The 63,432-nt window shown below is 40.1% G+C and overlaps 2 protein-coding genes and 1 long non-coding RNA gene across 9 annotated transcripts in view; 1 reads left to right on the top strand and 2 right to left on the bottom strand.

The window, feature by feature from the left end:
- Positions 1-7,815: 7,815 nt before the first annotated feature.
- On the bottom strand, positions 7,816-21,511 carry LOC146592238 (uncharacterized). 2 transcript variants are annotated; one of them, XR_014896613.1, is made up of 3 exons: positions 21,365-21,511; positions 8,973-9,094; positions 7,816-8,060 (listed from the first exon to the last, which is right to left on the bottom strand). It is a non-coding gene; the product is annotated as an uncharacterized LOC146592238 (long non-coding RNA). The 2 variants fall into 2 exon arrangements; XR_014896614.1 differs by having other exon boundaries at positions 8,996-9,094.
- Positions 21,512-34,936: 13,425 nt separating this feature from the next.
- Positions 34,937-37,661, top strand: SLC25A4 (solute carrier family 25 member 4). Its single transcript, XM_085311361.1, has 4 exons — positions 34,937-35,132; positions 35,317-35,803; positions 36,360-36,500; positions 36,851-37,661. Exons 1-4 carry the CDS (start codon positions 35,022-35,024, stop codon positions 37,006-37,008), a joined length of 897 nt encoding a protein of 298 aa, XP_085167487.1. The 5' UTR covers positions 34,937-35,021; the 3' UTR covers positions 37,009-37,661.
- A 6,680-nt stretch (positions 37,662-44,341) lies between these two features.
- The window catches only part of CFAP97 (cilia and flagella associated protein 97), a 35,446-nt gene continuing 16,355 nt past the window's right edge, over positions 44,342-63,432 (bottom strand). For all 6 annotated transcript variants that reach the window (XM_085311355.1, XM_085311360.1, XM_085311357.1 and 3 more), the window contains 3 exons: positions 54,557-54,825; positions 45,246-45,396; positions 44,342-44,593 (listed from right to left, as the gene is read on the bottom strand). In XM_085311355.1, coding sequence (XP_085167481.1) covers positions 44,466-44,593; positions 45,246-45,396; positions 54,557-54,825 — 548 coding nt within the window. In that variant the 3' untranslated portion in view covers positions 44,342-44,465. The remainder of the gene's footprint in view (positions 44,594-45,245; positions 45,397-54,556; positions 54,826-63,432) is intronic.

Below are 63,432 nucleotides of genomic sequence, written 5' to 3'. Positions count from 1 at the left end.
TCCTGCAGGAAAGAAGTAAGGCAATAAGCAGTATTGCAACTCTGGACTACAGGAGAGTGGACCTTGGGCTCTTCAGAGACCTACTTGGAGGAATTTCAAGGGGTTAAGGCCCTAGAAGGAAGAGGGGACCAGGAGAGCTGGCTAGTATTCAAACATCACTTCCTCCAAGCTCAAGAGCGGTGCATCCCTATGAGTAAGAAGTGAAGCAAAAGGGGCAGGAGACCTGCATGGGTGAGCAAGGAGYTMTTGGCCAAATTCAGACAGAAGAAGAAAATACACAGAATGTGGAAGAGGGGACAGGCTACTTGGGGGGGATTATAAGAATGCTGTCAGAGTATGTAGAGATGCGGCGAGGAAGGCTGAGGCCCATTTGGAATCAAGTCTAGCAAGAGATGTTAAGAACAACAAGAAGGGATTCTTCAAATCATCAGTAGCAAGAGGAAGATTGGGGAAAACGTGGGCCCGCTACTGAATGGGGCAGGGGCCCTGGTGACAAAAGATGCATGGAAGGCAGAATTACTGAATGCCTTCTTTGCTTCAGTTTTCACTGCTAAGGGCAGCCCTCAGGAATCCCAGAGCCTRGAGACAAGGGAGAAAGTCTGGAGAAGGGAAGATTTTCCTTTGGTTGAGGAGGATAGGATTAGAGACCTTCTAGCCAGACTAGACATCCACAAATCCATGTGCCTGGATGGGATGCACCCACGGGTACTGAGGGAGCTGGCGGATGTTGTTGCCAGGCCGCTCTCCATCATCTTTGAAAGATCATGGAGAACAGAAGGGGTGCCTGAGGACTGGAAGAAAGCCAATGTCACTCCAGTCTTCAAAAAGGGCAAGTAGGAGGACCCAGGCAACTATAGACTGGTCAACCTCATCTCCATCCCTGGAAAGGCGATGGAACAGATCATTCTGGATGTCATCTCCAAGCATATGGAGGAAAAGAAGKTGATCAGGAGTAGCCAGCATGGATTCACCAAGGGGAAACCCTGCTTAACCAATCTGACAGCCTTCTGTGATGGAATGACTGGCTGGGTAGATGCGGGAAGAGCAGTGGACGTTGTGTACCTTGACTTCAGCAAGGCTTTTGACACTGTCTCCCATAACATCCTCCTAGATAAGCTCAGGAAGTGTGGGTTAGATGAATGGACTGTGAGGTGGATTGAGAACTGGCTGAAAGGCAAAGCCCAGAGGGTTGTCATCAGTGGCCTAGTTGGAGGCCTGTGGCTAGTGGAATGCCCCAGGGCTTGGTACTGGGTCCCATCCTGTTCAACTTTTTAATCAGTGACGAGGATGGGGGAATGGAGTGCCTCCTCAGCTGGTTTGCTGATGACACCAAGCTGGGAGGAGCAGCTGACACACCTGAGGGCTGTGCTGCCATTCAGAGAGACCTGGACAGGCTGSAGAGCWGGGYRGAGAGGAACCTSATGAGGTTCAACAAAGGCAAATGCAGAGTCTTGCACTTAGGGAGAAATAACCCTATACACCGGTACAGGCTGGGGGCTGACCTKCTGGAAAGCAGCTCTGCAGAGAAGGACCTGGGAGTGCTGGTGGACAAGTTGACCATGAGCCAGTGCCCTTGTGGCCAGGAAGGCCAACGGTACCCTGGGTTGCATTAGGAAGACTGTTGCCAGCAGGTCGAGGGAGGTGATCCTGCCCCTCTACTCAGCCCWGGGGAGGCCTCATCTTGAGTCCTGTGTCCGGTTCTGGGCTCCCCAGGACAAGAGTGATATGGATCTACTGGAGAGAGTCCAGCATAGGGCTACAAAGATGATCAGAGGGCTGGAGCACCCGCCTTATGAGGAATGGCTGTGAGAGCTGGGCCTCTTCAGCCTGGGGAAGAGAAGACTGAGGGAGGATCTTAGAGAGGTGTATAAGTGTCTGAAGGGAGAGTGTCAAGGAGACGGGGCCAAACTCTTTCCAGTTGTCCCATGTGACAGGACAAGAGGCAATGGGCAGAAATTGAGGCACAGGCAGTTCCGCCTGACCGTGAGGGGGAATTTCTTCCCTGTGAGAGTGACAGAGCACTGGACCAGGTTGCCCAGAGAGGCTGTGGAGTCTCCTTCTCTGGAGATATTCAAGGCCCCCTGGATGCAACTCTGTCTAACATGCTCTAGGTGACCCTGCTTGAGCAGGGAGGTTGGACTAGATGATCTCCAGAGGTCCCTTCCAACCTTACCCATCCTGTGATTCTGTAAAGATAGGAAAGAGCACAGGCATTAAAAGAGAGAGAATAGTAAAAAAGGACAAAAATAAGAGGCAGAAAAGAGTACAAAGAAAAAGGAAGGATGAACTTCAGATGGACATGATCAAGAAACAACAAAGAATTGGAAAAGAAATTTCAAAAAAACACTGGTTTAGGTTAGTGAATCCTGTTATTTATGCTCTCCTGTCCTGTGACAATCCAGTGATTATCACAGGAGTTATCTGAGAATCCATCTCAGATCTCTATTATTACTCTTGACTCTACAGATAACTAGTAGAGTTACTTAACAGAGAGCCAGCAAGACTGCCAGATGTGATAACCACCAGGATGTACATAGTTTTTTGGAAGGCATAGGAAGTTAACCATCAGACTACATGGTATATTTAAAACCACTGCTCAGGGACAAACCTCCAACTCCTCCCAGATTCAGCCTGGACAAGCGGAAGCTGGTTGGCTGCACTTCTCCCATTGCAGAGAAGCCTTGTGCAGTTTAGGGATGGGCCTGGATGTGGCATGTGTGAGCTACTAACTGATGTGTGAGCTGCAGTTCAAACTGGCAGCAATGAAGAGCTGTGGGCATATCAGGTTCATCCTCAGATGTCTTGGCTTTCAAGTTCTAATAAAATCTCTTCTTGTTCCGTAACTCAGCACTACTCTGACTTCTCTTACTGACCTAATCTTTCCACCTACCTCTCTGCTCTCTACATCACTGTCACGTGTCTCTCTTTCTCCTTCTAGCTAATCTCTCTCCTGTGAGTATGAAAGCCTCATTGATGCCTGGCTTTCTGCCAGACTTCTTCTGCCTGTCAAAACTTCGCAGCACTTAGAGTACATCTGAAAAAATATTTTCTTAAATGTTCATTTTCCCTCTCTAGCTTTTGTTTCCAAGTTAACATCAGCACTTCACTATTTAATTTTTCCAAGCCTTTTGGCAGCCATTTGGGAAAAAAAGCCCTAATACAGCCTACCAAGCTGTTTTGAGGTTGGTTGACCCACAAGCCCAACAGAAAGTGCAGAAAGGAACAGGAACTCACTGGGTGTTGCAGCAGTAAATTGTGTCTGCCTAGCGATCAGTAATGAGAAATTCACGTGTTGGAAGAAGACTGGCAACCAGAAAACAAGAACATTTATCTCCTACATTCAATTTGGATTTGGGGGGACAATGGGGAAAGGAAGGTTGTTTTTAGAAGGTGTGAGATCCAGGAATAGCAAATGAATAGCAAGCCACAAGGGCTTAGCTAATGTGTATATGCTCCCAAGCAGAGACTGTTTTCCCTTTGTATGTTTGAACCACGCCTATCTCATTGGGGTCGATAGGTGATGCTATAACTTACCAATCAGCACCACCAAAAACACACARCCTTTAAAAAGCTTATCTGCAAGGCAAAATAACTATCCTGCAGAGCTATCTGGCTCTCTGCTTTTCATGACAGTGACTCAGTGTCAGCATTCCCTAATGAAGCAATCAGCTGGAATTATCTCACATAACATTTTAGTACTCTATTCCTCTTTTTATAGTATCTGAAGGAATAAACTTTTCAAGACAAATTACTTGGGATTTTCAAATGCATTTCTTCTCTAGCTGCTCAATCTGAGAAGAAAGTTTTTTTTTCTTTGGTGGTGGGAAGGGGTTAACCACAGTTACTGCTAACATAGTGTTAATGCTGAGCAGTTCTCAAACCCTATCCTAAATAATTGGCATATATGATTTATTTCTGTGTGTACTACGAATGAACACCATATAATCTTCCCTCAGATAGTGAAGGAGTCAGTTCCAACTGTGCTACTCACAAGGGGACAGTGACAACAAATCACCACTGGAAAAGGCAAGGGATCAAAAGCACCATTATTAAATGTAAATGAAAAAAAAGAAACTGAAACTATAGCCTAAGTCTTTCCCTCTATGAATATACTATGAGAGGAAGAGGGTCGGGGGGAGTACAGCAGCAAAGTTGCAGCCTATGCCTTAACTCTGCCATAGTATTTGCCTTCTGTCTTCTGCATACCAACAGCCTGATATTGCTGAAGTCAAAAATTTGCAGATGAGTAGCCAGGCTACYGATGTATTTGCTTTCTGGGGTAGATTTCTCCTCTTGGAGTTTATGAGCAGTAAACACCACTGTTCTGTGGTTAATAAAGTCTAAAGTGTGCATCACTGATGTCAGATGCAGCACGTATTACAGCAGTAGGGTAACAGTGACATGGTCCACAAATATTTTTTATTAGATCAGCTGATAAAGATGGAAAAAACAGACCAGATCTGAGTACATAAGCCTTTCCTCATGTTTCAAAGGCAGAGTACAAAATACTTCCTTTCTTTATTAATCTTGTCTCATGTCTAGCATACCAAAACTAGATTCTTAATAACTTTTGTGTTTGTTTATTAATCCACTTACCATCCCCGCTACTACGAAATGGCATTACAGAAAAACAAGTTATATTTTAATGTTCCTCATATATATGCTAATGTGCCCCATTAAACCTGTGTATGTTCCATCTATGATCACAGACAAAAGTTTCCACTTAATCCTTGCTAATTATATTCCCTCAAACTCACAACCTATCTATCATCTTCTGCTTCCAATTAAAGTAATTCTTCAAGTTCTTCTCTCATTAATATCTCTGAAACCTTAACACAAYCAGTGTTTTATGTTTCGCATTAGGCCTACCTGTTTGGGTATCAAGGGAGAGACTAGTGAAATGGATGACAGGGTGGAAGGAGAAGGGCAGATATTCCAATGCAAAACCATTTTTCACTCAGACTTAGATGCTTTCAAATTTTCTTTTCCAACCAAAATAATACTTCATTTGAAGGTAAATTTTCTTAAATGCTTCTTTTAATTTCCTGTTTCACAAAGTTTTTTAAAGATGAACCAGTATGAAAACAAAGAATAAGTAAGTTTTGTCTGCTGTAAGAGGAAATGAGCAAGAAAGAGCTAGGAAACATTCGGAAAGTATGTCTAAACTGCAATACCCAGGAGCAGCTCCAAACTCCCAACCTGGGTATTTATGGAGGCTACATCCTATCTCCATACTGAGACAAGAGCTGTGAACACACCATCCTTCYCACAAGCTGTGTTTCAATGGAAAGAGCCAGAAAGGAACTACAACATACTCCATCACATCTTTGATTTGGAGAAGTCGGGACTAGGGCTCCAGGGCATGCCAAAATTCACAAAATTGTGTGATTTGGATATAACTTTAAGTTATCCTAATGACAGGTCTTAATTCCTCCCCTGGTAAATRGGATGCCAAAGATCTGCTAAGAAGGAGCCCTCTCACCACAGGTAGATAGGAATACCTGCAAGGATAGCTCTTCTTTGCAATGAGTAATCGTTGTCACAGGTTAGGTCCCCTGCATCTGTTAAGTAGCAGCTGCAAAAGGTACCAAAAAGGCATTTATAATACCTCAGAGCTACAGGAGATACAAATCAACTTAGCTACTTCAGGTATATTAYACCCCTTCTTTTTCATACGGCTATGTGTTAGCAGCATTTCTGTCAAAAACAGCTGATATGCTAAAGAATCTGGGACAAAATTTGCAAGCAACATTCAGTTTTAGAGGAGGAAAGATGTTGTAGGGAGGAAGAAAGTGAAAATTACCACATCTCAGTCCTACATTCTGTTCTCAGTTTTGTTCTCCAGTTTTGTACTGGAGCAAATGAAATTATCACATACTAACATAGAAGCAATCTGAGAGAAGCAACTGACTCCCACTTCTCACCATGAAGCAAATAAAGAGCTATTACTCAAGCTATGCTCCCACTCAACTTGAACAATGACAGTCTCAATTAGTACAAACAATTATTTCCTTGGATCATGTCCAAATATGGAATTGTGCCATGGAAGGTATACAGATTTCTACATAAACAGTAATTATTTCTAAACAATAGCTGTAGGCAAGATAATAATCTTTGAACTCATTGGATTTAGTGTGTTCTGAAGGATGATTTGAAAATGAGACTGGTAAGTTCAGAAATTGATTGCTGATAAAGTATTTTTATCATTGAATGATCAGAATTTATTCCTTCTACTCAGATAAAAGCCAGAATACAGCCTTAGTCCCAAAGTGAATGTCTTATTCTGGATTTCTAATCTAACAACTCTTTCTCTTGCAATTAAGACAGACTACTTTATAGTATTCCTCTTCTTTTCAATACATACAATCTATCTTTGGGCCTAACAATGTTGGTAGGTGTGAGGATCCCCTGATGAAGAAGCCCAGATGTTGGTGGTGCRTGTATATTTAAGACCACTCTTAGAGGCATCTGATATCAAAACAAGTACCGGAGTCATACAAGACCTGGCCCATACAAAACTTAACCGGCGCAGTTGACCAGTCAGATTCCAGAAGGGTCYGAGAAGGGAAGGACGTATCTTAGTATTTCACTGGCAAAAGGACTTCTAGGCTTCCATTATTTTTTGTGGGAAGAAATGAGGCTGGTCATATTTGTAGSTTCCTGGTTGACCTGGGAAGAGAGCCTTCACAAATCACGAGCTTTTTTTAGCACTTATTGTGACACAAGTCCAAGCTCCCTCCCCAGTGCACTCTCATTCATAAAAGGCAGCTTTAACCTGCCTGCTATTGCAGATTTCTTCCTTCACTGCTTAATGAAGCTGGAGTGAGTGTTTTCACCGACTTCTTAAACTTAGCAGCAAAGTTCTGGATGTTGTCTGTGGTTCTCTGGTAGATGTCAGCCTTGGAGGCAGACTTTTGCTTCCCAGTGTATTCCCCACTCACCTAGGTTTGCAAAGGGCCTGAAGGTGGCAGAGCTAGGTTCTTACAAGTGAGGCTTGCAGCACATCCCTACCAATCATGGTGCTGAGTTTGGCACCCTCATTTGTAAGAATGTCAGAAGCAAGCCTACCTGTTGAGTTACTCCAGTGAACTCCCTAACAATAGCTCCTGCTGGCAGCCTCAAAGATCTTACATGGCACAGTTTGTTACTACTGAAATATAGGCCATGTGCTAGCTCCCCTATAGAGTTAAGAGCAGCTGTGTGTACTCTTATGGATGCACTCCAAGACAAGGTGACAGCTAATGGAATCCACTGTGCTAAATGCAGCTCCTTTACCATGAAAACGTGGCACTTCAAACATAAACAAACAGAAGAAAATAGTAATTGAAACTGAAAGAAATGTTGCCTCCAGATCCATCTTAATCCCGTAAGTTAATGCTAAAAGATAAGACACTGCTGATATGAAGCATCTTGCCTATTTTCGGACTACTGATTTCAGCTGGACATGAGAGACGAAGCAGTGTGTGGGTGGAAAAGAAAGGCAGGAAGCATGAAGGACGGCTACTGCAGCAGAGCCCATAGTGAGGGGAGGTAGGGTCCAATTTTGTGCCTCTCAGTATATTTTGTCTTTGAAGCTCTTAGTCTTTCAAAGCCTGGTCAGCTTTGCCAGATGGTCTTTATCTTCTGCTCCTTCTTTATAACCCTATACAGGATGACCAGGGAATATTCCTATGGATTTGAAAAACTTCACAGAAATCCCAGAACAACCAAATCCAGCAGAGTTGCAATCCAGTCAGAGCACTATGAAAGAAAGAACAGAACAGAAGGCCTTGGCAGAAAAGTATGTGAGAAACAGAAGAAAATTTGGAAGGGGAAATGTGAAGGTTTATTAAACAGAGATCAAAGAGCTTGAYTCAGCAGCCTACCCAAAGGCATTCAAAGGTTGTTTGATACACTCTCAGATATTCTCTAGGGGATGCCATCCTGGAAGGCACAGGCATCTCATGAATCTTGTGTCATATATGACAGCCTTGTGCAGATGTTTCAGATACTCTAATGCATTTCAGCTGTGTGGACAACTGAATTAAGCCCCAAAGTTTCTGGAGGTAGGGAGATAAGGACTGAGGAGACAGAATGAGAACAGAATCAATTAACAGATTAGGAAAGAGCAAGCAGTGGCATCAAAAAGACATAGAAGATACCCAGGTTTGCAGTACTTGTCTATTATCTGACGTGGAGGAAGTACCCTGGGTGGTTTCAGTGCGATGAACTCAGATTTCTAAATTTGCCTTTCATATGTGTAGGCAAACTAGATATATTCCTACCTGCTGAATAACTCAAAAAAGTTTGCATTCCCCTTGAGCAGTCTTGTACGTGTGCATGCAAGTGCTGGAATCTACTTCTCCAGATCCCATAGGTGAAATGGGATCGATTTCTCCAAACCCCAGATTCCATAAGAAACTTTCACTCATGTCGATAGTGTCACTAGCTTCTATATTGCTGTTGGCATGGCAATTGTGGGATCAAGCCCTAATTTTTGGAAAATGATAAAATATCTCTATCTACCCCCACCACTGCTTCTTTTTTTTTTAACTAAAGTGTGATTCATATCTGAGCCTTGAATGCTGATTAGAGCCTCCATAAGCCAATATCATTGTTTCAAAAGTATTTCAGATCCTACATAAGGATCTGTAAATGCATCAAGTTCTTAGAAAGGTATTAAGTGCACTTATTACCATTTTTTGGAAGTAATTAGCTTTTATGTAGAAGTTGGTCATATTTCCAGTCTACAGAAAGCATGAAGATATGTCAAATGCTTTTGAAGTCTTTCTTCTAAAATGCTTAATCAGCATTTAAAGTTATAAATAGTATATACCCAGAGCATCAGCTAAACTAGATGTAATCTTTATGCTCCACACAAGAAATGTGTCATAAAGGAACACATTTAAGAAATTAGAACTAGTTTGCAAATATTATGTGAGCCTCTTAGATTAAAAATAATTCTACTCACAAATGAGAAATAAAATACACACACTGCATAGACTGGGAATCAAACCTGGTCATGAACCGGGAGTATCTGACATTTCCATCTTCATCAAGGCGGATTCTGTCAAGTAGCAGCTCAAACTCTTCATCAGTAATCTCCACACCAAACCTGAAACAAACAGCAGTTAGCGGCACTGGCTTGCGGAGTTCACATTTGGGTCAACAGTACCCACAATACCCTGAGCATATGGCTGCCATTAACTCTTTGTTACTGCTTCGGTCCTCAAGATCAAGAGCACCACGTGAATATCAGAGGTTAATCAGGGTTTTGATCGCCTCAGCTTTCTCAAAGAAAGAAATTCTACCCTAGAATCCAGGCATTGGTGGTGCACAGAAATAGAAATACTAGGATATTGAGCTGTGTGCAATTGTCCTCTATAAAAAGTTATTCATTACACTAAAACACTGGTATTGCTGAAACTAGTTAACTCTGAAAGGCTTTTCATTTGGACTGTTTAGCATGAAAGAAAATGTAGAGAAAAACTGTCTTTTCGAGAAACAGCTTCTTAATGCTTTTGGAAAGCATTTCATAATGGCTTTAAAGACATTTTGCATACAAATATTTAAAAGTGGCAGTGTTTATTCATCACTAAGAAAGTGTTTTCATCTCTCCAGAACAATCAAAACATAATCCTTGAAATACTGGCATAAACAGGAATGACTTAAGCAATAATAAAGAACAAGGCATTCATTCATCATTTTGCAAAGCTGATAAGACTCAGCTGACTTTTGGGGGGATATACTTTCTTTTTGGCAAGGCAATGAAAGGGTATACAAAACATAGTACTTAACTGTTGTTTTGGTTTCATCATCACRCTTTCCCATATTATATAACTCAAGAAACCCTTCTATTAAAGTGTCATTTGTCCTTAACACCACAGCAGGTTATTTTAGGGATTTCTAACTCACAGATTTTGAGAATGGAGAAYGTCTTATTTTGAAGAATCATTTAACTTGCTTTATTTCTCAGGAAGTCTGCTGAGGAGGGCAGATCCAGCTGCTTTTGCATTTGCCCTCAGCAGACAGTATCTTATTTTAGTGGCTTTCAACTTCACCTACTTACATTCACTTTTCATTTAGACACGTGCACTTGGAGAGGCTTCTGTTATGTCAATAAACACATAGAAACAACATAAAATTTCAGTATTTTTCCCCTGTGAAGAATATAAAACCTCACTTGGCTGGGCAGTTTCAGTAAGAACAGCTCCTCAGAAATCCCAAAGTGCTCTAAGGTTAAGCAGTGCTGTACAGGCCATTTGAACACTRTGTATTTGCAGACCTGATCAGTGGAAAAGCAATCTCCTGTTTGCATACATAATCAACCAAAGGAAATCTCCTGTTTGTTGCTCCCAATCTCCTATTTCTTGTCTCCATCATTTGAATAAAAGGATGCCATCCCAGAAAAGAYTGTAGGCTGCATGTAAGGTATAACCAGCTGAGAATTTGCACTGAGAATTGAAAAGTTAGGTGAACTGGCCAGCTTATAACTTTGCAGTAAAACAGATCGATGGACTCTTGGTTATCATTACATTATGCATCTCTGTGCAGTGTAATCATAATTACAAAGAACGCTAGGAAGATTCAACTCAAGATTATACGTGAAACCCAAAGAAGAAAAGAACAGTACTTAGTGCAACATTTTAGTTTTGTATAGCAAGCATATATATCTGTGAGAGGGAAAGTAGGTTTTCACATTCTTCATCAACATCTTCAAATAGGCAGGATCGCAACAAAGCCACAATCTGCTCAGAAAGCACAGTGAGGCTTTTTGAACATTGTTCTGGAGTTAAAGACAAAGACTTGCTGTGATTTAAAGACTAGGTAAATGACAGGAAAACAGGCTCATGGGCCTGGAAGTTATGTCTTGTTTCCTATCCTTGTCCTTTAGAAGAAATCTAAATAATTTCTGAAGGGAAGCCCTACTCCTTTGGCACTTTCTTTTGCTGTGGTACAAGAAATATTGTAGGGCCTAGATGGAGACAAAAATTCGTACACAGATCACTCCAGCGTCTTGTTGCAAATAAATAAACCTTCAATCACCAACTAGGCAGATTTCTCTCTGGGCTCTGACTTGAATCATCTTCCCTTTCCATAGCTCTGATTGTGCCAATGTAAGTTCGTAAGTTTTTGTATGAAAAAATATAAGTTATGTTTTTTTGTGGTTGACTAAAAACATTTTTGAGGTAAAAAGCAGGGAAAAATCTTAATCTTCTGCTTGTAATCAAATTCAAACAAAATACTTGTTAGGCACCAGAGTAAGGATTTTCTTGGTATTGAACCCAATCATGACATGCTACCATAAATATTTCAAATTTCTATTGGTTCTATATATTCAGGAGCTCTGAATAACTGCTCATTTAATTTTTCTAAGGAGGATGATAACCTGTTATTGGCTGGTAGGTTGAGCTAGATACGCAGTTCTCTAAGGGGGAATGACTCACATCACTGAGGCTATCACAATGAGAGCTTCCTATCCTATTTCTTTTGTAAGAAGAACGTCTCTAATTGCTCTCCATATCAGGTTACAGAAAAGGACTACTGAAAAAAGAATGGTTGGCTGACTTCAATGCTTAAGAAGCAACTGAATTGCCAACTGCTGACACAAAATAATTTATTCACATATGGAAGAATTAACCATCTCTTTTCTCAGTATAATTTCCCATTCCCAGCATTACAATATAACAGTGATCTATGATACCTGATCTGGACAGCTGACCTCTGAAACCACCACATAACCATCAGATGTTTACTGAACAGTGTATAAATAAGTTTTTGATAAAAATACCATCATCATTTAATGAGATAAATAAATATTGTTTAATTTCTGCATGGAGGATGGATCAAAATCACACTCTCCTGAAGAATTCACTATTCATCTCTGATAGTATAAAAACAGCCTTCAAGCTGTTTTAACTGACTGCAGCATTGCTGGTGACACCTAACTCCTCCTGAACCTAACTAGAGAAACACAGCTGTCTGGAAATGACCCAGTGGTCTCTGGTTGCCACAGTCCCTCTTGTGAGATGTCAAAGTCATTTCAATGTTACAAAGACCCCAAGCTCCCCAAATGCATCTGGGGAGATGGAGCTGATCCTGAAGGTCTGGTCTAAGGGTAGGCCTGTATACATTTATTTTGCAGGATGCTGAATCCCATTGGAATGGAGAAGGAATCAATGCAAGGTTCTGAAGAGCATCCCATCCCTGCCATATGTCATATCTGCAAAGTCAGAAAATACACAGATTCGTCTACAAGAATACATCTGGGGGAAGGGAGGAATAAAGCTGCACCAACTTTGCACAGTGACATTTTCTCCATTATTAAAATTCCAAAGACCTCTTTTACATTACTGATCTCAGGATTTCTGGAAACATGCTGTGACTACATTACATCCATCGTGTCCACTGGTGTGGAAACAGAAAAAGCATTGAATGTAGAGAGTGTATGGCCTAAACCATTTGTTATCTCAAATACTGATATTATACCTTGCATTCTGAACTTCCCCCCAAGCTTTACAAACATATCCAAGATATAAAAAAGCAGTAAACAGGAGGATCAAGTGTTCTAGCAAGCAAATACAGCCACCTAAAACTAAGCAACGATATAATCAACCAGCAACAGCACACAACAGATGAATCACTGAGTTCTCCAGGGCACATTTTGAAAGGCAGGTGCAATGGGCAGAGCTTGAGAAAAAGATATCTATTAACTGGAGGGCTAAGCCTATTTAGACAGAGGCTGATGCTAAACGCAAGCGACTGGTTAACAGTGAGGTTGAGAGAAAACACTTTGGCAAGAAGCCCAGAACTCTGGCAAAGAAGGCACCTGCAAAAAGGCACACGCCGTTGGCTGTACGAATGCACATGCAAGCTGGGAAACTGCTACTACTTTATCATATGTTAACATCACCCATACCCTCAAATAAAGGCACTTCTTGCCTCTCAGATCTTAAATCAAAGAGACAGAGAGGAAGATCRAGTACACTAGAAATTCAGCCACTGTTTCAATGTGTTAGTGAAGTGTCTTTTAATCATTTAGTAAGACACCACTCCTGGGTACCAAGGTAACAGTGGGTTTTTAAGAGGTTATTAATGGAAGAGAGAAATGTTTTGCAAATAGTGCATCCTCTACAATTGGCAAGAAGCACAGAGAGCAGACAGGAGGAAGATAATAGAATCAAGACTAGTATGCTACAGAAATGGCAAGGCAAAAAAGAGAGCAGACCAGGTCAGAAGTAACAGTAAGCTTAAAATTGCAAGGTGCATTTGAAGCAAGAGTGAAAAATTTATAGTGATCTCATTGTAAGGAGAAGTAAGTGGAGGGAATTTTCAAACAGGGCATGACGTAGTTAGAAATACAAGCCAAGGGGCTCATTCCAGCACATGCATCCAGGGAACAGGGGCAGGGCAGAGATGCTCGCAGTCATTGCGAAGCAACAGGCGGATGTGAGCTGCACAGTCATACAGTTCCTATATGCAAATATTTTGAGCCCAAATTCACTACATGCTGCATTTGCTCATAAAACTGTGGACCCTCCCCAGTGCCTTTTGTGTATATTTTATGAGATCACTAGGTAGCTCACTGGCCAAAGCAACATTCTTGAATCAAAGAGCCAATCAGCGAACCAGAAGCAATCATCTCTCTCTTTTGGCATTTTTTAAGTCATCGAAAAAGAATCATCTGTGTAAGTACTTCAATACTTGTGCAGAGAGAATTTAACAATGGACTTAAAGGATTCCAAAAATTATGTTTAATGGGCACAGAGCACAGGTTCCAGTTCTGTCCTGAAACTCTTTCCACCAATTATGGCATGAACACTGAAAATATCTCTGTTTCCTCATCTGAGCTGTTGGTGCCAATTTAGCCCTTCACTCCCTTCATCACTCTCAAGGAAGACAGCTAATGCACTTCACCATTCTACACCTGGCAGGCAGCTTTCCTGAAGGTACAACTGAATAGGTAAAAAAAAAATAGCTTTAGAAAGCTGAAAGGGAAGACACTTGCACAGCTGAAGCACTGCAATGTCCAGGTGAAGCACCACCTAGGGAACCTGATTTGCAAAGTTCAGAGGTAGAGAGAGGAAAGAAGTCAGATGGTTTCCTTCTCATTCTTTGCAATATAATGTTCCTTTATTCTATAATGCTTCAAATAACCTAGGAAACAGCAACTGCAACATATTATYAGTTTATGCTACTGCCCTAATACTTTTCTTGCAGGATGTTTCTCCGGTTAACCCATTTTCTCCTCTTTCCTCGTTATTCCCCAGCATCACGCATTCACATGGTCCCTTCTTCCTTAATATTAGATTCACATATCGGAACGCTACTGCACAGTTCTGTAAATTCATAAGCCAGATCCTTCTACCACTTAGGAAAACAGCAGCATAACAGCTGCTRTTTTCCCATTTTGTCACAATTTCTCTAAAGCAGCAGTTAGAGCAGTGCACATTTCAGTGGCAAGACACAACTTAACCCAGTGCTCTGGCAACATGATGCTCATACAGTTGTCTAAACCTTTTTCCACTTTCTTCCCTTCCATCCAGATGTTACCAGTGAGCAATAAAGCTGCCACAGGTACTCTATCACACTGCAAGCTCTTCAGAGCCTGACTTCTACCCAATGGGAGTTAGGTAGCTAAATGCCTTCTAAAATCTAGCCCATAARTCTCTTGTAATTATTACTATTTAAATATCATCAAAGCAAAAATTCATTCCATGGGAGCAGCATGAAAAGGAGAGGTAGCACCAGGAGGTAGCACAAAGGTTGGCTCCCTTTTGTTCCCTGTCAAGAGCCCTGACATTTAGATAAGTATATAATAGTGTTGGGGGGTTAGCAGGAGGACAGAGTTTGAAGACAGGTTTTGTGGACAAGGTTTGCAGACTATAGTRTTTTGGGGCTAAACCTACAACTACCAGATTTTTTTCTGTTGTGTCTCTGGATCACTTGCAAGCCCAAATCTCTAGAGGCTCATAATTCCCTGCAACCCTCCCCTCTATACCCCATTAGTAACACCTCAAGGAAAAGGTTTYGATGGTTTGTTATTGTAAATAAAAAATAAAAAGAAAGAAAGGAAAAAATCAGCAAAGAGCAAATGCCTCCTTTTCATTATTCCCTATGTGCATGAGAAATACTATGTCAAAAAATACTTTYGTTATTAAGAGCTAATTGCAGTGTATGGTCTGTTTAAAATCTTCACYGAACTGAGTGTTGCTGTCTTCTTCCCTTCTTGTTGATTACGCCCCTTACATGCAGAAATYCAGTAATTCAGGATGTCTAGATCATTACATGACCTTCTGTCATCCCCTAGTATCTGCACAYTTCATAAACTGATGCATTTTACAGACACAGACCTCTGCCTGCCATAGCACAGAGATAAGACACATTGCCCACAGTAACACAATGTGGATCCTGTATCTAATAAGGAAATAAAACCAGATCTTGTGAACTCTCCTCTCAYGCGTCTTAAACCACCTCTTTAATCTAATCGCTTTCTACCTTTATTAAAAGAATCTCCCAAATCCTAATTCTGTGCATCSTCCCTCTGCCAAAGCTACTTAAGTGTTAGCAGGTGTGTTTTTGTAGTACTTTAAAACTCATGCTCAGAGGAGGTCTAAGCAAAGCAGTAGTTAAACGGCTGAAAATTGTCTGTACACCTGTCTACACTAAACATTACAGGGCAGCAGTATCCCTTGCTGCCGAATAAACAGTAGAAACAAYGGGAAATGGGAGGAAATTCCATTAGAATGGAAATTGGGAGGAAATTAAAATAGGAAAAAGTAATTTTATCCTGAACTAATAAATACACTTCCACAGTAAAATGGATACATATACAGATATAAACACACTCGAGAGGGTATAAAGAAGATGGAATCAGATTCTCGGTGGTGTCCAGYCACAGGACAGGAAGCAATGGGCRCAAACTGAAATACAGGAAATTCTTTCTGAGCGTAAGGAAACACTTTCATTGTGAGGATGRTTGAACACTTGTACAGGTTGCCTAGAGCAGTTGTGGAGTTCCCATCCCAGGAGATATTCAAAATGCAACTCAATGCAGTCCTGAACAACCTGCTTTAGCTGATCCTGCTTTGGGCAGGGAGTTGGACCAGATGATCTTCAGATGTCCTTTCCAACTTCAACTATTCTGTGTTTCTGTGGTTCTGTAATACCTACAATATATAGCACTGAAAGGATCTGCTGTTGCAAGCATTTCTCAGCTACCGAGGTTCTGTCTTTCAGTATTTCCCAAGAAGTCAGCCAGCTTTCTAAATTGCAAATGTAGACTTACTGGGAACTGTACATTCATCATGGGAAGTACCAGGCCAGAACTTAGGCCTTGGTTCCATCTCCTTAGGATGGCTCCAACAGCAGGTAACAAGCCAGAAGCCCCCGCAAGAGGCCTGAAAGGGATTCTGCCAGAATACAGGAATCCCTTCAAATGATGAAGAATTATCAGAGTGACTTCCTTTGCATGCCAAGCCTAGAGAGGWTGGCACAGGCAGGGACTCCATGGATAGCTGTTGCTTCCCAGTCTTGAAGAGCAGCTGGAGATGTCATGGCAAATTTCAAAAGTTAGATCCAGGCACTGCAAAATGAAACTATTCAAATAGCAAAGACAGCAAAAGAGACCCTTTATTATAAAAAAGCAAAAAAAGTAGTGATGTAAAAAAGAAACAATTTTAATCTACACAGTTTTCTGATTAAAATCACAACTTAGAGGTATTTTTGCTACAGCGCGCTTAGGTGCCAGGTCTTACACTGCATGGTCTAAAGCAGTTGCTATTCAATTCATTTTCACTGAGGTGGTCTGGGCAATTTTACCAAGCTCCTCTCAGCAAGAAGCAGTGTACCAGCTGCCRCCTTGCCAGYCCAGCCCAGCCCAGCCCAGYGCTGCCTGCTGCCTTCACAGCTGGGATTGCCACACTGCAGCTGCTCCCTCAGTGTCCAGGAGGACATTRAAAAAATGGGCTCTCCTGCTGGAGCCTGGCCAATAGCTGATGTCTGATATCCTTGAAAAATATATGTTCAGTCTGGAAGTCCATCATTAAGGTCACCCTGCTCTAAAACCTGCCCTTGCATGCAGATGAATAAGGCAGACAAGAAGGCTAAGTGCAAACAAGACAGTGCATGAGGMACGCCACATACAGTGCAGGCAACCKGAGCRAGCCATACTCTGATATAACAGACTATGCAAGCAGATATGATCCTCCTCTGAAAGCAGATGCATATCATTCCCAAACAGGATGTGGGCAATGTTTCAGTAAACCCCAAGGATCCAGATAATGATCCAACAAGATTGAGCAGTGTCATTTATAACAAAGCTATGCCAACTAATATTACAAATAAGTTGCTTCCTAAAATGTGCTAACCATTTGCACAATGTGTCACACTTTACACTACTCCAAAATATCTTTTGCACAAATTAATGTGTCAAACAAGGCCCTTTCTCAAACAGCTTCTCACAAAAATATGCTTCATTAAACTAATGCTTTCCATTTTTTCAAACATATTCTTTTTATAAACAAGCTCAGTTTAAATATTTTTAAGAGAATGTTTCATTTTTGGATTAAAGCATAAAAGCTTATTAAAAAAGAGAGAAATAAATTGATTTCAAACCTCTCAAAATATAAGCTTGAAAACACTGAAATTTCTGTGAAATCGCTTATTCGGTCTTGAATAATTGTGTGTAAAGTATTATATGTCCTGATAAAGTCGATATTAACTTTTCATTATAATTTTTAAATAAGTCATCTCATTACTTACTATCAGCTAAAAATATAATGATGCAAAATTTTAAGAAATACCATAAAAAAATTTCTAGATGTTGCAGTACAGAGATGTAATGCTGCTCTTTTTAAAGACCACGATAGACCACCAAATTTGGTATATAGTTAACCTTACATTCTCATTAACTCATAGTCTCATGATAACAGCCACGTAGACCTGATCTGAGTATGTCCATTTGCTAATGTGCAATGCTCCACAYTATGGGGGAGTTTTAAACCCATTTTGTCCAGACACGCGTGTATATTGGGGATCAATAAGCCTGAAAAACTTTTGCACCTTAATATTGTGAAGATCATAACAACTCCAGCATAAACATAAGCATCCTGTTTCTTGGCATGCCACACAAATTTCATTCAGTTGAATTCATTAAGGTTGCACTAGGATGAAACTGTTGCAAAAGAGTGAAAATTAGACTGTTCAATTTTTCTAAGATGGTAATTGGATCTTTCAGCTGCAGCAAACTGCCAGTCCAAACTATTTTAAGCCAGATTCCAAAGTCATGACTCGGGCCAGTCTCCTCTTCGCAACTTATTTCAAGTACTTATTCTGAGTACTTCAGAACTTGGCACAGCGAGTGTGGCACGTGTGCAAGAGGCAGAGATTTCTCTAATAAATTCACCAGCACTGACTTGTGGTTTAATTGCAGTTAAAATACAGCTTTTCTTTTTTATCTTATTAAATCAAGCTTTGTGGAATTCAATTAGGATATCCATTGTGCTGGAGAAAATGTAAAACTGTGTGCCAGTGCTGTCAAAGGGTCATAACATAATTACAGCTCTATCCRGCACTCCACTCGCTCCTCACTCCAGCCAAACTTTTGATAAAATCAATGGAAGATCTGCTGRACTGAGAGTAAATTAGTGCTAAATACAGCCAAGTCAGTGCTTCCCTTATCCAAAGGGAGTCCTGCCATCTAGTGGTAAAGCACTTCAAAAACAACTTCATTTCTTTGAAGAGGCAAACTCATATGGAAACTTTTGCACATTTTAAAGTACGTGTCAGATTTAACTCACGAACGTTGACAAATATTGTACACCGTATATTACATTCTAAAAACTTAGATAGAWGGACAGTAAGAAACCATACAAAGGAAAAAATAATTCTCCCCTGTTTGTATCKTGTTGAGATACATAATACAAATATATGATCAACTTTTACCTGTAGATCTATAGCATACAAGTCTCTTTTTTCTAGTTAGTCGTCAATGAGAGATTCATGCAGACTAACTTCAGAGAACCAAGCCTTTGAGATTTTCTTCCACATACAGTTTTCTCTATCTAGTTGCTCTAAAGCAGAAGTATGATTTACAGACCACATGGTGATAGCAGTCACATGGAAGGAAATAAATGGAGGCAGAAGAGATTAATTAAGGGTATATAAGAACGATGAAGTGCAACCAAAACATAACTACTCATTCAGCTATGTCACAAATCAATACATGTCCATTTGTCACTCTTGTCCTCTCCCGTGGCCCCAGCCAGACGTTCCCATCCCCCCTATACATAACAGCTTCAGCTCACTGCTGAGGACCACTGAAGACTTCTGTTTTCTGCAGCGCTACATGATTGCTAGTACTGACCAGAGGGGAGATAGGAAATGTGACTGAAAGGGAGTAGGTGTATAGAGCTGCCCTCAAGTCATCAGAATCCTTACAGCAAGTGCTAAACTGTATCCTTCATTTCTGATCTATGCATTAGCATTAAGCAGCTTTGTGCAATTAGCTTTTTTCATAACAGAGATGCACAGAGAGACATTTCAGAGTTGAGACTACAACTCTGTCTTTTGCTCTGCTGATAGAGATTATATATTGAAATTAGGCTTCCAATAAAAGATGATGCTGTAGCTCCGGGCATTGTTATTTTGTTGTTTTACTTTATGCTGCTGTTTCTGACTGGGGAGTTAAAGTGTTGAYATTGTGCCTACTGGGGCTGGTAGCCCTCCAGCAAATCCTTTTGTTTCTGTAAAGGAGTACTGTGCTCAGTGCCAGTAGCTTCAAAGATGGTAAGAGTGTGGGTTTTTTGTTTTGTTTTTTTTCCTCAGAAGACTCTTCTAGGTCTCACAGATTAGATGGGAAATATTGGGCACTCATCTATCTTTGAGCTGTTTCCCTCTTTGAATAAGCTGATTGTTGAGAAAGAAGTTCAGGACCCAGAAGAGGTTTTGCATAGCAATGCCTGAAGATGTCTGCTTCCTCATGCAGATCATATATCTTACAGCCAGTTATGCAAATACTTAGATCTGCTGACAGCAGAGCATTGGTCCTCTTTAAAATAACCAAAGGAACAGCAAGACAGAAGGAAGCAGGGAAGTCTTAAAGCTGTCACTGAGAACACCAAGGAGACTTCTTTCCTTGTGGAAAGGAGATGGTAAGAGGTAAAACAGAGCCTACTGTTCCTGCCCTGGAATGAGCAAGGCAAAAACGAACCTATTCACAAAAGTTATCACAGGAGATAGCCTTCTCTGAAAACCAGTTTCTAAGCTGTTTAACAGGATAGCTTCATATCCTCCGCAGTCATGGAGAAACTTGAGTTATATCTGCAGAAGCGGGAAGTAATATCCTCTCCAAATATCACCTATTATTTTCCAGCTTGGAGTGACTCCTTCTATTAAGAAACATTTAGAGAAATGTCTGCTAGTGAAATGGCTACAGAATCCCAGCAGACTCGATGCAAGTCATTCTCAAGTACACCATGGCTGGAGGAACTAGAAGCTGGGTACAGCTGAGCTACCATCTGCAAGGATTAAAAATGCTCTTATGTAGATGTATCTGCTGCTATGAGGACACTAACATCAGTTAAAACTCCATACTGTGGCCTAAAAATCTGAAATAAATGTGATCTATAGGAAACTGCTGAAGAGGAAGAAAGTCTTACGCTGAAGCAACTTAAGTTAGTGATTAATAACCATGCTTAAGCTGATGTCTATACACATACAGACAGACAGCAATCAGAGTATTTTCAGGAGATGTCAAACTCATTCCTGAACAGTGTTCAGATCTCCCTGCTAGAGATGGACGGGAGGAAATATATACACAGGGAGACCACTCTTCAAGCTTCAGAGCTGCCTCTATCTTGCTTACTGGATAGCAGCAGCGAACTGCTCTCTGTAATTATTCAGAATAAAATGGAAACAAAAACAAGGAATCATGCAATATCCCCCCTAATAGTCAGGGTACTTGCAGTGACCTGTACACAACCATTTGAAGTTACAGATATCACATCAGAATTAGTGTCACACATAACTTTTTCTGGATGAGSAAATGCAGGAATTCTAAAAATAATGAAAAGCTTGTCATATTTTCAATCTTCAGAACTATCAGTTGGGTGATGGCTGGGCAGCCCGAGGGTGAGGAGGTAGCCAGGGATTGTCCAGTTGTGGTTTGAAAATGAAAWGCAACTAGAGAATCCCTTATTTGCCTGCCCCTTAAATCATGTGGTTACTTCACATTGTTTCCCTTATTCAGAAATTATCGTGTGCGCCTTGAATGCAAACAGTTGCAGGCACTGCAAAAAAAGGGTATTTGAGAAAACATTCCTATGAAGTTAAAACAGTATCTCCCCATAGCTAGATGGTTCTGGACAAAGAAAATTATTCTTACCTGCACCCAATTGCTGCAAGAAACGCGTGCTGACTAATTATCTCTTTCTTYAACTTGTTAGTTTTTCTGAGAAAAACTTTTAAAAAAAAGAGCATTAAGAAAGCCTAATTTAATACATACAGAAAACTATTGAGCCCTAGGTTAGTGAAAGGATTGACCTATTTTGACCAGAGGTGCAATCACTCAGAGAAAGGGTCCAATTCCGCTTCAAATACGTCGCCTACCCTATATGGTAAGTGGAAAATTGTTTCCCTTCCCCCTCCCAGTATAAAGCTCCAGCCCACAGAAGAAAAAAATCTGATTGCACTGTACAGGAATGGCATAGGACTTTCAGAGTTTGCATAAATACTGCCTTATATAAACAACATATCAGAGATCATAAACAACCAACTGAGCACAGTAGTGAATCATTTAAGACACTCTGTTAACGTGTTTCAGGCTAACATTTACTCCTTAACAGGTCTTCTGTTACTAGAACTCCTGCAGAATAAAGGCTATAGCACTGAAAAAGACCCCAGTCTCCACTCAAGAAGTCTCAGCAATAAATATTCAGCATGAGATCTACACAAAATTTTTGCAAACAGCACAAAACCCCTATTGCATGGGGGTGCAGAGGCCGGCGTTTCTAGCAACCCAAGGGCAGAAGTAGACAGTGAACGGAGCACACCAGTCGCGCACCTGCTGGAGGTTAGCCAGATGCCAAGGTTTTTAAGACATAAGAGATTCTCCTCCACATGGAATATTTCTATGTGGCTCCTTARGCCAGTTATCTTTCAACTTCATACTGTGGGAGGAGTGCAAATGTGATACAGAGGGACTGAGGATTTTGCCACTGGCCACAATGTTTGTGGTTTGCCTGTTCTTGTAATGGATTGAAAGCACACTGATGAATGAGGCTCTGTGGATCAACCCACAGTAACCAGAAAGAAAAAAGAAAAGAAAAAGAAAGAAAAGGTTAAGAAAGAAGGATCAAGGAGATCTGTCCTTTTACCCAAATGCCTAGGATTTATAAAAAATATATAATGAAAGATGAGTGGTTGTCACTGCATTTCTGTGCAAATGTCCCTTCCTGGAATGAACGTGGTGATGCTGCCACACTTTCCAYGCAATAGAGGCCAGGGAGGGGCTGATACTTCTACAGTGGAGCCCATGAAACCTCAGCAAGTCTCCTTTTCACAGCTCACAACTTAAAGCAAATGTGATTTGACTGAAGTGTGGCCAAAATAGAAATTAAGTCAGACTGAAACAAGTTTGCCACTGGATTCAGTCACAGCCACAACAGATGCTGGATTGATGCTCCCATCCCTGTGACACCAATACAAGAAAGACGCATTCAGATTTTACACATATCTGTTTTTTTCATACAATATCCTGGAGTTCTGTGGTGACAAGTAAAATCAATTAATTTTTTTCCCATTAGAACTGTTTTCTCTGCAAATGTTGATGTGGTAGAATCAAATCTCTGCTAACAAGAACCTGGGCTACATGGAGAACATGACCACTTTTCTAGTCCACCAGGTTCTCCAACCACCCTAGCTGAGGTGGGAATATTGCCCATGTAAATCAGCATCCCAGCCTGCCACTGGCATAATCTCTCTTTTTTCTGCTTAGGGAGCCYGGGAAATTGAGCCAAACCCCAAACTGATGAGCAAAAACTGAAACCTGAGTGGAAGGGAATATTAAACAGCCACTTCACTGCTTTTCTCCCTATCTTCCCCCCAGGGGGCCCAGAGTTCCAGCTTCAGGCACCAATTGCTATCTCTTAGTAAAAGGCTTCTCTTTAACAGAATTCAGGCACTCGCAGAGGGGGCCAACACAGCCTCACAGCACCCATTGCTAGAGCCACTTCCCAAAGCGAAACCACACTTCTAAAAATCATCAACCAGCTCCCACACACTTTTACAGAACATTTATTTTATCATTTATGAGATCGCTGCAGAACAAACCGCCGCAAGCCCCTGCACATTGAACACTCTGCTGAGGTGCTGACAGGATTAATGATTACAGTCACTTTTGTTCAGCACTGTGTATTAGCTCGCTCACAAGGTTACTGACCAGGTCTGCCCTTATTTCCTGTCACCACCATCAGGGACAGAACGCAGAGTATCACTACATTTTTTTTGACATTGGTTAGAAAATAAGAAGTTTCTTTTCTTTGAAAGGGACCCATCCCTTTTGTTCTCTAAGTCATGTTGAGAATTAAACTTACTTGGCTAAATCAAAAGCGCCTGCAGTCTGAGCAGCATGTCTGAGACACAGAAAATGAAGGAAAGGATTTTAAAATCAGCGTCAAAGAGTGAAACATGAAAACCATGCTTAAAGACACAAACATTAGGGTGACAATATGTTTGGGGAAGTGAAGCAGTGATGGCCCTGCACATTTAGCTCAGGAGGGCCCCGAAATCAGTCCAGATGTGGCTGTTCTGTTCCAGAATGCAGCCCCATGCATTGCTCTTAACACTTGCCAATGATATCTGCAGATGTTCAAAGATTCAGGGCTACCCACGCTCCAAGCCTAGCCAGGTTGTACTGCATTAGGATCAGTAAATGCCCTTGATGGCATTTCCCTCRAGTCTGGATGAAAACAGCAGATCACTTCCATTTTGTTTCCATGCTGGTTCACAGATTAGCTAGGAAAGAGTAGTGCTGGCCACTTCTATGCACCCTTCACTTAAATACATCATCTTGCGTGACTGCAGTTTCTATACAACCATATCAAATTCAGCAGCGTTTGTAAACACAGAATTTAATAATTCCATGTAACAATGAGAAAAATAACAAAATTACAAAAATCTGATTTACTGATGGAAATCCTTTCCTCTGCATGTCTCCTGAATGCTAAGACATAAACAAATACAACAGAAAGTATGATTTCTGGGAGATAAGATGCTTTGCACAGCCATGAAGACACTACCAATGCTAACGTAGAATAAAACTATAAACCATACTCCCTTGCTACAAATTGAGGTGCTAGTAAAGATTTTTGAAAGAAAAACAGTGCTATCTACTTCCTGGTGAAGGGGAGGGAAGATAAGGACATATGCCAACTGAGTGAAGTATTGTATGAAATGAGAGGATAAAATAGTTCTTTTATTCACGTACTGCTGCCATCCTGGTCACATTTTGTTACTATTCTGCTGAATTTCACCACTATCTTTTATATTTCTTCTGAATTTCTACAGCAGAGGGCAGCATTATAACCTGGTTCAGACTGACATGCATGTCTTAAAAAAAAAAAATCTTCCCATGTGGGTTGCTTTACTGTTTATCAGAAAGGTTATTCCAGAATACTTCTGTTGTACTGGGCATAGACCCAGCAACTAGAGGCCCTGTCTACTTAGCAGGCTTCTCTGGCTTCCTGAGGCACCCCAGCTATGGAAGGCCACGGATCCTGGCTCTGCCCCAGGCTGACCTATTCAGGGGAAAATAATCCTGCTTCAGAAGGCCAATGCTAAAATAAACTTGTGCTTACTGGAGAGTGGAGAGGTGGCAGGGGAAAGGAGCCTATGTAAATGCATGTTTCTCACCCACTGTTATAACAGACCTCCCACCTCTTCTGCTGAGCAGTGCCCAGTAGGATAAAGTGCAGAGCTTTAGGTTAGTTTTCCTAAAAGCTGTGTGAATCASACCTTTTCTACTTGGTGGAAATGCTGGTGTTTTAGAAGAGGAGGAGAAATGCGAAGAAACAAAACGAGATAGGAGTGTCCTGCTTTAAKCTAATTTGTCTTTTTTGCAGAGGTAAGGGACAGAACAGAAGAAAAAAGCATATGATAAAAAGCTATTGCATACCAGGGACAGTGCTTTCTCATAGAAACATAGTTTTTTAGCCTTTTAACTTTTCCTGCCTGTGGATGATTACCAGTGATGAGAAACCCTCCAATCTGAAAAATGCCTCATAAAAATGAGGCATGGTGTTTAGACATAGCACAGGAAATGCACAGAAACCCCAGAGACTATTTTCAATTAGACAAATATCTGTATATTTGCACTTTTACTTCTGGTCTGAGCCACTGGATCTAGATTTATGTACAGAAATTGGTGTCAGTTTAGAAATGGTAACATTTAAAAGGAAAGGTGACTAATATACAAGCTGCAGATTCATACAGCTTGTGGGTGATCTCTCTGTCTCTACAATCCTGGAATCTTACAAAGTCCAGATAATTTATCCTAGTCTGACTGCTTCAAGGCTCTTCCTTTTCTGGATGCATTTTCCCATGATGTCTATTTTCCCCACTTCTGTATACATTTAGAACATCCTCTTTTTTTTTTTTTTTTTTTTTTCCCCTCTACATAGCTGTAAAGAAGAACAAAAACAGGTCACTTTCTTCCATCATTACATCCGAAGAACAAAGCTAGGCAAAGGGCAATTCTTTGCACTATGTTGACCCTAAGATACTTCATCATTTTACACACCTGCCCCTGCTGCCTAGCTTCTTTCTCTACTTCTGCTGATGTTTTCCATTCTTTCTGCTCATGATTTTGTCTACAAGGAAGCAAGAATAAACTTTAATGCTGACAGCTACCAGATGATCTCAACTACTTCTCTCCCCTCAGAGGTATGGCTATGCTCTTCAACCAAGGGTACCTCAGTCCCTGAGGTTTTGGCTGTTCTAGAGATCTCTTTTACCTTCATGCATATATGCTTGAGCTGAGATTTTTTTTTGCTGAAATGAATAAATTTTCTTGCTTACGCTTTAACGCTATTCTCAGCAAATACCTGATGCTAAGGCTCCAGGGAGTTTTAGCGGAAAATGGCTAATGAGGAAAATTGACTGGCATAACCAAGGATCCCAGCTGCGAAAAAATGAGAAAGCTGCTACTAGTGTTCCTGTGCCTGTATTTTAAAAGGCCCTTTAACTCACTGTCTCATTTCACCAATTTTAGCTGTCACTAACAGGGACAGAATTTCCATTCATCTAATTAAACTACATTGTGATACACACATTATCTTGCCAACCTTATCTACTTCCATTCATTAAGCTGATACTGATCCTCTATCATATGTAAAAAGTATCATATAGATAGCAAATAAAGACTGCTTTTTGCAAAGAACTAGGCTTTTCTCTAACAATAATCATATACTCCCAGCAATTTCAATAGACAGTGACTCAGGAAAAAATTCTAACTTCCAACCTTCAGCTGAATTTCCTTAAATAGTCATTGCAACTGAATGTGCAAACAGACACTGACTGTGCTAGTTTTAAAAGTTAGAATACTGTATTTTCTTAAGCAATGGCCACATTGCTTCTTCTTCATCCCAGCCTGAAATTAGGTTGCAGTCATTGTGCACATCTATTCTTAACAACTACTAATTTGTTGCTTCAGTGTTGGRGTATTTCCATATACAGGGATACAGCAAGTATATGAGCAATATATATCTGATAATAATAACAATGTATTTGTGAACTACTTCTCCACTACACAGAGTGAGAAGAAATTGATGATTCAGCCATTGAACAGTATTTCTCACTTTTGTGAAAATAAGCTTGGATCTATATTAAAATTGCTGTGGTAATAGCTGTAATTTAAGTGTGTATAACAGTGACATCTGCACGTAATGCCTGTAACTGCTTCTGTGTTATAAAAATGTGGTTACCTTATTTTGCTATTGTAAGGCAGTTTAATTGATAACACAAAGCTGTGATGCAGTTAAAAATATATTGCTSTCAGAAATCATTTCAGTTTGTCCTATTAGTAAGTGAAAAATAAAATTAGTGTCAGCAAGAAAACTGGGAACTAGTTCAGAGAAGAAAGACTAATCTGAAGTAAAACCACAGAATGGGAAATTCTATGAAACATCTAAAGACAAGAATGGGTAATAACTTGAGCATGCACTAACTGTGATATTGTTATTAAAATGTAAATGATTATATTATAAGGTGTATTGTCAGAAATAGCAGAAGGAAACCAAATAAACCATTGAAATTATTCCACTTTTTTCATATCTGTCAGCCTGACAAAATGGATTTTTAAAAGACAAAATACTCAAGAACAATAAAATGGCAAACAGAAGCATCYTAGAAAATAAAACCTAGAAGCAAACATTACCAATGAGATCAAATCACGTATTTTGACACCCCAAAAGCACTGTAACCCAAAGGATGATAAAAAAATGAACTGAAAGAAGCAAGAACCAACAATTTCATAATCTCATTACGATACGTATAAAAATAATGGTTAGAAGAGTAAGCGTAAGCATAATATTATAGAAAACAAAAGCTGCATAGTTCCCTCCTATACACCAATGTTGCATCACTGTTTCGAAAGAGTAATTCCTGATTTAAATGAAGAGAGAATTAGTCTCTATAACTCTAGAAAGAAGTGGGCAATTGAACAACATGCAAGTATCGCCTCTAGAGTCACTAGAGCTACTGAAAGCTAAACATGAGCGCCACTGGTCAGGTTCTGCTGGAACGATGAGGACAATGCTGCACTGTGCAGACAGGCCTAGGAGACCTACTAGACATTCTTTCAATTCAAAGATTTTCTGAAGAAGTTGCAAGCTTAGAGTCAGGAAAACTATTTTAATACTTTTGCTTTTAAATAGAAAACTAAACTTTGTAAACAAAACCACACGTATTTTCTACGTTATTCAATTAGAAAGGTACCTTTGAATCCTACATTCACACAATCCAATTTTCTCCAGTCTGGAAACAAACAAACAAACCAAAAATATTAGGGAAGTAGGAAAACCAGGTGAAGAATTAATTTTCCTGATCAGGAAGCAAAATACAGTTGGCATGSTACTGCTCCGAAGTGTGGTCTGCTAGCACCATCAGGGAATATGTCTGTGCCTTTATCAGGCATTATGAACAGCMCAGAAGGCTTCAGCCCTCTAACTTGGCTTTTCTCTGATCACGTTCCCGACAAGAATTGTGCGTACAGTCTGCAGCTGACCTGCCTTCCCAGAAATCTGATCAGCACTATGAGAAACATATCTCTGGGAATGAATTGTAACACGCAGAGGAGCAAAAACTGAGTCAAAGACTTGAACTAAAGTTTTTGAAAGTCTTCAGTTCAAAAGCAAACTATTATCTTTAGGAAAAATAAGACAAAATTTACAGGAAATAGAGCATTTCAAGGTAGTAAGCAGGAAGATGAGCCATAAGTATGCATCAAACAAAGATTAGGACTCCAGGAATTTAGACTTTTTTTGAGCAGTATACCTGTTTGACTTGCCCTTTGGCCTGAGGTCACTGTTTTTGAATGGCTGTCTTAGAGCAAAATAACCTCTAGATCTCATTTTATTCATATAAAGTACGTTCCAGCTAGAATTAAAAACAAAATTTTTATRTTAAATACATTAGATTCTCCCCAAAAGTATTTCTTCCTAGCAGAACAACAACTGAAAATCACTAGTCTCAAGAGCGGATATATGCTCCACAATGTAATGATGCATGTAAGCTAATGTCTAAAGAAATTATTTTCTGTAGAGATCTAAATGGAAAGAAAAAAAACATAATATTCCTCTCAGCTGTAAAATAGGCTTTCAAATCCTGCTGTATGTTTGTACTGAATCAGCTTTGCTGATATTGTCAGAATAAATTTGATACTGACTTTTTGTATTATTGTGGTAGCTTATGTTGCCAGCTTACAACTCYGAGAAAATATATTAACTATTAGCCCAATTCTGACACCTTTACTTAGTTCCTTTCAAGACATACTTTCTATTGTCTTCAGCAGGACCTCTGTCTATGAATAATAATTTAGTGATGTCATGGTTCAGTACAGATAAACTAATTTTGGAATAACAATGAAGGAATGCACATAACACTTCTGCTTGATTGAAAGCATCTAAAACACACAYGGACAGAATTGAAAGTAAAATAATTAAATTGGAAACAACAGTTGAATTTTTTCATTAAACTGACCTTACTCTCATTTCAAGGCCACAAGAGGATTCCTATGTGGATCTCTATTCAGAGAGAAAACCATCAGGACTTASGTAAATAGTAAGTCATATTTCAGGATGTGCATTACCCTATCTACCCACTTACATGCATTTGACCAGACTCCTATCTCATCCACTTCAGCTCTAAGGTTTGYTCCAGACTGGGATGGCACACTGGTTCTTCTAATGACAAAACTCACTCTGCTTTTCACTCAACATCTAACTATGGCTGGTTGTCCTGAGCCATTTTAAAAAAATAATAAAAATTTCAAAAGAAATCTTCAAAAATAAAAAAAMCAGCATACACTGGAGATCTGCCAGAACTGCGAAACCTGCAATCATTCCTAGCTCYGTAACTTTGTAACTACAAGACTTTAGGCCAGTTCAAGTTCCAAGATGATGTCTTTGCAAACACCTTACAGCTGACACATGCATGTTTTCTTGCCCTGGTCTGTTCATTTCTGTCTGTAGCCCACACTCAATGCCCCATTGACTGAAAGAGCCACTCACTTGATGTGGTCAGCARCAACATCGCTGTTTCTGATCTCCAGTGTCTCATCCTTCCTCTGTGACCTGCTCCCTTGCTGGCTGTCTTCCTTCATGTCCTGTCACTATYTTTTCCATGATTTTCATCTGATCAGATTGATAAAATCCCATCTAATCTTYGCCTTTTCCTCCTGCCCTTTCTTCTCTAGCACAGATTTGACAGCAAATTCTATTTCTTACTCTCCACTCTCATGCCTTGAAGTGTGAAGTCTCGCTATTAAACACCAGCCATGGTGTGCTTTCAGCTTCTATTTCTTGGTCAGCCCATGTCCACGTTTAATTCCACCACAACCATTTAATTCYCTCCTCCTTTTGCTATGCTGTCCTTCTAACATATTTTTCCAACTTAACTAAGTTAATCCAGTCTTAACTAAAGACCTGGAKGCTTTCTACCATTTTTAATGCAATTCCCAAATGCTTTCTTTCTGAACCTCATCTGCACAAATCSTTGCCAAAAGAAAAATGAATATGGTCTTGCTCACTTCCCACAAGTCTCTATTTATTCATTATCACACATTTTTGTTCTTTCCTACTTTTACACCTCATGYTTGATCTATCATATCTTCTGAGCTTTTTCATATCCGCTTTCAGCTATTGTCATATTTTTTCTGAATTTTTGACTCTCCTCCAACTCTTCACCCTCGTATTACCAACATGCGCTAATAAGCAAACATACCCCACGTTGACTCCTGCTGTTCTCCAGCGCTAACATTTCCCTTCTCAACGTTGCTTACACTTACTGTCCAGTATTCCTCTTCTTCAGCTCTATGTAGATTCCTCACTAACCCAATTAACACTAATAATCAGCTAAAGCTACCTGACYAATATCTCCCCAAGACAAAACTCAGAATCCTCATTCCTGCATCCTTTTTGATCCTCTTTGGCTCCATCACCCTGTTACTTCTCCTCAATTATTGCCTTCCTTTGGCTCTTTAGGGTCTCTCATTATCTTCCTACTTTCAAAATTGCTATTTTAAGTGARATATCTGCATCTGCTGCTTCCTCTGTGTTCTAGGATGTCTGTTACTGGTTCATGTCTCTTTTCCCTGTACACTTTTACTTATTATCTCCTCCACAAGCACAAATTCAACTACCATTCCTATTGTGAAAATTCAGATCCAACYTTTTTTTCTATTTCAGTACTGTCTTCTCTAACTTCTAGCTAAAAAGCTGAAGAGTCTGTGAACTTTCTCCTCAGCATAGGTAAATTCAAGAAATTTTAATGTTTCCCTGATCCTCCATCCTTCCTGCTGCCTTCTTTCTTCTTCACTGTGGATCACTCTCTAAACCTACCACCAGGTATCCATCTCTGTCTGCGATTTCTTCCTAGGGCCTCACAYACCACTTGCAAATCTTGCTGATACAGTCTACATATTACTTCAGATTTTTTTCTTCACATCCCTCCACACAGATAAAGCTCTGATCTAAGCTCTCATTACTTAATTACATTTCTTTTTCTCTAGTCTGAGAAATTTTGTCTTATGYTGCGATTATGCACCCAGAATAAACAGTGTGTAGACCTAACCCGCTATCTTTACTATATTATCCCTGTCACTGTGTCCTTCCACTGTCTGATAGTTCTCTGTCATATTAGRTATGTGCTACTATTGTTTATTCTTATAGCCTCGTATGGCCTAATGTGAAAATGTTGGCTCTTGCCTCCAGCCAGACCAATCAGACCATGAAATCAGCTTTCATTATTTATCTTTTACATTTTCTGTCACCTTTGTGCCTTTTGCCATGCTGTTCCTCTTAATAGGAGGAAGAACTGTCCACAAACATAAACCAGTCTTATATAAGAGGGATTTACTATATCCCTACAAATCTTTCCTGAAAAAAAAAATCTTTCTTCTTGGCAGCATGGCAAACATCAATAGGCTGTCTATACACCACTGTCTTCATTGGGGGTCCTCATGATGTTACGGATTCCTCGTGCTCCCTCTTGTGTCTGCTGTCAGACTCAGCTTGCCCACTTTTGAAAAAACACGTTTYCATTTTGTGTCTGCCCTAGTCTCAACACTATGGTTCCTAGTGTCTTGGTAATATAAACAAACACGGGCACACAATACTTTGTAAAATCTGATCTCCTGCAGTGTTTCAARTTGACTATTCAAATATCAAAGCACAATGCAGACACTAATCTTTTTTGAACATGCAGATCTAGGTTATAATTTTTAGCTCAGAACTTTTAGGAACAAATCCCAGTGGTTTTATACCATGTTAGCAGTACAGAGCACCCACAAAATCAGCCTTAAAAGCCTGCTAACCCTTCCCAAACTGCAAACATCTAAGGAAGATGAGGCTTAAAAGTTAGGTTTCCATAATTTAGAAAGTGAGGTGTTTCAAAACTGTTTTAACCACTTCTGTATGGAAAAAGGGGAGAAAATAACCGTTCTGAATAAAGAACACCCAACACCAACTAATTGCATGAAAAGCCAAGTTCCTTTTCCATAACATTTCCAGTCAGTGGAAATGTTTGTCCTTTTAACTTAAAGTTYAGAAGTGTGGGGCAGAGAGGATGGCCTGAAGTCCCTTACAGGTTATATTTGAATTGCTAACATAAGTAGTCACAAAAGGTCTGATTGTCTTGCAGAGCAGATCGTGTTGATCAAACCCCATGATGCATTTGACCCTTGAGCAAAATAGGCTTTTGGATCAGGAAAAGAAAAGGGGGGGGGGGAGAAGAAGATGAAAAAAAAACCCCTCAGAGTAGCAGGCATGTGTCTTGGCCCAGCCCTGCTTTCATTAATACTGTTTCAAAGCTGAGTATCCCCAGGCAATGGACATCTGGGCTCAGGGAAGCCAGAAGCATATGACTAGACACATAAAAAGTGACTATTCTACACGTATACACAATGTGTGACTTTCTACACATTGCTTTCTTTCAATGTTGGCAATCATGGATAAACAGTATTACTGCTACAGAAATACCTATTAAACCAAAGAGCCTGTGTGAAGTAGGACGATGATGTGTAACAGTAACTTCAAAACCAAACTTGAACTCTTATGATAAAGACTTTATTTAAATGTTATTAAAAAGACAATTTAAATGAACTAAAACAGGGAGGGTGGGGGAGAGGCAGGCTGAAGACCCTTTTGGGTCAGGTCCCTGGCCTTAGCCTCACCTCAAGCCCTGCCCCATGCCCCAGTGTCCCCTCTGGCTCTCCTCCTTGCCCTACCACCCGTTCTCCCGCCCCTCACTCACCACTCACCAGCCGGTAGGGTGCTGGCTCAGTACACATGCACAGAGGAGACCTAATCTTGACAGYTGGATAGCAACCGTGAGCACTGACATCCCATGGTTCTGTATGAAGCCAGCAGTTGAAGCTCTGAGCTGTTAAAGGGATATTTAGTTTTCTGTGAAAAAGGAAAACATCAGACACAGTGAGCGAATTATGAGGACGAAAAAGGAAAGGTCAAGAGTACCAGGCAGCTACACACATTAAGCAACACTCCCCTCAACACACAGTCTAATCTTAGTCTAATCCCCTACACTTCCTGCTTGCACTTGCTTTCGGTCTTTCATTAGCTTCACAGCCTTTCTCGTACTCCTCTGAGCTCTGGGGAAAGGTATCCTCAGAAGGTCTCTCCTCCCACATTTTAGGAGCTGAAGAAAGACTCAGTCCACCAGGATGGTGAGAGTGCTCTTTGGTGTTAAAGCTGTTACCAGTTTCCCAGAGCTGCAGTTCATGAGAAAAGACTTCTACCTCAACAGACCTAAGAGCAGCAGAGGGCAACAGAGACGGGGGATCAAATTTACAGTCTCATTGACTCAAGCTAACACGTCAGTGAGAAGAGATTTGCTGTCCTGAAGAGAATGTCTCTTCATGGGATGGCCAATCTTTTGGCACCTACATTAAAATGAATCTTATTTCCATTATAGATACTATATTACCAAATCAAAGCAGACTGTTATACCAAGCACTCCCCAGTAAAGCATGGTCTTGTGTGGCATGCCTTAATGCCTTTTAAATAAACTTCTGGGTAAGTGTCTATTTGTTTCATTGGCTTTCAGGGAACTATTCAATGTAATAAACTCACACAGCTTTGTAACACTGAACCATATCCTGCTAGCTTTCTTATAGGGGGGCTCAGCTAGAAAGCACATATGAGAAACAGAAGCTGGTGAGGAAACCAGGTACTCTTGAGACCCAAACATTTCAGTAGACACAGGCACTGAATGAAAGCAGACTTTCATTAGTCTTTACTGATCTTTCACGTCTGGTGTGAGCGAGGCAACATGAGCTTCCCTAGCACGTGCTTCCTGGAGTCTCTCCCTCCCTCTCTCCGTCTCCTTTTGGGGGTGACCAACTTCAACTCTTGYAGAGGGTCTGACCTTGCAGAGTTGAAATGAGGGTACGAGGCAGGAAAGCCTGGTATGTTCCTCCCCAGGGAAGCTGGCTCCTGTGGAGCATGCTAGCGTCCTTAAATACCTCAAGACGTGCATGTTCACACAGTTTATCAAATATGAAGATGCTTTCTTTGTCCTTGACTCTCAGAGGTCTGTCTGTTCCTGGCTACTGATGCTCAGGAACCTACGCACATTGCTACGGCACCTCCCAGGCCAGCCAGACGTCCCCAGCAGCCAGCGTGGCGGGGCACGACAGCACATCCGCACCAGTCACCTGCCCGCTGCGCATGGCACCTGTGTCCACCTCACCTGCTTATGGCCTTCTTGCTTTTTCTAAGTTGATGCAAGTCACTAAACTGATAGCTCCATGCACCTAAATCTCCTTGGATAAGCATTTATGCCCTAATGCCAGCCTCAGGCACGCATGCAAACAGTTAAGACCGCCAGAGGTACTCCCGCCAGCTTCCTTAGTCCCCTCCTGTGCCTCCCGGGTGCTATTAATACAGCAGGCACATGCTCTGGCACAGCATTCCCCGGCAGCGACCAGATAACTTTAATTTGCCCTTTAAACGTCCCTAGCCCAGTGGGCCCCAGCCCTCAGCGGGGCAACATGGCGGCGCTGCCCCGCGCCCCCTGCCGGGGGCGGGCACCGGGGGGGTCCCAGCCAATGCGCGTGCCCCGGGGGAGCACCTCCTCCTATCGCGAGAGGCGGCGGGGTATAAGAGGGGAGGCGAGCGACCCGCGGCTATTTGGCCGGCGGTGCGCGGCGGCGGGGGCGGGCGGCGGCGGCCGGGCGGGAGCAGCGGCGGGGGCGGGCGGCTCGTTGGCGCTCTCCGGGCAGGGGCTGTCGGAGCGGACCGGCTGCCAGCATGAGTGACCAGGCGCTCAGCTTCCTCAAGGACTTCTTGGCCGGCGGGGTGGCCGCGGCCATCTCCAAGACGGCCGTCGCCCCCATCGAGCGAGTCAAGCTGCTGCTGCAGGTGAGGCGGGGCGGGCGGCGGGAGCGCGGCGCGGCGGGCGCAGCCGGGCCTGACTAAATATGGGCAGGCGCTCGCCCGGCTCCGGTTACCGGGGAGCCGCAGCCGCGGGGCGGCCGGAGCCGCGCGCGGTCGCTGCGCGGCGGGTAACGGCCGTTGCGCCCCCCCCCCGCCCCGCTCCCCACAGGTCCAGCACGCCAGCAAGCAGATCACCGCCGAGAAGCAGTACAAGGGCATCATCGACTGCGTCGTCCGCATCCCCAAGGAGCAAGGCGTCATCTCCTTCTGGAGGGGCAACCTGGCCAACGTCATCCGGTACTTCCCCACCCAGGCCCTCAACTTTGCCTTCAAGGACAAGTACAAGCAGATCTTCCTGGGGGGAGTGGACAGGCACAAGCAGTTCTGGCGCTACTTCGCGGGGAACCTGGCGTCCGGCGGCGCCGCGGGAGCCACCTCCCTCTGCTTCGTCTACCCACTGGATTTCGCCAGGACCCGGCTGGCGGCTGATGTGGGCAAAGGGGCGAGCGAGAGGGAGTTCACTGGGCTGGGCAACTGCATTGTCAAGATCTTCAAGTCTGACGGCTTGAGGGGCCTCTACCAAGGATTCAATGTGTCTGTCCAGGGCATCATCATCTACAGAGCGGCCTATTTTGGGGTTTATGACACCGCCAAGGGTAAGAGGCGGATGGAGAAGTGACTGCAAGGAAAGGCTCCAACCAGCAAAGATGTTCTAGGGCACCTTGCCCTGCAAAGACAAGCAGGSCTTGGCGCAGCACCAGCTCAGGGTGCCAGTGCTGGAATATGCTCAGATATTTCTGAAATGCATTCCTGCCTCTGTCGACTTGCTGCTCTGAGCAACGGCTCTGTTTGCAGAGTGTTTTCAGGCAGTTTCTTGCCAGTTTATGCCCTCTTTCCCTTTCTCTTTAAGGGTGGTTAAGTATTGACTTCTGTGGGGGCTTGTTCATGATGCCAGTCTAGGAGAGTGCTGTAGGAGAGACCTCCTTGGTCAAGGAGCGTGAAGAGGGCTCCACATAACAAAACCAAAAAATGTTAAAACTTATTTTACTCACAGTATCTAATAGTCAGGAAYGCAGGGAGAAGTTGCAGGCATAGTCCTGTTGCCTTGACTGAGTGACACCTGGGGTGGGTGGGTGACCATTCCCTCCCCAACAATTTTTCTCTTAACCCTTTCTCTCTATACTGGCTCTAATCACTTCTTCTTGATGACAGGTATGTTGCCTGATCCCAAGAACGTGCATATCGTAGTGAGCTGGATGATTGCCCAGACTGTCACTGCAGTAGCAGGGCTGGTATCCTACCCTTTTGATACTGTGCGGCGTAGGATGATGATGCAGTCTGGCCGGAAGGGAGGTAAGAGTAAACCTGTTYCTATGGTGTCCCAGCAGCAGAAGCCGTTTCTTCAGCAGGGTATGATGGGAGAGATGCAGTGTATTCTGTTACAGAAAACCAATGGCCYTTTCATAGAATTTCTTAAACACCTATGGGAAACACATTACTAGTTATTTCTTCTTCACTTAAGAGCTTGAGAGTTGGTGGGKTTTTTTTTGATTGTCATGTAAATAATTAAAATGCCTTTTCATGAGTTGATAGCTCAATTTTTAAATTCATGYTTTTGATATACTTAAATGAGGTGGGAGGATAAGCAAAGTTGAAAGACTTGCTGTATAGCTCAACCTTCTAACTTATGTCTGTTTCCGCAGCTGATATTATGTACAAGGGCACAATTGATTGCTGGAAGAAGATAACTAAAGATGAAGGAGCCAAAGCATTCTTCAAAGGTGCCTGGTCAAATGTGTTGAGAGGCATGGGYGGAGCTTTTGTATTAGTACTCTATGATGAAATCAAGAAATATGTCTAAAACTAACATCATATAGTTCAATTGTTCTCAATCAACTTTTTTAAAAATATACTATTGTGATTTAATGGACAACAAAATATTTCCTAGGGAAACAGAATGGAGTTTGAGGAACATATCTGGTTGTGATGAAGTTGTCCACTATATCACAGTGGCATTTTATATGAAAATTCTTCCAACATTTGTATTGGAACCTGTGTATATATTATATATGCCTTCAAATATCAGGTAATGCATCTTGTCTAGAGACAAGACTTAAATGTTCTACACCTAGTTTAATACCAAATAATGTGAACTCTAATAAACTTGACATTCAAATATCTGTTGTACTAAGTGATGTCTCTAGCTTCCCAACAGCATGATGGCATTCAGAACATGGTTTAAACATGTTTTCTTAAGCTGAATCTAAATCTATTATGTGAAAAGGATACTTGAAAATACAAACTATACTGAAGCCTCAAGTTCCTAACTGCGTCCCCTTCACTGACAAGTTATGCAATCATGTGGTTGAGGCCATCATTAGATTTTTTTCAAATGTACTTTGTGGAAGACAGTGTTTCAGAAATGCCCTATTATCGTCAAAGCAAAAAGTTGTCTGAATGATGTTCAATTGAACTTCAACTGAAATGATGAAATAAATTAATACATTAAACTTTTTTCTGGTGTTTCCAATACACAGAATACATTGCAGTTACCTGTGTTTTAAGGTGATGGGCTTGTACTTTAACTCTGGAATGTTTTGCTTAAAGCTTTAAGGAGTAGGTGGAATGGTTACTGATAGTTCTACCACAGCAAAAACAAGCATTTCAGCTTGAGATCACTGTTGCAAGTTGTTTCATAAGTAAACTACCCAATGGACTTAACTGCTCTGTGAGAATTCATTTACATTACCCCTACCTTGAAGTAAGCATAACATGTTTTCAGTTAATGGTGAAGTTATTGATGCTTATTTACTTGATGTGTTCTATAATGGATTACTTCTGAGTTAAGTTACTCCAGTAATGTAGTTGAAAKCATAGATATCAACTTGAGTTACTAGTTACCAATTGAGACTGGAAGATGTTCAATGCAACAGTTAATTTCAGATACTGTATACTTTGACCTATATGCTCTCTAGTTGGGGAAGGAATGGAAAGTGGGTTGTGCTTATTTCAGTATTCAGTTTAAACTGAATATAAGCAAGCATCTGTGCTTGTTAATGTATCCACCTAGGGAAAGTGGTTAGACTTGAWTTATTATTTAATTGTGTCACTGTGCAAGTAATACCCAGGTAAGCTTTTGTTTCAGCTGTATCTTTTGCCTCTTCATATGCAGAAGCAAAGCACTCAATGGCTTGTGGATTTCTGACAAAGTTCTGGATTRTCCAGTGTTATCTGTAGTACTCTGGCAAGAAGAAAACAAAATGCAGAACCATAGGTGCTGGAATTGCACTAGATGTATTTGAAAGTAAAAGACAAGTTACTTGGATAGCAGGTGCTTTGCACACTAAGAACTTCAGAGCAGGTGATGTCTGGACTAGTACAACTGATGAGTAGTGTTACCCTAGTGAAGAGGTGCTCTCACAGCTTAAAATAGSGCCTTCTGGCAGGTGCCATCCCTTTTGTAAGCTGCCTTTCCTAATACTTGTTCCCTAAGTATTGCTGGAGCAGTTTACTATGCAAGAAGCAAGCTGATGGAGAGAACATTAGCTCTTGCTCTCTGAAAGAAACAGACTTCACAGTAAATCCAACAAGTCTCCCCAAAAGAGTGTATTTGCATATGGTATTTTGGTTAAATTAAAATTGCGTATGACTGTTGCAGGTCTACAGTCATAGAACTCCAGTTGTACTCTAATGGTCTGGGAATGCCTTTATTCATAAGAGAATGCAGATGAGGAAAGGCTCTTTAGATTAACTACTTTTATAAGTAGCAAAAAAGGGAACTGCTCAGAGCAACCTTGAGCCTCCAAAATAAGTTTCTATCACTAAGTTTTGTCCTTTGGTTTTCAGTTATCCCTTTTGTGTATTTACAATTATTTTTTTTGACAGATGCAGGCATTCCCACCTCCCTGTTAGTTAATGTAACTGTGCCTGCTACAGATTCAGACTAGTASCTCTCCTCTCCATAAAGGCAGGGATGAGCTATTAAAACAGCAGCTGCAGGCAACATATGCTCACATGAAAAGAGAAGTGTTYTGGAGAAAAATGGGTGTTGAAAAATGAAAGTGTTTTTTAGATTAYCTCAGTTGGCATCCCTTGCTTTCATTATCTACATGAAGCAAGCATGGCATGTTGGATGAGGCCTGGTACATTCAAGGTTCCTTCCTTAACCTCAGTACTACTTTAGAAGAGAGCTTTTTTCCCTTGAACTCCCAAGCACTTTTTTTTTTCTCCTTGTCATGAGGAATATTACCTCCTCATGTCTTGTCTGGTCCTTTCATCTCTCTTTTAGTCACTACCTAAACACTTGCTTCTCTAGATGCCTAGTCTGTTGTCTTTTCAGTAGTAACAAAACAGGGCTATAGTTTACTGAACTGTAAGAATGTGAAGAAAACCTTTTCCTACTGTTTTTCAAGGTGCTTATTGTAGTAAAGTTAGAAGCCTTTACCTGCCTGCTTATGCCCTTTCTTTTCTCTTCCCATCCTTCCCCAACACATTCCCAGTAGTCCCTTAAGAGGCCAGGTCAATCTATATAACAAAGCCTGCTGACACAGTATAGTTATTTACTATTCATTTCACACTGACCTCTCTGAACAGCTTGCATTTACATGCTTTGGAGGAGGTCCTGGTTTACTACAAAGATGCCAAAGATGATGATGTAATGCACAAAAACCTTGGGAGGAAATATACATGTGGAAATAGGTAAGGCTAAGGAAGTTGGGAGGAAGCAAAAGAAACTTCAGATGAGTCAAAATGAAAGAAGTTACTATAGGCCAGAAAGAAAAAGTAACAAAGAGGGAGTGAAAACTATTTAAAATGAGAGCAGGAAGCATTTATGCAGGAAAATTCAATTGGGGGAAAGAAAGAATATGTGAAATAATCCATCCTGAAAAATATTTACAGGTAAACAGCTCCTCATTTGTACTTGATTGCTTACTTGCATGATGGTAAACTGCAGGCAGTGTTCTCCACAAAGATCCATTTACCTGGGTAACAGTCCAAAGCTCTTAATAACTACTATCCTGAAAGTGGCACTGCACTGAGGCCATGGCACTCAGCAGAAATTTTGCTGAAAAGTGTAAGCTAAAACTCAGTCATCATCTCTGCAAAGTCAGAAAACACAAGATTTTGCAGGTAAGTTGTAGCTGCTCTTTGCTGCTCCTGCCCCAGTACTTCCATGCTTTTGTGAGAGGTCCTCATAGAGAGTTACTCAGTGAACCTCTCTGCATCAAAAATCACTAGTCCTTAATATCTGTGAGAGAAACCTGAACACAAGGGGGCCTGTCCTGAATAGCCTGGCATTATATACTTATATGCACCCTAGTAATTTAGGAAGACAAAGGCCACCTACCATCCAGCATATGCTGTGCTGCCCAATTCTGGAAGCTCTCTACTGGGGAGGGAGCTGCTGCACACCAATCTTTCGGCCAAGATGTTAGGAACATCAGGTGGGTCTGAAAGGTAACTCTGTCTCTAGAGAGCACAGCGTACTGCAGGGAGACAGGGGCAAGGAACCTGACACAGATCAGCTCTTCCCTGTCTTTCTGGTTAAGGTGAAAACCTCCAATGCTCTTTAGGGAAGAAGCAGCCATCATTGCATCAAGAAACAGACATGCAGAGGGTCCACACCCTTGACAGAAGGGAAAACCAAAAAAAAAAAAAAAAATTGCTAAGTCTTTCAAAAACCTGAAGAATTTGTGGGGACAGCACAGTTAGTTATATTTATCAGGATCGATTTGCACTAGATAATCTAGGATATCAGGGAGATGAGCTATGAAGCAGACTCCCCCATCTACTGCCCCAGCCTGCAAATTACAGCACCTGGCTTTRTTTTCTGAAGTCCTTTTCACTTTAAGCAAACAAAATCTCCCAATAACCATGTTTTAGTCCTAAGAACCACTGTGTGAAGAGTGCAAAATAGTATTTTAGGACTCTGCACTGAGTAACACAGCTGATCCTGGAATAAGAAGCGACATGGCTGCAAGGATTAGTACTACCAAATCTTGTCTCATTTTGAGCTGGAAGAGAGTTACTGGGAGGCACAGAGGTATTTTGATCAAGGTTTTGAAACCATGAACCCTGAAGACAACCAGCTCTGTAACAGAAGTATTAATGATGAACCCTGCTGATACCTGGAACAAGCAACGGACCCCAGCATAATATCAGTCCTGGAAGATGGCTTTCCAGATGTTGATCTGTATTTCTTACTTATCATCAGGTTAAAAWTATGTTTTTTCCACTAGTCTGCTCATGACTTTGAGCAGATGAACAGCACAACCACCRTATCCAATGCTCAGTGCACCAGATTCTTAAGATTAACCACTTCCCTCCAACTGGAGCCATTTTTTCCTCATACTTTGGCTTGTTGATATAGAATGTCATAGTGGAATTATTCATCATCACTTGAGTATGACAGTCCTTACTCTGCAGCTAGAAGGCTTGCTAAGTGATACTCACTGCCCTCATCTCCACCACCTAATGCATGGACAGCACTCCAAGGGAAAGCACAAGCTCTGTGACCTGTTGGAAGGATCTGCGTTGTTTTTTTTTTTTTAAAAAAAGGGGGGGGTTTCCATCCTGAAACTCATTTGACAATCAGGATAACACAATCCAAAGTTGTGTCTGCATATATTGTAGGTGGTATTGTATGAAGGTAGTCAGTCACTTGCTTTAGGACAATCAGACAAACCCTCACCTGAGTGAGGGGATGACAGCAGAGRTGTCTCAGAACCTTCAGTAAAGGCTGCAGGCAATGTGAGGGAAGACAGGCTCCGGCAGAGGCAAAAGCCTATACTCCCAACCTGAGGTCTAATTCCTTCTATTTACCTTGAGTCTCTTGGATTATCTGGGACTAAAGGTGAATTCCAAATGACTCCAGTGTCTGTGGGAAAGTGCTCCTCACATTTCAGCTGTCCAGGCAGGGATATATCATTCCTCCTTCTTCTCCTGATACGGTCACAGATCTGAGCTAGGAACTTTAAGATCTTTGGTACTGTAGGAATATTGTACAGCAGAAACCTGTCCTGGAAGGAGTACAACCCACAATGAAGCACGGATGCCTCCAGAGCGAAAAACAGGACAGAAGCATTGTACTCCATTTCTCACAGCATGCCCCCATGCTGTCACAAAAGCTGGTGATCCTGCCATTCAGCGGGGAGATCGGTTGCTATCTTGGGGTGTGCATTAAACCAGTATGAAGAGAAGAAAACTGGGGAAACCAATGTTAAGGAGGAAGGGAAGCAGCTCCTAATTCCTTTCAAGGAGATCTTCCTGAGGGAAAAATGGGAGAAAAGAACATAAAATGACAACTTACAAAAAAGCCTATAAGAAACAGGATTTGATAAGAAAAATTTGGTAAGAAAATAAGAYGATGACTAATTGCTGACCTTAAACATTAAGTCACTAACAGGCAAAAATGCATCAATTAATAAACTGATTCTTCCTGTTTTCCTCCACTAAACCTAGTATGAAACATTCTTCTCACTGCATCCTTTGCAATTTCATATAAAATCCTGTAAGAAGCCAATGCAATGACAAACACAATTCACTTTAAAATGTTTTATTTCTTACAATTTACAAAAAAGTGACATACAAAATTGACAGTCTTACATACCAAAGTTAAATAAAATAAAATGAAGTGATTAAAAGTAATCCATTCTGTGAACTTCTTCACAGAAAATAATTATCATACAAACATTTTAAAATATTTAAAGCACAATCTTGATATTCACATTCAAGGACAAAAATCTTTAAATAGCGAATAATTTTAATAAGCACAATAGTACAAATAATTACAGCAGCACTATGCAAAAAAAATGCTATATAGTCCCTATGAAYGAATGAGTAAGTCTGCAAAAAAGTCTGTTTGCCACAATGCTGCTTTCAGCTGAAAACAAATTGTCAAATATTGTCAAACAGCTAAATCTGATCAGGTTAACAGGTGTAGAAACTCTGCCAAATCATCATACAGGACCAAGTGACAAGTGTGTTACAATGCAAAGTATCTACAAGCCCAAGCCCTTATGCAAGCATGAACAAAGAAAAATAAGCTTCCCATTTTGTAGGGCTAAGACCTAGCATTACTGAATATATATATTTTTTTGTTTTTTGCATAATGCAAAGAGATTTCCTGTGTATCTCCTGGGAAGAGGCTGGGGGAACAAGTAGGATTTCAGCAACATCCATGGCCAGTGGCATCACAATTTTTGCTCTTTATAAGACTAAGCACCTACAAAATAAGCTCACTGAAAGTTTGCCTTTATATATAGAAAAAAGCATAACATCTACCATTTGCTATTATCAATTCCATTAAATGTTACACTTCTTACAGATGGAAGTTGATGCTGAAGCCTGTCTGACACTACTTCAAATATTTGGTACAAACATAACATTAAAATGATAGGCTAGGGAGCATAACCTAAAGTTTTATTCCAGTCTCGTCCTGCATTTTTTTTTAAATCCTAGTTAACTGTTGTTCTCAAATCAGATGTTCAAGTTTCCCACAGCTCAGGTTTACACCTCTCAGCTGAGAAGGACAATGATTTGCAAACGCAGGGCCATGAAATACTTTCCTTGCTCACTATTCTCCAGTTTGAGAAATACCTAAAACTTACACTGGTTTAAAATGAATCTGAAACTGCTGTCCATTTCAGATTTCAACCCCCGCCCCCCCCATTGCTGTTCATATAATATCAGATGCTTCTTTCCCACACAAAAATCCTAATACAACTTCCCAAGTTCTTTTAAATCTGGAAGAGATACAGCCTTAAGTACAAAACAATGTTCATCACCTGGACATGCAGTAATACAAAATCTGCTTTTCCCCACTTCATGCTGCTGTAAAAAAGGAGATTCTCTCAGCCATAAGAACATGACCTCTAGAGTCTTGAAGGCTCACCTAAAGCAAGGACAAAAAGGAAGGACAATCTAGAAATTAAGCATATTCTCACAAGATTAATGCAATTTAAAAAATAACTTTTCTTTCTTTTAAGATTTACAACTTGGGCCTACATTGCAACAATACCATCCTTCCCCTTCATGGATACAAATTCCACATACGATTTGAGAATAAAATAATAATTAGGAAATTCTATTTCACTCACCTGTTTAAATACCTCATTCTCTTTCATAAACACTTTTCACAGCAAACACTGATTAAAGTGAAAAAGTTAATTTTAAACCATTTTATATGCAATTACTTCATRTGCAATGCGTTTTAATCACCAAACAATGCAGAAGAGGAGATTCTTGCACAGAGAATTTACAAAAGCACTAGAAATAGAAATCTCAGGATCATCTCAGCCTGTGAGGCAAAGAACACACTTATAACCAAGCAGCACGAACATTAGTGGGTTTAGGTCTCTGTAACGCCCCACTGGATGAATCGGACAGAGGTTTTTCGTTCCTATGGCTTGCTGTAGTTGATACACTGGATGCCCTTGAAGTGCCTCCTGTTAACACACACATACACACAAAAAAAGTAAGAAYGTTCATGCTGGATATTATAGGTGACTTCCTCCTATATTATCACTAATGCTCACTACCATAGTTTCAAGAAAAAAAAAATCATGATAAGGTAAATACAAAACCAAAAYGTTATGATCGATTGTATATGGTTGGAACAAGGAATTCAAGTACAATGCAGTAGTTCTTAATCTGACATGTATGGGTCCCTGGGGACTCAAGATCTACTTCCAAAGATTACACAAAAAATTTCTAAGAGAAGCAAGTCTACTGTTAGTATATTTATATTTGCTAAATGCAAGGTTTTTTTCCTTTTTTTCCCCCTCCTTTTGATAAGGAGTACTGGTTACTTGAGGAATGCTTCTTTACAGCAGTGATTTTTTAACCTTACTGGCAAAGCTTACTATTAAGATGACTTACTAGAAATTTAAAATGGTAAATAAGAAGTCATATCATTCACGCTTTTGGTACGATTATAAAAAAATCACCTTGAGTTCTGTATGATAAATCAGCAATCTAAAGAAGATGGAAAAAGGAACTTACTATTCTTGGCAACAACTGCTTCATAATTCTGAACTGTAAAAAGATAGAGAAACACATGCATAGGAATGTAACAATCTGCAATCCCATAGTACTTACTCGAAGGGCTAAGCTGGCTGAAAGATGACTTTCCTCTTCTTGCAGCTGGTGAAGAACTTAGATAACTCATCTGGCGCTGATAGTCCATCAGTTGTTCAGAACGCTTCATACCAGCTGTTGGTTTCACTGCTTCCAGTCTTTTCAGAAAAGCCTTAATATCAAAGAAAATATCATCAAGGAGGAGAAAAAGAGAAGCTACAAAATGAACATTTACAAACTTATTTTTATTTGTACTGAGAAAATAACAGTTTTTAAACATTGCTCATCTCTCCGCAATCAGCATGAACAGTGCCACTGGTGACCAGCATATGCTATTCTGTTCATGTTCAGTTCTTCCTGTGCTGCTATAATAAAACAAAAGTAGCATGTAGCAGCTAAACATCATCTGTTCCATACTGAATACATCTTTAGTACCCCATATTTCTCCATACTTTGTGATGACTTGAAACTACACATCTGTTCAGCGGTGGTAGCGATGGCAGGATTATGTCCTGCTTGCTTCTAGTCCTACTTTTGGTTTCTCCTCTCTTCTAGAGTTAAATTTCAGGGAGAAGAAGATTTTTAARCCTTCACTTCGCAAACATACTTAGATCATTTTATATTATCCTGCAAGGCCCCCTGGGAGAACTACTGATCTCAGTTCTGTGAAAGTAGTGTCAAAAGGAAAGCACAAACATCCATTTGACACTGATATTTGTCTTATTCTTGAACTAATTTTAAGAGATTCTAGCAGCAATTATTGTTCTAGATATTGTTGCTCTTGTAGAAATTAACTCTGGCAACCATGTAGCCCACACTGAGTCAGAACAGTTACTTGCACAGTATTTGCAAGATACAGTTTCTCATTCTTCCCAAATACTTTCACTTGAAACAGGATGTATTGGTTTAAAAATTTTCCCTAATGTTATAAAAAAGCCCCTCAGTGCTAAGACAGACTAGGAAGGACCCAGTTGCATACAATTGAGTTAAGAACTTAACACTTCTAATACATTTGGCCTCCAGTATTTGCCTTTCCCTCAGCTAACTAACGTCAGGCTTGATGACCTAGCAATTTTTGGCAATGAARTAACCATCATTGATCAGGGTTATGACATGCATCCTGTCAATGAGAGATGATGCAAACTGCAATTACACAAGTCTCGAAGGTACCCAAATAGCTCTATTAATAAGAGTGYATTATCTAGATACATATATGGTAGAARTCAAGAAWCTGTACAGGCAGACTTTGAAATGATCATTCTTTCCTCCCTTCCTTCGATTATGTGTTTTTTTTTTTTTTTTTTTGAGGAATAATAAATTTTTCAGAAAGTGATTTGAGAAACAGTACAGCATTCATGCGATGTTAATTATTGTCTAGCTGTAATAGGAACCTACAAGCTTTCTGTAGCTCACGCACGGGAACTGGAAACCTACACAGTGTGTGCAAGAGAGAAAGGACAAGTCACTTTGGCTCTGACGTCGTATGTCACATGTGCTTGCATCAAGTGCCAGTCAGTTCATCGTTGAGTGGAAATACCTAAGTAAGCAAAAGTCAACGGAAGGACTTCAGCTAGAAATAGCTCTTTGCTAGAGCGAGATGCAGAACACCACGAAATGGTAGACTTGTATGTAAAATGTTGGATGTAACATTTAGAGACAACTCCAATATCATATCTTAATACAACTATATACATTTAGACTTACAAAGATCACTTTGATTTACCTCCAATATTAAAAATAGAACCTCTCAAAATATTCAGCTCCATCACAAATAGCGAGCTAGATTATAGAAGTGACATTCTTTTCCTATGAAAGCCAAGCATATTTTGAGTCTGCATTCCAACTGCAACAGCTTCATACAACATACATACCATAATATTGCAGCAATTTCAGGCTTAATTCCTAACCTGAATATTTGCATATGCCCATTTTATTCTGGTTTAAAAGCTATTATCTGCTTTTACTTTTATGCCTGTAATTTGACAAGCATCAAATCCCTATTATTAAAGCAAAAAAAGACTTCTTATTAGTACTAAAAAATTACTTTTAAAGTAGATTAACACTGGGCATTATATAATCCTCAGTTATAAAGACAGGAGAAGTGTATTACGTGGTGTAGAAATGCTCCCATCATTATTCTAAGAAAACCTCTTCTAATGGAGGAGAGGGTAGTTTCTCTGGTACCCTTACTCTCTGCTGAGAATTGCACCAAGGGCATGTTAACTTGTATGCCATTTGCAGTTAAAAGTTTTGCTATTTGAAGAACAGCCTACTGCATTCAGAAATGAACTCATCAACACACTGAAATGTCAGTCYGGATCTATTAAATCCGTAACTCAGAACTAATCTGATTCTTACATTTTTATTACAAACACTTTAATCTTACAGTACTTAACAACTACATTGTACAATGGTGTTAAATTACATTCTTCTCAGTTATACATTTAAATTCGCCAGTTCTTTGCTTATGTTCTCCTTAAAACAGTATCCTGAGAAATGGACTGAAGAATGTTGCCACTGTTCTTGTTCAAGTGCTAATTCTCTTTAGCCTTTATCTTATACCTCTAAAATAAGTGGAGACTTTGTCAATGACCTTAAATGACTGAAGAATCAGGTCACATAACATAAGCCCAGTGTTCAGAAACCTTATCAGGTTTAAGGAGAAAGATGAGTAACAAATGCATAAATTGCAGTAATGCCATTAGTTGCTCTTAATTATGTTGCATCTGCTTAGTTGACTCAAGCTCAAAAAGACATTAGAATTCAAGCTAATCAATGATTTTCACAAGTCTTCTCCTCTGCCATGCCAAAGAAAAAATCCACTCAAAAATCTGATATCACAAAATATCACTGATAATCTCCCAATCCGGCAAAAGCCTCCCAAGCCTTCTATTTCCCCCTCACCCTCATCTTTTATTATGTTACTGAGTTTATAATAAAAGTAGAATAAAAAACAAAATAGAAAACCACAGAAAGTGTTCCTGTATGATTAACCTCTAGGAATAGGATTATTCTTTATAAATGTAGACATCTAGTGTCTATAAGGATATTAACACATGTTGTCAATGACTGAAGCAAACCTGAGATTGCCAACAAACTGGAGAACAAAAGAACCACACACCTCATTAAAGGACTGGTGCTATACAGTGGGCTACGATAAATGCTGTTAAAAAATTGTTGTCTTACTAGGAGAGCACTAAACCCAATGCTAATGCTGTCTGTCAAAGAAAAAAAAGTCAGCTTTCTGAAGTTTTTATTTTGAAAAGAAAGAAAAAAATTGAAAAATGCAGCCCTCCCAAGTTCATTTCAGAGAGGAGGTAACAACTTTTACATTTCTTCCTTTTACTTTGCTTTTCAAATGCACAAAGACTTCATTTCACCTCCACTGAATCCTAACTAGCTGACTGGTGTGCCTTGACAGCTGTTCACATTTATTTATACTATGCCTCCTCTAATGTCACTCATATTAGAGTGACCACACTGTCCCTTTGCAGAGTTCAGCTGGGGGTAAGAGAAGATAACAGTGTATTCAAGGACACCTTTTTGTCCTTGTCTACATAGGGATTYGTAATTTTCTTCAATTGCCAGTAGCATTAATTAGGTCTAGGCTGACAAATTCTAAATGTCAAAAAAAAAAAAAAAAAAAAAGAAAAAGAAAAAAAAAAGAAAAGAAAAAAGAAAAGAAAAAAGAAAACCAAGCCCTAAAGTTCTTCAATCTACAGAAAAGTCTTTTTTACTGAATACTTGTCATATTTGTGTGACTGGTATCCACACAAAGTGAACTGAAAGTACAACCAACCAGAAAACTGAGTTGTGTGCTGGATAACCAAAGCTTTCTTGAACCCAGCGATTAGTCAGTCTGCATTATAATTACTACAGCAATGTTCAGAAATCTCAAGCTTGAGTCAGGCACCAGCAGAACAGAAAAGATCTGTCCACAAAAAGGCTACAGCCTACATGTTATGATCACAGAACTGTACTGCACTGGCACTACATTGCAGTATATTTTAGGCAGGCAAGGCTCTGCATCGGTCCCAAATTCTGATACCCACTGCTGATGAGGGGATCAGGGCAACAGCATTCTTTCCTTGTACTGGACTTTGTCATCCTGGGAACTACTGACATTTTACATCAGTTGTGGCATAAAATGGCTTTGAACTCAGTAAATGAAAATATTTTATAAAGTCCTGTCTACCTGAGCTTCCAAGGAGCCACCAACCCAACACCAGTATTTCTGAGCACACAAGAAGTCTCAGAAGACTATGTTCTCTTTTGTAACTGCATTCCCTCCAGTTTTCTCCCTCATTTCAAGACCAGAAAGGCAGAACAACCTTGGTGTTTGTCCCACAGCCATGTAAGTGTAGGCAGCAATCGAGGCCTAAAGCTCATTGACCTGGGGGCAGTCCCTGGGGAAAGGAGAAAGTGAAGGCAGAGGAAAGGTATGGTGGGAAGAAAATGAGAGGAGCCTGAGCACAACCCCACTGCACCAGCACCCTCCCTCTCCCGTTCCTTTCACAGCCCCAGCAGTTACCTCTTCTCTGGTAGCAGGTGGCATGGGAAGCATGGTGCAGCACAGTACAGGAGAGAAGGCTGTGGCTCAAGCTAAGATATATTGTGCATGTGTATGGTGGCAGCCAGTTAGATGAATGACCAGAGGCATAAACTCTCCCTCATCCTTTTTTCCCCCCATCCCATTACTGCAGCAGCCTGTCAGCACATTAAACCAAGCAGAGCCAAGCAAACACATCGGGGCAGCTGAATGGTGCTTCCTTCTCTAAAGGAAGTGCAGGTTTTCCAGCAAGACCACAGAAGGTCAGACTGCAGGAGAAGGGGAGCAGTTTGGCTGGTGGATCTCTGGGCTGGTAGAGGCTGGGCTAACCAGAGGTAGTGGGGGAAAAGGCTTAAWGGCATCCACAGCGCAGAAGTCTCCAACAGAAGAACTGAGGAGCCAAGCAGGTGGAAAGGAAGACAGCTGCTGCCGAGAACTGCACTACGTGACTGGGAGATTGGTGAGCGAGTGTGTCTATACCAAAACCCAACTATCTGAAAGTTAGATTTGCTGGGGCTTAGGGTACATTCAGGCAAGTTTGAGGAGAGGGAATGAGCAATATCAATCATTATGTGCAGTGAAACAGAAAAGCATAGGAAAGGAAGAAAGCACAAAGTTGTGCGGAAAAGCCAAGCTACCACARAAAAGAACATCCCCGCCCGCCTTGATTTAAGGTTTGAGCATTGCTGTCCTGCTGAGACTTCCCAGCGAAGTTCCAACGTAAACTGCAGAGATCACTTCTCCACTAGGAACTGGGCTGAGCCCAGCAACTTAGCTCACTAAGGTCGCCCAACACCTAAACCCCGGTCAGGGATATAGACAGCTAGATACACACACAGACATATATATATAYAMAARCACACACACACAYGTATAGGCATGCACACATGCATACACACACACACACACTTTTATACATATATTTTTAAAGCAACATATGTATAGAATTACTTTAAGTTTTGATGAAGTGTTTCAGGACTGGGATGGTGACTGCAAATCTGCATTTCATGGTCCACAAATGTTCATCTGATCATACCAGTCTAGATTTTACAGACTCTACAGTTCAGATCACAAGTTTCCAGCCTATAAATTGAAAGCTATTTTATCTATACTAGCAAAAGAATGTAYGTAATGTGTTAATATAAACAGAGACATATACCTGCAGACACTGGAAAAAAGCAATACACATCAGTCACACTCACGTCCCCCTCCACTGGAGGGGGGGATGGGGCAGGGGTATCTTCATACACAAGAGCGGATTATTTTCTGAATCAACAGCATCCTCTACTGGCAAGAGCCACTCTCGTGCCTTGCTCACTTGCATAAGCAATCAGAAGCAGGCTCCACTTACGAAAGCACAGAGCCAAAAGCACCATGTGGAAAAATCTGCCATTGATTTTAATGACCATCTCTTCCGCCAATTGTATTTTTTCCACAAAATTCCTACTCATCACATTGTAACTGCTGTTCTTTATAGCAATACACCTTTCTAGTCCATCACAGCTTTTTCTAGGAGAGTATGTGGGGGGAAACATATGTTCCATGTACCTCCCCTGTTCCCTTTCACAAGGCTAGAGAGACAAACCTCTTCAATTCCTCCCAAGCTTCCTAGCACCTAAATTACTTCCTCTGCATCAGCCTCAGATACCAAATGCCTGTACCAGAAAACCAAGTTGCTTTTCTGCAAACAGTAAATATAGGCATCACCCCAAGAATGCTCTAGTGGAACAAGTGAAAGTTTTCCTTAGACAAGGTGTTAACCTGAGGGTAAGAAGTTATAAAAGTTGTAATCCAACAGGAAAAAAAATCTCTGCTGTTAAACTATCTGACTTTTCATTCTCCCTGTAAGGACTACAGGATTATCAGTCTATCTCTATGGATAGGTAGACTCTRTGGACCGAATGGGAGGAAGAGGACAGGAAAGGACAAGAGCACTTGATACTAAGCTTGTCTTTATGCCTAGAGATAAAACTCAGCCTTTCTTAGAGTTCAAGAAACCTTTCTGGGGTGTCAACAGTTACCGGAGATTGAAAGGGGTCACAGAATGAAATCTTGTGAAAGGTTCAGGTGGCTGAGARAACATTTTCTCCTTCAGCAGAGGACTAATCCAAATAGCTTGTTGAGGGAAATGAAATTCTGAGGGGAATAAACTAAATGTCACTAACAGAGCTCAGCCAGCGGAAGTAAAGTCCAACATCCCCATTGTGGAATGGCTGGACATGGAAGATCCAAGAAGATCCCAGCAAGCAAGGTTCCTAGGACTGTAGGAACCTTTCTCTTTCTGAATTATTTGTAGAAGCCTGCCTCTTTCTACAACAAAGATTTTACACAGGTGTATCAAGCAGTRTATTCAGAGACCACTATAAGCACAGTTAGCTTTGAAAAAGGCCAGAGATACCTACATTTAAAGGCCTGTATCAGGCACCATAGGTCTTGCATTAATTAAAAAACAAAAATAAAAAACCCCACTTACCAAGAAATAAAAAGAATGACTGATAAGGAAGGTCAATGGAATTCCAGCTCTAATTTACAAAGGACAAAGGTGAAGAAAGCTGATGACCAGAAGAAACAACAAAACAAAACCAAACATTGCAAAGCACATATTTTAGCTATGCAACACACACACACACACAAAGATGAACAGGCAGGGCAGCTCTTTCATTTAGTCTCTGAGAAGCATGTCAAACACATAATCCCAACAGGTACTGCTAGAAAATCACTGTGTTACAACTGTGATGCTCTGGGTGCACATACACTTCAAACGGAATAAGAAAGCATACAGAATTGCTTGAAGATGAAAGAAACATTAAAAAAAACAAAACAGAAGAGCTGTACTAGTAAACCACTCTTTTGAAGCGAGCAGAGCAAAATATATTATCATGCATTTGGAGAATGAATAGGCCAAATTTTTTTTATAGTCTAAAATAGCATGATGTCCTAACATAAATTCTGAGACATTACTTTGAAGTTAAAAATTTCCACTCGTGTTCCTGTATTTAATGCCTTAATAACTAAAGCGTAAATGAATAAGTAACTTAAGCTTAGTAATTCTTCATCTTCAAGCAATCACCAGTCATCTCTAATATGCATTAMAGCAACAACATGTGAAACGACCAACTGGATTTAAGCCTACTGAATTTTTGAACTGAAAGTTGCAAAGACAAGACATTCTTGGATAAAATACTGCAACAAATTGAAAGAGAAGCAGAGTAAGCAGAAGTTATTATATACATTGACATTACAATAACTATCTAATGTGCTGTATTATCTATCAATACATGATTACTTCTAGATGGCAAGCAACTGGGACACAGCACCTCYTTTCTGCTGCCTAACAACATACTCTTACGAGCAAAGTCCATGTAAAAGAACAAGTCTTGCTTTCAGTATCTTAATAATAATAATAATAATCCCATAGCATATAGGGAAATTTATCTTAAACCKATTAAAGATACAGAAGTCTAAAAACATTTATTCCCCAGACAATATGGAACATCAAACATCTATGATATATATTCATGACAAATTCTTTCAATCAAAGTAAAACAAAAAATTCAACACACTGCAAATATAACCTAATAAAATATCCCATCACAATAAAATCCAGACTGACAAGGGCATAGGAAAGGGTAAATGAGGAAAATCTGCAAAAATCTCCCTTTACCTGAAAGTCTTTGCAAGGTCGTCTTTTAGTTCCACATTATAGCTTTTCTGGAATTATTTTCCATAACGGTTCACAATTTGATAATACACTGCTGTTCTTCCCCCTTTTTATTAAGCAATTTAAAGTGTGAAGTATAATGTTCTTTTGATAGACTGTACTCTAGAGGAGCTAGGAGAAAAATTTCCTACTTTGAAAAAAAATTTTAACAGCCTAGATCTGAAAGCCAGAAAAATTAGAAAGTAATGTATTTTCTAGAAGTAGACAACTAGATTTTTTTTTTTTTTTTAACTTTGAATCCACAGATATAAGGAAACTTCAAGTTAAACTTAGGCTGAAAAAAATGAATAAATTACTTCCAGTATAACTTTTCCAAGTATTTTTAGCTGTATTTTTACCTCCTCTTCAAATACATTAAAGAACAACTAGATATGAAAATGTTGTTATCTGTAACACAATTTGTTCACTAGAAATAACTTATTCAAACCAGTCATATTTTTGTCATTTGACAACTCTGCCAGTATCCCTATTTGAATGAGTCTGGATTTCCATTTGTCACTAGAAAAAGTGATTGTGATTGCTATGTATATTCATATAATGTGTCAAGCAGAGAGCTACAAATATTCAAAGTGATGTTTAGCTATAAAATGACTCAGAAACAGAATTTACATTCATATCGTACTCTCTGTGTTCCAGATATAATGGGTTCAATGTTTTCATACTGATTGCTTTATTTTTTTGCAAGGCCATTCTTAGGAGATGGGTAATCATGATGCCTGAATGAGAATCAACAGAATAAGACTGCTATGGGAAGTTATGAGTATGTTAACAAAAATGGCTATTCCTCTTAAGTAGAATGATAACAAAGTACAGCAAACTTATAAAAAGCAAACTCTGTTTTCACCTGCAAAAAAGATAATAAAAAACTCCACTATATGAACAAAGTAATTACTCATACAGCATAGGGATGGAAATTCATGGCATGGCTAGATCAAACACAGTAATTTCAGACTAACTGCAGTAAAGCTACAGGTGCTGCCTAACTAGCTTTTTTAAATATTTAGTGGTTTATTGATATTGAACTGTCCTCTATTTACTGATTTAGTATCTCTCAAGACTTACCAGGTTTTCTCTTTCAATCCTTTGCTGTTCCTTTTGCCTGTTGAGGGCGCTGTGGTACAATTTAGGAGGGGGAACAGCTGATTTCTTCAGAGCTGCACTTCTGCTTCTTGGCTTTGCAGACTGTTTGGACAGTTCTCTCAACAACCTTTGGTTTTCCCGATCAATTTGTCTTACTTCTTCATTTGTGAAAGAGTAATTTTTCCTTGATCCTTTAGATGGCGGATCAATGATTATTTTTTGTTGTTCCTTCTTCTCCAACTGTAGAAAAGCTTTAAAATGGGGGGGAAAAAAAGTAAAATATTTGATTAAAAAGAGATATAAACTCTAACAATAAAATGCTATGTTTATTTACAAACTGAAAAACCAAGCCATGTTCTGTCCCCTTCATTTGAATTCCAGATTTAGGTATTTCGGAATTTTTCAGGGATGTCTTATTGTCCTCAATGGATTTTATACACTTTTCACCACAATGTCAAGCCAATTTCAGCCCTAGTTAAAATAACTACTTCTTTCCCATTAGGAACCCCCATCTCCACATTTCAGACCCCTAACTCAGAGGAAATGAACAGCTGCAGCGTGTAGTTATCTGTGTACCCGAAGATAATGAGCAATTCAAGAGGATCAGCAATATGCACGCACACATTCTGCGAGCATTTAACTTAAATATGCCTGTTATTTAGAAATAAGAACATAAATCACYTTAACATGCACGGTCATTTCCTCAGAGCATTCAGCACTCCTGATCTGCCCTTTCACATTGAGCACCCCTGATTTCCACCTTTACCTGGTTGCTTTCCCAGCTTCCACGTTGACAAAGTATGCTCACACTTCCTGCCCTCCACATTTTTTACTGTAGTTACTACAGTAYAAATAATCAGCATAGGTAGCCACATATATGCTGATGGGGTTACCATTATATAGGGCAAATGCAGCATTGCACATAATTATCATCACAGCAATGTTATTTGTGGTACTAATAAGCATCAGAGAAGTTCTCCTGGCAACAGAAAATAGCTTCTAAAAATCAGGACTCGAAATAATCCTACAGAGCTAAGAATTAATCTATAAATGAATATTTAGATGTTTGCACATGGAAAGTGATTTACACTTTGTTCCAGAGATATCCAAAATATCTGTCTCAGCTGGGAGGCAGAATGGAAATGATGACTTAAATAGAAAGCACACTGGAGAACCATGACACAGAGACATAAAACACATTTCCTGAAGGGATTTTGTTGATCTCTTGTTCCCGAAGCGCTCCTGCATCATGTTGGTGCAGGAACTACAAAGGGAAAGATGAAAATTAAACTTCATGGATGGAGAGAAATGAGCATATATGACAGAAGAAGAAATAACTGGGGCCTGGCAATATTAAAAGCAAAAACACTGACAAATTAAACAAGGACATGGGGTTTCAAGATWGAAAAACAGTTTCCCAGTACAAAAGAATGTACACTTAATAATTCAGCACAGCAAGACAGACTTGCACAATCACATGATAAGAAAATAACTGGAAAACTTCACTCATGCCAGTGCTAGTTAGGTACGTCACAGTACCACTGGAGCTCAGCTGGAGTCTTGACCTGTTTCCAAGCCTCTGCTTTCTGAAGCTCTGCAGGCAACTGTTTTAACAGCTTTGCTGTAATGGTGTTAACCCATAAAACCACTGCAATGTCTGTGTCACAGGAATGGCTGTACCAGGTGAGATCAAACAGCTTTTCTGGAGCTGGGAGACAAACCAGCAGGTTTTACTGAAGCCACTCCCCACATCGCTCCAAAAGGGATCTTTCCCCCTTACCCCTAAAAGCCCCACACAACCAAAACCAGCAACCAAAGCAGATACCTCGAGAAGAAGAAAAAGTACAGAATAATCATGCAGTAGTGTATGCAGTATGTAGTAGTATTTCCTCAGTCAACACTTGCATATTAGCAATTTTATGGTGAGGAACCTCCTGAGGCACCATTTAATAGTTTAAAAACCTCAGAGTGATGAGCATGTTCTTTCTTAAAAGGAAAAAAAAAATCTTCATTGTAGTATCTCAGCTTGACTATTCCAAAATTGATACAACAAAATACTGTCTTTGAGTTAGAAACGGTGTCTAGAAATTGAAATTTGAACAGTTTAGGAATCTCAAAATCCCTCTGGAAACTAGCAAGCTTGCACAGTCAGTAGTTAGCCAATACAGACAAGAACTGATCTTGAGAACTCTGACTGCAAGGCTGTCAGGTTCAGATTAGCAAGCATTGTTTTATTAAATTGTCAAGAGAAGATGCAAATCACCCTAAATCTAAGACACAATGTAAAACAGTGCAGGTAAGTGTGCTACTCAAAAGATTAATAAAGTATAAATGCCTTGACAAGCATCTTTATAATGTAGTAAGTTATTCTCAAGAGAAAACTAGCACAGCTGCCAAGCCATCTGAGGAGACAAACCTGAGATATGACTCATCTGGACAAACCTACAAGGGACAAAAAGAAATTCRGAGAAAATAACTCAAACCACAAAATTCACATTAACATGAAGCTGCAATGTACTTCTCAGTAAAAGATAATCAGATCTATCCTTATGGGAATGCACGAAACGAGCACTGCAGAATACAGCTGAAAAAGTATTTTGCACAACTGTCTGAAGGAGAGATTTGTTACATATCACATGCAACCAAGTTACATAACTGAAAACATTATTATGAAGACAAACACGCAATTTCATCTTTTGCCTTACCTCCACAGCACAGCACCTCACAGGTTAAAGACCTCAGGACACATTCAAGAGTGGAAATGAGACCGTGGCAAAGAACGGCCGTTCACGGGAAGTCCCAGCCTAGCTTTCTGCCACCAATGCTATCAGTGATGCAGTCTCTTACAGGAGACACTTAAGCTCCTGATAACTGTCAGTGCAATTTCCAAAWCGTTCTTTTCTTTTGTGAAAAGTATGAACTAATCAAATTTCATTTGAASTAATGACATTCTGAACAAGGATATTTTTAATTAGAAACACAGATTTCACAGGAGTGTTTCACAGGTAGAAACACTCTTGCAGCAGTGAACAGCATGGTATTTTACCAGAAGCTCTCAGGTAGTCATGTGAACACATATTTACGGAAATGTGCACACATTGCTGTAGTGGGTATTACTGCTTATGAACGTGAGCAAAGCATGACAAAATTTTACTGATTCTAACTTTATTCTTGTCTTTCAGCCTCCTCAGTCACATCCTCCCCAACATATGAACACACACTTCCTTTTTACATTCATTTCTTCTTTCTTCCTCCCTTCATTAGCTTCTTAGGTTCTGCTGTGAAGAGTTACCTAGTGCTGCCTGAGCGGAAGACCGCCCCAACTCCCAAATTAATCTATTGATCAGCTTTTGAAGGACACAAGGTTCATGAATTTTGTACTTAAGTTCAGACCCAATACAGTATGTGCAGCAGACAAGTTTTCCTCAAAGGAACGAGGAGAAAACATCAATCTAAAAGTTTCTAGTTCCTCACTGTTTTCTTCACTTCCTCAAAAACACTTTTTATAGGCCACGTAGGAGGCTAACTAAGGAAGAAATGCATTTGAACTTTCACAAGCAGATCTTCCCAGCAACAGTGCTGCCACACACCAAGGCAGCAGATCAGACAGCCCATTAAAAGTAGTTCTGTTGCTCTTCCAGCTGGTAAGTTAACAAATAAGGGTACCATTTTAGAAAGTTTTGAGATTTATGTTAAGGAAGAATTTAAATGGTTAGTATCACTTCACAACAACCCTCAATTGACTTAAGCCTACCCACATGTAACCTCTTCTAAATCACAGCAAATGCTACATTGTTATCCGTAGGAACTGTGTGACAGGAGAGTTTAGAAGTTTAACAGAASAAAAACTAGAGTAGAAGCAGTGGAATGCATGGTGAATCACTTAACGAAAGAGAATCACTGCCGTTTACCGGTTAAGTGCTTGTCCCCACAAAACATGCAGGAGAGCAGGAGAGGACTATGCAGGAGAAATCCATGGAATCACTGCCCATTAAACTGTGCTGAAATCAGTAATAGTAGCAATCTAACGAAGTACTGAGCAAAAGGTTCGACTGGTTTTCTTGAAATATGGGGAACAGTGGTCAATCAGAGCCACAAATTATCACTTACAGCAGTGCTAATCAAAAGTACCTAAAAATGAGGCTTCTGACCCTGTAACTTCTAATCAGCAGTAACAATTCTTTTTCCAAAGCTACCTAGCTGAAAACCTTTCCAATCTGCACTATTATAAAATGCTACTTGTACAGCAGAATTTTACTAAAGCCTCCACATTTACTGTAACACAAAATTATGTAATCCACAATGGTATGTATGTCCAAAACGCACTAATTGCACTTTTCCCGGCCACAAGCAACAGTGTTTTCATGGTGAAGGCAGCAGATTCCAATTGCTATTTAATATTTCAAGCACAGTTAGCAAAACTCAAATACTTGTCTAACAAAGTTATTTGAATAATTAATTCAACATCAGCACTGCTATTTAATCACAGTGTGCAAGTGTTTGGTTAATCTATTTTTGCAGCGTTCAGCAACATGAAGTGATATTACAAGTTTAAGTTATGTCCTTCAACTCTGAAGAGTTGGCAAYTTGTCCTTTTCCTTAAGTTAAAATAAAATATTGTTTACCCGCAGCTTCATGCTCTACCACTGAGTAATAAGCAATTTCATAAAATCTCYACTTAACATTTCTTTTTCAGCCAGACCATAAATCAATTAATTTGGGGGAGCAGGGAAGGGAAGARGAGGGAAGGGAGGGTAAAGAAGCAGTAGTATTTGCATAAAGATTTGCACAGTGAGCAGTCCTACTTCTCCTTTTCTGATAAGCAGTAACAGAAAATGTTCTGGTATTCATAGGATATCTGTGAAAGCTGGTTTCCATGGAGAGACATCTGACTTTCTTTTAAGCGATAAACAAACTGTTTAGTGCTCTCMGTTTGCGAACATTGAAATGACCTTGCAGAGTAAAAAAGGGACAACCTTTTATATAAAAGTCAAATGATAATTAGCAAGTTAAATGCATTGGGGCAGGATGATACAGCTGTCCTAATGGTATTAAGGCAAAAATTAAAATCTAGCACGTTTCACTGTATCTGTTGCAATCCCAGCAGAAAAATGCACYAAATTGCTTCAGGGCTTGCTCTTTTGAATTTGCCTGGTGTTTTTATACTGCTTGCTATCATGTCTCTAACAGACATTTGAAAACCATAAAAGGATTAAATCACAGTTCTTCATAAATGTCTAATACTTTCAATCCAAATCTATTCCCTTGTAATATCGCTAAACAAGTATTTCCTAGAATATCTCTCATGATAGAAAATTTTTCTTAAGGATTTCTTAGAATTTGTGGTTTGATGTTTTTTGAAGTAAAGGAGAACATGCTTATGAAGTACAAATTTTCCTCTTTAAAAATTTATGCTTAAAAAGGGCTGCTATTTATTTCTTSATGTCATGAGGAAGACAATAGACACCACACAGACACAGAAAAAAATCTGATTCCCMAAATTACACATCCTATGGATGGTGGGAAAGCCTGGATCTCCTTACAATCTTAAACTGTTCTCAAACTTCTTTTCCCCCCCCGACAACGCTAAATATGAGAATGAGCTAAGATTTGCTCTTCTACCTCAATATGAGTTACCAGACCTGTGAAAACTATACATACATACATACACACACACACACGCACTTAGTTCAAACTATGAACATACGAACTGAATGAAGTTTAGAGAAAAAAACATTCAGGTCAACTGTAAAGTTTGTGCCATACATATATATGTATATATACACACACACAATATATATTAACAATTCACTTCAAATGTGCACATTGTTCACAAACTAGCACAAATACACTAGTTCAGCATGAATAARCACACAGATGTTATATCCCTAAGGAGAGAAAATTTCAGTTATACAAAAATGTTTCTATTTCCTGAGTAACATATTATAGCAAAAAAAGTTAAAGCAATTGCTTCATACTCAGCTGAAGCTRTTTCTTAGTTTGCTATATAAGGTTTATTCAGGAACACAGGGTTTTTTACTTGCATAGTAATGATACCTACATCATAGCGTGAGGTAAGAATAATTCCTATTTTACAATGGAAAATCCAAGGCACACAAGAAGTGAGGCAATTTAGCATAGAGCATATAGGTCAGTGGGAACTTCGAGGATAGAATATAGGTCTTCAGTCTGTGGTCCAATGTCCTACTTACCCCATCACACTGTCTCCCAACTTAAGTTAATAATAGATAATACCATGGATTTACAGATTAATTCTCACAGACACTCCTCACAGACACTCCTCTAAGCAGGTATCAACCCCGTTTTACAGATGAAGAAAACAAAGTGCTAAAATTCTTTAGTACTCTACTTTAGTGCACAAGGTATATACCTTGTGCARTCATATTACTACTGTATTTAAATCCAATATAAATTCAGATGAAATATGCACAGCATTTGTTAGCRTACAGCTCTRAACTACAGAAATCAATATGCTTGGCTAAAGCCAGAGAGCAAGTCTGTAGCATAATGGAATAGAAATGGTTGAATTTTTAGTTCACATCCTACGCTTAATCTATTGCTTTAGCTGCATAACCTCATTTCCTTAAAAAGGTAAGAGACAGTGGATCAAGATACAGACTCAAGCAAAATGGCATTAGAAAAAAAAAACACAAAATTTCTACTTGCAGCTTTCTGAGACATGGACGTTTATGCAAGCAATTCCAAAACCAAATTTTTGGCAATCCACTTCCTTGCACTGGCATATTTCATTCGCTCTTTTCGTATTCATGTTACTCAAGAGAGTAACAGAGAAGGAGTAACATCTCTGACACTTACGATTGAGTTTTGAACACTGCTCTGAGTTATCTCTTATTCTAACTTTCATTAAGGTGTTTAGACCAAGGTCAGGCCTACGAGCAAAGCAGAAACAAAAATCTCAAAGAATTATGTACAGAAACCCTATGTAATAGTGTTAAACAACTGAAGAACTATATTCCTACCTGAAAAAATATAGTCACACGCATATTTCTTTTCCATCTAGGTGGCAAAAAACAAGAYAAAGCAGGACAGGTCTGGAAAAAATAAAGCTTAATAACCTTCAGTAACTGAAATCGTGAACACCTGTGTTCTTTGTCCCACCGATAAATGCTCAAAATCCTAAGCAGTGTGGCTGTCCGACTCCACAGTGCTGCAACATTCTCATACTCATCGATYGGCTACATGACGTCAGCCCCAGCATCACAATGAAATGACGTAAAACTCCTATACCTTGACTTCAKTGTCTACAAAAATGACAGGATTCAACCATCACCCATCATTTTATATACACTTTAAAGAGGCATGCTGCCCAAATAGGAAATGTTTTCCATGAACAGAGGTAAAAACACTAATAAGCAGTTAAATAGTTCAGCAATTCACAGTTACTGAAAAGGTATTACAAATAAACTGAGGTTTGACGCACAAGGCAGCGATAATTAACAAGTAATCTAGCCCAGCAGGTTGAAAATCATGGCCCATTTGGGCCAAGACTGTAACATAACCCAGGCCCACTTCACTATTCCAGTCTCTGCAGTTGCAGGGCTTCAGAGGGGCAGCGTCTGCCCCTCGGGGAAGTTGCCCCTTCCCACCAGGATCTGAAGCTGAGCTAAGCACCAGCCACACAGTTATAGGCCTGATCTGGAAACAAACAACAACGGAGATCAACACAGATAAAAAGTTTCATTGGTTTACCCAACGTGAGAAATAAACATTTGCTTTCACGATGACCCGTAGTCTCTAGTGATAGTGTGAAAACTGAAGGTTCCTTACAGCCAAAACAGTGCRCAGGAAGTTGGTGCGCACCCCATACCATAAAATGGTAGCTTACAGATACCTGGGCTCTACAATTTCTTCATTGCATTTGCTTATCTGTCTTCTTTTGTGCTGCATCTGCTCTCAAGACTGCTCTGCTGTTCACATGCCCTTCTTTTATTAGCATGCATGCAAAGCCATGCCAACGCAGCCACACAACCTCCAGGTCCTGAAAACACCACATTTTGCATTTTACTTCCCTTTGAAAGGGGGCTCAACTCCTGTCCAGCAAACACTGATGCAAGGACTACAGTCACATGCTTTGTCTTTGGCAACACACAGGATCTGCTTCTCTCCAGCTTTCAAATAAATCTTTACTCTGCCCTCAGCTGCTGCTGCCCAGTCAGGTTCTGTCATTTCTGACTAGTAGTTCAGCTATTTTCCATACGGCGAACTGAGGGCACACTGCAGAGTGTATTACTTGGTAAAGTTCACTTCAATAACAGCATATATAAACAGATGACTTTTAGATGTAGTAACTAACATATCGTTTATCTCTCTCTTGTTCAAAATTCTGGTCTCTAAAGAATATTTCTTAAAAATACTAGTGATAGGGCTGTACCTATATAAAAGCCTTTAAAAAAGTAAGGTATACCATGGARACCATATGATTTTCAACTACAATTGGGCTATCTTTTAATTATTCTGAACAGTGCAACTTAAAATTTAACTTCTATCATGAACTAGCATAGCTTTAGGAGATGTGTCAGTTAAAATTTTTACCTACATATAACTTTTGGCAAATGCCTTTAAAAATTGAGTAATTTGCAGTATCAAGACAAATATGTATCAAGGGCATAAAATATACAAGAAAAATTACTTTTGTTCCTTTAAAAATTTGTTACAATGATTTTTTCTAAATACTTCAAATTAAGCATGTTTAAGATACACAAAATACATTGCTGCTTAGTGACCAGAATCTGCTGTTCCAGTCCAGACCTTACTCTTACATCATGCCCTTTTCATCAATTTCTATCCTCCCTTTGCTCTTGCAATCCTTTTTTTAA

Source organism: Rhea americana, unplaced genomic scaffold (genome assembly GCF_003343005.1).
Source record: "Rhea americana isolate MKP2758 unplaced genomic scaffold, rheAme1 scaffold_34, whole genome shotgun sequence".
In the NCBI taxonomy this organism is placed as follows: Eukaryota; Metazoa; Chordata; class Aves; order Rheiformes; family Rheidae; genus Rhea; species Rhea americana.
The sequence above is the reverse complement of the archived record's forward strand: the minus strand, read 5'-3'. Positions and strand labels throughout refer to the sequence as shown.